This window comes from Myripristis murdjan, chromosome 9 (genome assembly GCF_902150065.1).
Source record: "Myripristis murdjan chromosome 9, fMyrMur1.1, whole genome shotgun sequence".
Classification (NCBI taxonomy): domain Eukaryota; kingdom Metazoa; phylum Chordata; class Actinopteri; order Holocentriformes; family Holocentridae; genus Myripristis; species Myripristis murdjan.
In genome coordinates this window covers 15,161,644-15,224,760 of record NC_043988.1, presented here as the reverse complement: position 1 = coordinate 15,224,760, position 63,117 = coordinate 15,161,644, and the positions used below count along the sequence as shown (strand labels likewise).

General features: G+C 41.3%; 6 protein-coding genes across 10 annotated transcripts in view; 3 read left to right on the top strand and 3 right to left on the bottom strand.

Annotated features, from left to right (window-relative positions):
• Nucleotides 1-10,585: 10,585 nt before the first annotated feature.
• On the bottom strand, nucleotides 10,586-14,486 carry wdr54 (WD repeat domain 54). 3 transcript variants are annotated; one of them, XM_030059849.1, is made up of 10 exons: nucleotides 14,426-14,486; nucleotides 13,802-14,049; nucleotides 13,554-13,616; nucleotides 13,376-13,442; nucleotides 12,982-13,038; nucleotides 12,709-12,836; nucleotides 12,347-12,447; nucleotides 11,805-11,967; nucleotides 11,502-11,576; nucleotides 10,586-11,369 (listed from the first exon to the last, which is right to left on the bottom strand). In XM_030059849.1, the coding sequence occupies exons 2-10, from the start codon at nucleotides 14,024-14,026 to the stop codon at nucleotides 11,238-11,240; spliced, it is 1,011 nt and encodes a 336-aa protein (XP_029915709.1). In that variant the 5' UTR covers nucleotides 14,027-14,049; nucleotides 14,426-14,486; the 3' UTR covers nucleotides 10,586-11,237. The 3 variants fall into 3 exon arrangements, with proteins under 3 accessions (XP_029915709.1, XP_029915708.1, XP_029915711.1); XM_030059848.1 differs by having other exon boundaries at nucleotides 14,349-14,465; XM_030059851.1 differs by having other exon boundaries at nucleotides 14,386-14,435.
• A 47-nt stretch (nucleotides 14,487-14,533) lies between these two features.
• On the top strand, nucleotides 14,534-18,677 carry c20h2orf81 (chromosome 20 C2orf81 homolog). 2 transcript variants are annotated; one of them, XM_030060538.1, is made up of 4 exons: nucleotides 14,534-14,608; nucleotides 15,876-16,128; nucleotides 16,333-16,539; nucleotides 17,392-18,677. In XM_030060538.1, exons 2-4 carry the CDS (start codon nucleotides 15,889-15,891, stop codon nucleotides 18,250-18,252), a joined length of 1,308 nt encoding a protein of 435 aa, XP_029916398.1. In that variant the 5' UTR covers nucleotides 14,534-14,608; nucleotides 15,876-15,888; the 3' UTR covers nucleotides 18,253-18,677. The 2 variants fall into 2 exon arrangements, with proteins under 2 accessions (XP_029916398.1, XP_029916397.1); XM_030060537.1 differs by having other exon boundaries at nucleotides 16,333-16,542.
• A 551-nt stretch (nucleotides 18,678-19,228) lies between these two features.
• nol6 (nucleolar protein 6 (RNA-associated)) lies at nucleotides 19,229-38,433 on the top strand. The gene is made up of 26 exons (XM_030060224.1): nucleotides 19,229-19,391; nucleotides 19,744-19,956; nucleotides 20,103-20,219; nucleotides 20,365-20,544; nucleotides 20,690-20,858; nucleotides 21,319-21,453; nucleotides 21,733-21,896; nucleotides 22,314-22,434; nucleotides 22,545-22,603; nucleotides 22,705-22,806; nucleotides 22,922-23,037; nucleotides 23,525-23,702; nucleotides 23,887-24,009; nucleotides 24,426-24,574; nucleotides 27,952-28,027; nucleotides 29,224-29,364; nucleotides 30,392-30,509; nucleotides 31,954-32,108; nucleotides 32,285-32,448; nucleotides 33,560-33,712; nucleotides 33,861-33,958; nucleotides 34,142-34,266; nucleotides 36,906-36,995; nucleotides 37,144-37,344; nucleotides 37,812-37,913; nucleotides 38,058-38,433. Exons 1-26 carry the CDS (start codon nucleotides 19,311-19,313, stop codon nucleotides 38,205-38,207), a joined length of 3,480 nt encoding a protein of 1,159 aa, XP_029916084.1. The 5' UTR covers nucleotides 19,229-19,310; the 3' UTR covers nucleotides 38,208-38,433.
• Nucleotides 24,923-27,989, bottom strand: LOC115365290 (zinc finger BED domain-containing protein 1-like). The gene is made up of 2 exons (XM_030060225.1): nucleotides 26,257-27,989; nucleotides 24,923-26,114 (listed from the first exon to the last, which is right to left on the bottom strand). The coding sequence occupies exons 1-2, from the start codon at nucleotides 27,787-27,789 to the stop codon at nucleotides 25,566-25,568; spliced, it is 2,082 nt and encodes a 693-aa protein (XP_029916085.1). The 5' UTR covers nucleotides 27,790-27,989; the 3' UTR covers nucleotides 24,923-25,565.
• Nucleotides 38,434-44,635: 6,202 nt separating the features above from the next.
• aqp3a (aquaporin 3a) lies at nucleotides 44,636-50,618 on the top strand. Its single transcript, XM_030061034.1, has 6 exons — nucleotides 44,636-44,779; nucleotides 48,517-48,643; nucleotides 48,953-49,090; nucleotides 49,237-49,352; nucleotides 49,511-49,728; nucleotides 49,957-50,618. Exons 1-6 carry the CDS (start codon nucleotides 44,672-44,674, stop codon nucleotides 50,162-50,164), a joined length of 915 nt encoding a protein of 304 aa, XP_029916894.1. The 5' UTR covers nucleotides 44,636-44,671; the 3' UTR covers nucleotides 50,165-50,618.
• Nucleotides 50,619-57,486: 6,868 nt separating this feature from the next.
• The window catches only part of LOC115364696 (uncharacterized), a 7,122-nt gene continuing 1,491 nt past the window's right edge, over nucleotides 57,487-63,117 (bottom strand). The window contains exons 2-6 of one of the 2 annotated variants that reach the window (XM_030059243.1): nucleotides 62,929-63,117; nucleotides 62,549-62,699; nucleotides 61,338-61,457; nucleotides 60,838-60,928; nucleotides 57,487-59,149 (exon numbers count right to left, since the gene is read on the bottom strand). The exon at nucleotides 62,929-63,117 is cut by the window's right edge and continues 218 nt beyond it. In XM_030059243.1, coding sequence (XP_029915103.1) covers nucleotides 58,951-59,149; nucleotides 60,838-60,928; nucleotides 61,338-61,457; nucleotides 62,549-62,699; nucleotides 62,929-63,117 — 750 coding nt within the window. In that variant the 3' untranslated portion in view covers nucleotides 57,487-58,950. The remainder of the gene's footprint in view (nucleotides 59,150-60,837; nucleotides 60,929-61,337; nucleotides 61,458-62,548; nucleotides 62,700-62,928) is intronic. The other variant, XM_030059244.1, reaches the window with a different exon arrangement.

Genomic DNA, 63,117 nt, shown 5'->3' with positions numbered 1-63,117 from the left:
CATGGAAACAGGGACGAGCACACAGCTACTTCTGCCCTGACATCCATTGACTGTGTTTTCCAGATGAAATAAGAGATGATCTCTTTTTCTTTCTTTCTTTCTTTCTTTCTTTCTTTCCCTGTTCCTCCTCTCTTTGTTTTCATTTGTTTCTCAGTTGCGCTGCCTCTTTCCCTCTCCCTCTCTCCCTCTCTCTCTTTCTCTCTCACTCACACACACACACACACACACCCTCTTCTTTACGTGACTGAGATTAGGACTTATGACGCTCAGAGGGGAACTGGAGATTTGAGATTCACTCCGGGGGGGTTTATCTGTTTATATTCATGATTTGTAAAACTCTGTGTCGGTGTCATTCTCATGTCATGCTCTGCTCTGGTGAAGTGTGCAGGGGCTCACCTGAAAAGGCATGGTATGTGTTTTCATAGACAGTGAGTCAGGACATGGATTTATGCAGGGTCTGGGTCGTCTGGGCACTGTAAGTGCTTCTCCGTCCTTCTCTGTGTGTGCCTTCGTGTGTGTGCACGCAGATGCAAACGTTTGTGCATGCCTGCTTCTTTGGTTTCCTCACCGGTGTATAAACAGCCCAAGGAGGAGTTTCTTAAAATCTTCCAAGTACATGGGGACTGTCACGTCTCTCTGCTCTTCTCACTTTCACTCATCACCCGCTCCTCTCTGTGTTTTCCACTCCCTCCATCCACAGCGCAATGAGGGAGTGACTGGCCTCTTAATGGAAGGGTGTGTGGGTCACTGGTTTTTTGGCAGAGGTCGGACAGCTTTCCCAGGACAAACAGGCAGATTGCAGTGTTTGTACTTCTGCTCCATTTACCACGTTGTGTTTGATCACATATCATGTGCTGTGTTCTGGCCAGCAAGCAGGCAGATGGCTGGAAGAGACAGGTACCAAGTTTAGCAGAACAAAGCTAACAGACAAAAGTTTCATCAAGTTACAGTGGTGTCCTCTGCTTTCAAGGTTTCTACCCTCTGAAAGTGTGTGTGTGTGTGTGTGTGTGTGTGTGTGTGTGAAGAAAGTTCTGCTTCTGGAGTTAAATGTAAGACAAACCGATCTCAAAATAGCGATCATCGTCCTCTTTCTCCTTCCTCTTCCTGTTCTGTTTCAACATTATGATCTTAATCAAATCATTTTAGAGTTTTATAGCACAATACCTTGCAGCAGCTCTCTCTCTCTCTCTCTTTCTCACACACACACACACACACACACACACTGTCTCAGCATTATCACTCTGAGGGCATCGGTATTCATGAGGCCATCAGTGGGTCAGGACATGCTGCAGTCAAGCTCATCTGTTGAATCTGGTGGAACACTTTGCATTCTGCAGGCCCAGCAAGGCCCTGAGGTTGCTTAACTCTTCTAGGCAGATGAAGCAGAGTACAAAGGTTCAACACAAAAATCTGAGCCCGAGGCAGATACCAAACTCTAGGTCTCTCTTTGTCGACACTCGCTCCTTTCCTGCCCTGCTCTCTCACACACGTGTCACATCATGTGTGACTACAGATATATGATACAATGACACACGCTTTTCAAAAGAGTCAGTTGTATCACAGCTGGTGGGGAGGGCATCAGCTATTGCTCAGCAAATTCAGTGAGGACCGATAGGCTGGACTGACCATAACCGGGTTAGTGCAAAGCTGAAATTCCTCTGAAAAACCGTTTAAACCCTGTGTGGTATGTACGTTTGAGTCACACCTGTACATGCTTATCAGTGTGTGCGTATGTGTGTGTTTGTGTGTGTGGTCATGCACATCGGTGTGTATTTGTGGTGCATGTTTATTCATGCTGAGTGACACAACAGCTGGGGCATGTGCTGGGCAAAGGGGGTCAGTGGGGCACCACTCCAACCAACTTTCTTGATGTACAACCTGAGGCCTGTGTGCTTCATAGGGCAGACTATAAACAGAGGTTTCAACTGACTAAATGTATCTTTATTTTCCAATTTAATAGAAAATTAAATGTACAGATAAAGTAACTGACACCTATTCTTGCTAAAAGATTTTACTAGAAGAAAGTTCATAGATTCAGTTTCCAGTAGCAAATATTAGGCATCAGAGGACCAAATGTGAAAATAGTCAGTGATTGGAGAAGGAGGTAATGAAATAAAATCTGAGACCGGGGAGGAAAACTCTACAAAATTAGATTATGATGGTAGCATAGATGTTGGAGAGGCAGGCGGCAACTACTTAAAATGGTAATCTGTGAGATGGTTGTTTTGTTTTCTGCTTTGGCAACATCTTTGACAAAATGGTCATTGCCTTGATGTTTTTTGTCCCACTCTGCAATTAAATAGTGGTGCGCTGTGACGTCTTTTTCCTCAGATTTTCTGTTCTATTCTTAAGTTTGAGTTTCTGTAGGTACCAATCTTTTCTTTCTCCTTCAACCATGGTGGCTATTGCCACCCACGTCAGCTACTCAGTTCTTCTTCTGTTTATTCCCCTCAAATGTATAACACATCATTTCCAGTGCCTCTGTCCTTGCGCTTTCCTGAGGATTTTTTTTCCTCTGGAGAAACTAGAAATAACTTGTTAGCAACTCAACAAGTTATTTCATCTCATTTTCCATTCTGTTTTTCTTAAAACGAGTGAAAAAAAGATGCCAATGGTCTAAGGGGTGTAGCAAAGTTCTAGTTAATTTAGGAGTTTTCAGGGATCAGGGTTTTCAGGGATCAAGTACAAATGTGTAGAAACAAGGGAGAATAAGACAGATCAGTTGTTTAGCATTGGAAGAGAAGTGACATGTGGAAAATTTTCACTTATTTTAAGACTGAGACTAAATGAATTGCTAAGATTTTTGTTGTGGTTGTTGTTTTTTACAGTGTATTTGTATGAGATTTCATATCCTGGTATTTCAACCCCCATCTGCTCCAGTGGCCAGTAGTACGAAAGTGTGATTTTTCCAGGAAGCTCCCAGGTGTGAGTGTGTGGCCAAGCATTGCCGGAAATGAGCAAGTATGCTCAGTGGACTTACCAAGGATAAATAAAGGTTGAATGAACAACACTGTTGTCTCTGTTGAGTGATTATAATGCTTTCAACCAGATACATGGTTGACCAGGCTGCAAGGAACAAGCCCATTTTGTTTCCCTAAGAGCGCTCCTTCTGTGCTGCACTTTTATAGATTGTGAGCTTTGCTTACCCCTGCCTTGATTAATGAACTACTGACCCCCTCGCCCCCCAATACACACACACACACACACACACACACACACACACACACACACACACACACATCTGAGCTGAACTGAGGACCCTCTGTTGAAACTCGGCAGGTGCTGTATGAAACTGCCCACTCAGTGCTAGTGCTGTTTGGATAACATTAAAAAAAAAAAAATCAATTTGGAAACTTTGCTTAACCTTGGTTAAAAAAAAAAAAAAAATCAATACTACAGATAGTATTATAGATACTATAGATATAAGTATTATCCCATTTTAAAATCACCATGCAGATGCCGTAGGTTCTTTTTCTTACACCCAAATTTAGAAAATGACAAATACACATATCTGAATAGCATCACAGCTGTTATTTCTCCCCCTCCAAACATGGCGTCTCTTGACACAGTGATGATTAAATGATCCATTTCTGATGTATCTGTTTACCATTTATGCGACAACTAACCCTGTTATGACGTCTCTACCATGTTAGTTTGCCTGGACTATTTCCCAAGCTGCCAATTCAGAACGGTGTGTGTGCTGAGGTGAATGCCAAGTTGGTCCAGTCATAAGGCCTGCAGTTCTGTCTCCCTCTCTCTCTCTCTCTCACTCACACACACACACATACACACATACACACCCACAAACACACAGACGCATACACGCAGATGTAGAGAAACACACATTTCCCCATATTGGATGGAGTTTTTTATGTATTTTGACTTCAAGTTGGACCCTGAAGACGCCCATTCATCTCTTTCATATTAACCTTATTAGCAGGCTCATTGACAGAGCATAACGATAGGGGTTGCCAGGATATTGTTGTTATTATTGCTGTGACTCTATTTTGAGACTCAATAACTCTCTCCCACATGCTGCACACTAGAGGTAATGAGATGGGTGTGTATGTGTGAGAAAAGGAGTGGTTGTGAATTAAAAGAGAGCTCCAATTTTAGACCCTTTGACAAAGCAGGGATCTGAGCATGATCAGATTGGAGAGGGATCTATTCTATTCTATTCTATTCTTTTCCATTTTATTCTGTTCTAAAGCTGTCAAATTTAGAATATCACGGTGAAATCTAATAATACTTAATAATAATAGACAGATAGATAGATATATAGATCATTTTAACCATTTTTATCCAGCAAGATTAAGCCGAGTGGTTAGAAACACATAAATTACATACACAGGCACACACAAACACATGTGCACGCACACTCTGATTCAAGTCTGGGATGAGAAAAGACTGCACTCTGGAGACTTTGTCTGGAAAATAAATCCATCATCATGTGAATGGTACCATCTGCACACATGGGGCACACACACACACACACACATGCACACACACATCCCAAGCGCATCAAAATCAACCCATCCAAACAGTGCCCAGTGCTAGGCAACCATGCCATCCTAGTGCAGATGGCAGGGTCTGATCATGTTTATTTTACTCTAATCTAATGCACTCAAGTCCCACTGCCTACCCATGCCTTCTAAATGACGTTACAGGGCGGCAAGTGTGTGTCTGTGCGTGTATGCTTGTGTTTGAAGAGGTGGGGGTGGAGGGGTGTCAGTGGTGGGGGTGAGTGGGTGGTGGTGGCTCTGGTTGATCAGTGGACAAAGGCTGTGACATCAAGGGTGAGAATACATCAGGGCAGAACATTGCATTGATCCAAATGTGTTGTGTTCATATGCATGTAAAAAATGTAAAAAATGTAAGACGAGTGCTCTTTAATGACTTCAACTCGGTATCTGAATGAGAAATTAAAGTCTGTGGCTGTGGGAGAAAGTGTCCTAAAACTAGTTTGCTTCTTTATCATTAGTAGACCCACAAGCTGTTATCACTTTTGAGTCCTGATCTTTATCATAAGAAATCAGGATGCAAGAAAGAAACTAAATGTTGACGCACGTCATGGTACGTCAAGATCAAAGTAACTGGGTCATTGAAACATCATGTTAAGAGACCTATAATTGATTGAAACTTAAAATTGAAATTGACAGGAATATAAACATTCAGTGTCCTCTCGTGATTCATTTCAGCTCAGTCAGTTTGCCCTTATCTGCTCTCCATCTGCTTGTGGCTAAGTTTGTGTCTTCATCCTCTGTGGTTTACAGAGAAGTTTTGGGTGAGTCACGTAGTTCTGTGGGTTCAGACATTCCCCGAAATCAGAGTCCCACGTACACAAGCAGGGTGGATCGTCCTGGCAGGATGACTGTGGGTGTGACCTTCATTGGTTCAGCCCCATGATGCACTGGAAATGTGGCTGCAGAGGTGGATGGGTTTGGCTTGAGTTTAGACAAGTTTTTAGGACTGTATCACTACCCAACTACATTTAACCCCTTAACATTTCAACCCTTTCTTTAGATCCATCTTAGGGGGAGACATGGGGATATTTCAGGGAGAAAGGCCAACAGTAGATGCCAAATAGAAATGGTATACGTCTTATGAAAGCTCGAGACCCTAAAGATTGATTTGAGATCCAGCTCAGCACTTTGTGCTAAGTTATGTTAGTCATAAGTTTGTAATAAACATTGTTTTTTGGTTAGGCGCCTATTTATTTTTGTTAATTTATTTAAAGTTTAGAACGGTTAGAATATTATGATGGAAGCATATGATAGCAATTTGGTGCAAAATTTAACCATTTTTCACCACTCGAGAATAAATTAAATGATTTGGTATCAACAACTTTTGACATTTGGAGAGCTCTATAAGAATTGCATTTTTCAGTGACTGGATGGTGAGCACTCCATTCTGGAAACTGCTGAGAAACTCCCTGTAATTAACAATATACATGGAAAGTCATACATCTTCTGAATGCCCTAGGTTTCTTATTTGTGTTTGTAAAGTTTCCTGAGGTTGTGATGGTCATAGAGGTCACAATAGGCCATTTTATACAGTGATGTCAAGTTTCAAAAAATGGTCTCACTACAATGAAATGGCTACTATGTGGGCTAACATCATCACACATTAATAACACTGGGCTCATCGAATCCATAAAAGTATTTGCTTTCCCCTCATACCCAGTTTATGCAACTCCAAGACAGATTAAGCCCCAGTATGCAGTAATACACCATTTTAGAATTTGCGAAAATAACATGTTTGTACTGCATGCAAAACCTGCATGGTTTGTGCCCCAAACTGCAAAAGGTAGGCTTGTCTGCAAAGGGGAGACCGATGGGTGTCCATAGAACCCATTTTCATTCGAATAGCTTGAGGTCAGAGGTCAAGGGACCCCTTTGAAAATGCTATTATTATGCTATTTTTTCCTTCACCATGATTTAGCCCACTTGCCACCTCTACAGCCCCTGGAAGACAGTAGGTGGGCTGAGCTAGCCATCAGGCTACATCCATGCTTTACTGGCATGGATGTTGAGGGTACATCATTGCCAAAGCCATGTTACAAAATATTGCATTGTGATGTGTCTACATTTGACTTCGGTGCATGTGTGTAGACCTTGGGAAACACTCTGTGCACTGCATGTTCAAATCATCAGGCCACTTGAGTCACAGCACATGGCAATTACAATAAACACAATGATGAAATCAGAGACATTTAAGCACTGTTCTTCTCTCTCTCCTAACCATTCTTCTCCACCTGTGAAGAGGAGAGGTCTCAACCTGGCATTCATATTGGGTGACAGCCAGGTAGAGCATGATAGGCTAAGGGGTGAATAGCAGCACCTCTTATCTTGCGCCTGCCTATGTAATTATCAGATCAACTACGGCCATTAGGGGTCCTGCTGAGCTTGTTCCATGTCTAAACATCTATTGCATGTGAGTCAGATATTTCCATGTTGGAGCTTAACATTTAGCTGCATTGCTTGAAGAGAAGGTATGTGTTTGGATTGTGAAAATGTCAGTCTGCTTTCCTTCACCTTTCAAGATTTAAGCTATGCCCTGTTGAACAGGTTTCTTCAAAATCACAGCAAGTGCAGTGTCAGCCTACTTCTGAGAAATCAGCCGTTGTAACTTACCTCCATTATAGATTATTGTGGCTATCATAAATGACAAAATTCACTAGGCCATTGCATGATGTGCACTCTAGGATGTGGTGGTGACATGCATTTAATAAGGTTATTTATTTAGTTATTTTGCCTATTTTACTGTGCTGTATAAGCTAGGTTTTTACTTGACAAAAGGAAACAAAACTGAAGGAAGACTATTTCCTAGGCAGAAACTGTTGTCATACAGTTTGGAAGATTTATTGGTGGATTGAATTTTTCTCTGTGACAAAACAACTCTGTGACTTTTGTATCTATGGGGGTTTTAGTCATGGCCCCCATAATAAACTACTTCAACCATTCCAAGGAGATATTTACAAATGTTAAAGGCAGACTATGCAGTTTAAAAGGGGAGAGCACCCCACCTTTTTATGATGTTGTCCACAATGATCAATGCCACTCAATTCTCAAAAGAATATAGCTTAGAAATGTCTCAGGAATTCAGGACAACTCTTTTAACCCACCGTAACCCAAGATATAAGAGCTTTTCACTCCATTGGTATGTTGTTGCATAGATTTGACTCAAAACAGGCATTTAAGTGTTAATTCTATGGGTTCTATGGGTTAATTCTGTGGGTTTTTAGTCTTGGCATGAACCTGAGGGATTTTATCTTTCCTCGGCCTCGTCTTTAACATTGGAAAACAAAGTGGTGTGCCTTTCCATTTGAAACTGCATAGTCAGCCTTTAATGAGCTCACTAACAATGTACTCACTGCGACAATGATTCATTTGTGTAAAGCCGGCAAAATTGCTGGGTTTCAAAACAGCTGCATTGAGCCAATTACTGTAATTCATCTTTATCTCCGCAAACATATCTTCGAAACAATAAGTTACAAAGAACCTTTAGTCTGGTCTCATTAAACAGCAGCTCACCATCCTACCCCAACATCACCATCCCAAACTAACACATCTACAAAAAGACACTTGAATCCTTTGCGAATGTTGTTTGACCCAGTTTGGTTTTTTAGGTCTGAGTATGCCTGCTGTAGCACCATATCTGTCTATCTGTGCGTCTGTCAGTTTTCAGTGTGTTTCAAATGGAAGATCTATTTATACAGCATGTCTGTGGGAGCTAGTTTCCTGGTTACTCCGTCAGAGTGCTGGCCTGTCTGTCTGTCAGGCTGGAGGGGCTTTAGGCTCTTCATCCCCCTGGCGAGGCTCTATCCCAGCAGGCTTAGCGACACAGGCCCAGGCAGCTGCCACAGGGCTGCATGGGCATTGCATAAATTGCTCTTTCCACCTCAACAATGGTGTAACACACAAAACCATTAAAAGGTATGCATGGCATGCACAAAAACACACACAAGACAGATGCACACACGCGCACGTCATAACTGACCTGATGGTTTATCCTGTGTTGTGGCATTGTTGATAGTGCGCTTTTGTCACTCTGGGCTTGGTCGATACTTGTGAATAGTTTGGGATTGTGCACTGAATAAATCTGTCTTGCTGGTTAACTGCTTTGATTAATGGGAGGGCAGGACTTTGACACTTGCCTCAGTGGGTAGGCAGTTGGGTATTGTTGCTATGGATGGTTGCTGCCTTAATCATTCAATAACAACGGCTCCAATATGACGGAATAAGTCTCCCTGATATTACAGGCAATGTTTTTCTCTCAGTGATTTTATTAAAGTGACACTTTGGAGAATTGGGGGACTTTCATTCAAGGTCTCGCAGAAGCTATTTTTGTCTTGTCACTCTCATTAATAAAAGATGTCAGAATGTCTACTGGGGACTGTGAATAGGGGGATGCTGCACTAATACCCATTTGTACCCGTTATAACTTCACGCACACATGCACAGACCACCTAAATTCATATTCATAACTGATAACAGTTCACGTTGAGGTCTGATCTCCCCATCACTGTGTGCTCAGCTGTGTGTTAACACCTAAGAGCTGACTATTGACAAGTACTGCAGCAGTACACAGCATGAGCGGCCCTGGGGCTGTGTCCGGGACAGGGACATCACAGAGCACTATTGACTGGTTCAACAAGGAATACATGACTGCTGTTGTTTATCTCCCACTTTTCTTTTTTCCTAAGGATTGTGATGTCAGATTACCCCATATCTGCTCTCACCTCTCTTTAAGAAGCACATTACTTAATTCTGTACATCCCTTGCTTTTGATCCTTTTACCTCATTTATAACTTTTTCTTTTTAAACTTTTCCTCTCTCCTACTGTTGCAGTTAGTTACATAATCTCGGTGTCGGTGTGATTTGGGACCTTGTATTGACAGCTTAGTCTTCCATTGTCCCACTCCAGCCAGTGTAGTTGCCCCCCCAGGCAGCTGGGCAGGGTGACGGACAGTGACAATTATTGGCACTGTGTGTCCGTCTTTCTGAGCATGTGTTTATTATTTGACCCGGTCATGAGCATTGACATGTAAAGTCACTGTCAGCTGTTACCTACCAAAGTTAGGTTACATAATGTAGTTGTAATGTGTTGGTTCATAACAGCCCTGTCAGCTGATGTTATGTGCTGTGTTGACTGCAAACCAGAAAAGACTAGAACTCCTGAGATTAGATACACTCGAAGCCCTAGACTGACAAACAGCATGTTAGTCCTCACTGACCCAATTCTTCTTATCTCGTCATGATAAGGTAGGTGGGTTTGTAATGACACCTGGCTGCCTGAGGTGAACTGAAAAACTCATGTGACCCATGCTGAACAGGACCTGCGCTGCTAAATGAACATGGTGGAGCTGAGTTCGCAAAATTCAAACTTCAGAAAAAAAAAAAAAATAATAATAATAATAATGATAATTCATTTTTTCAAAAGCAGAGAATATTGTCACTGTGGTGTCATTTTTAATTTGTATTGTATCTCATTCAAATCCATAGCACAGTACCATAGCATAGTCTTTGTTTGCTTTTAAGGGTTTCTCAAGGAGCTCTTCATGTCTGTTCCTTGCAAACAGCAGGACATCCCATTTAGACTTTCTGTCAGCACTCTGTTTACCAAATTTAAATAAATGTTAGCTATAAAAACTAAGGCATGGGGCAATTAATACATCATAGACACTCTTGGCTCAGTGCAATTAAATGTTGATATCTTCAATGGTTAAAAAATGTAAGAAACAATTAATCATCAATAGGCTGTAAACAGGACAGCAGGGAGGGAAAGGCATGAGAGGTCATCTGAGAAGCTGGCCAACATAATATCCCCTCCCTCTCTGGGTTTATTATGACCATGTTTAGGCTACTAGCTGACATGAGTGGCCGGTACGCTGGATCTGTGCCCATGCCCACAGTGGCCAACGTCCGATCACAGACTGCGAAGCACCTGGAATAGTCTTCAGTCCACAGCCACCCTGCCCTCCGGTAAACCCTGTTATCATCTCCCGGTCATTGACCTTTTCAAAATAACTGACCTAGGGCACCATCTACTGGCCAATTTGTGAAGTGCAAAATTAAAAGCAGACTTCTGTAATAAATAAAGTTTATTTATACCGTTGTTTGATAGCTGCAATGCAATATTAAAGGCTTTATGTAAAATGGAATGTTTCATTACTTTTTAAAGCTACATTCACATATGTGTAAACATGTTTACTTAGTATGACTTTAAAGAGACACTGTATGCATTATTCTACTATAAACAATACGTGTCTATATTATAGACACAAAAACAGTACTAAAAAAAGTTTGTATTTTCGACAAAAAAATTATTTTGTCGAAAATACAGAGATGAATATTCATACATCACTGTTATCTCTATATTGCAGCAACAATTTCACATAATGAAGAGATGGAACAAAATCACATTCAACAATATGGTTTCTGGATGTTTTTTCACCAGCCTATGCAAATGAACAAAGAATAATTCGGTTTCAAACAGAAGAGAATGTTCATCTGCATCTAACCTTGGCAGATATCACCCCTGAAATGCAACAAAATCGCACTTCTCCCAAAGAGATTATACTCAGTGAATGTGTGTCCTTGTAGAATCTCAGAGGGACCCTAACCTGACTATTCTGGACTCGGCGCGTTCTCTGAGTCACATTGTTTTGTTGCAATAACACACCTACATATCAGTTTTATCCTCATACACTAATCACTCTCAACGAAGGCAATGCCCTATGTCTGTGTGTAGCGGATAATCTCACTCAGATCGTAGCCTGTCACTGCAAAGGCATAACCATCACCGTCACAGAACTTGGCTCCGCAGATCTGAGTGTCTGTCACACACTCGTTGTACATATGGGCAATCTAGGAGAAAGAGAGGAAAAAATATAGAAAAAATATTTCAAGTAGGCCAACAAAGTTGATGCTTTTGTTTTGGACTTCCTTGAGCACATTTTTTTTTCTATCTTTGTATTCTGTTGCAGTTTGATTGGTTACCTCCACACTGTTGGTCTCTGGGGTCTGGGTCAGGTGCCATACTCTCACCAGAGAGTCCTCAGCAGCAGACAGAAGCTAAACCAGGCAAGGGGAAGAGTACATGAAAAAGATAGATGTGAGAAACAATCATTTTTGTTTTAAAGAGCTACAGTAATGCACTTTAGTGCTAAATAAACAGAATTATTCTACTTTTTTATCCTTGTCTTGGGTACTATAGTTCTATTTTCATCATTAGCTGAGCTATGCAGTGCACAACAAATGTCATCAAACTGTCAATAGAGATAAAAATTGTTCTTCTCTCACCAGTCCAGAAAATGGAGCAATGTCCAGGGAGTAGATCCAGCGAGCGTGAGCACTGACCTCAGCATGCAGGATTCCCGTCACAGCCTCATAGAGACGGATTTGGCCTGTGCCATAACCTGCCACTACTGTGCCTTTCCACAACTTGACAGATGAACAGCACATACTGAGAGGAATGGATCGTTGTCATAGGGAAATGAAGGAAAGCGGGAGAACATTTCATGGATTAGAATGGGGAGGGAAAATGAAGAAGAAACAATGAGACAAGGATGTGTACAGTATAAAAAAAAAATAAAATAAAATAAAAATTAAGCTTAACTTATGAATAAGTATAAAGCATAAAGAAAGCATAAAGAAGAATGGAGAAAGAAAAGGAGAGAAAGGAGGGTTGATTAAGGAGAGGGAAGCTGGGATTCATTATATCTATTATAGGCTCATTCTGCCACTATGAGTGGGCAGACATTGTACTTTCAACTTTATAACTCAATATTAACTTCTAGACCAAAAATTACTCTCATGATGATATACCTAATCAGATTACTTACTCAAAGCCAGGGATCTTGTTGAGCAGCTGAAATTCCTCTCCAGACTTCCAGACACACAGGTTGCCAGCATCATCTGCACTGACCAGGTCAGCGATACACTCCTGAGGGTGATGGAGAGAAAGAGGGGGCGTGTGACGGAGGGGAAGGGATTATGTCATTCAGAAAAGGGCTGCAATTCCTTCAAGTATTATATCATCACATAATTTATTCAAGTATGTAATTCACAAAGAGAGAAGTTTGGGGAGTAACTAGTGTTGTTTTTACTAATTTCTAACAGCAAAACAGCACACATATAATATTTTACATGCTAAATCACACGTTCACAGGTAGCATCTGACCACACACAAAATTTTGTCCCATACCAGGCTTCCAGAGCATTCTGAGGCCATGTCCGTGATGGACTCCTTGTGCTCTTCCAGGACCTCAGCCAGGGTGATATTGCTGCCTTTAGTGGGAATGTCAAACACCAGCATCGCACCAGACGACACACCTACAGAGAGAAAGAAACAAATACACAGTGTGTATGCATGTGTGTGTGTGTGTGTGTGTGTGTGTGTGTGTGTGTGTGTTTGCTATGTCTTTGTAAATGTACTGAGCCAAACAGCTATAGTAAAGACATTTCACTCAGTACTCACCCACACAGATATATTTCTCCCGCACTGCTGCTATCCCTCGGGCAAACACGGCCTGAGCTGGGACAAAGTAAACTCTGTTAGTACAGAACATTTATTCTAACACCCTGCCAATAACCCTACCAATAACAGGCATGGCAAAATAGTACATTCACTTGAATGCATTTCTTTCACACACAATTGTGAATGACTGCATGCAGTAGTGCACACATATGCACATATAGTACACTGTGCTAATATGATCTGTAAATGAATCTGACAAAGCAGCAATGCAAAAATCATTGCTCATTCCGGTTTTTTCACTAATATAATTAAAACAACTTAGTCTCAAGTGGCAAATGTACAGTTTATATAGGATTTGTGAGTGGGTTTGACAAGTTCACGCTCAAGTGATTACCTGTAGGGGTTTCCGGAGTATCCAGTGCATGCCAGTAGACCATGATGGAGCCATCAGACTCGTACATCTGAAATAAGAGGGTCACATGAGGAAAACGTGGCTACACACACACACACACACACACACACACACACACACTCACTCACTCACTCACTCACACACTCACACTCACACTCACCTGGATGCCCTTTTGGGAAGTCAGTACCAGGAGATCACGAGAGGGCAGGACACACCAGGCTGCCTGTAACAAGAAACCACAGGACGTCCTCATTCTTAATATTTATCCATCTGCACATTCAAAATAAGGCTGACACAAGCAATACATTGTGCTGTTAGATATGGCTTTGTAGATAATCATGTGACTGTACTGCATGCTGGGACACCCTCGGAGACACTCATAGATATGTAGTTTCACTGAGGTCTGACCTGCATAATCAGTGAGGTGCTGGTGGCGACGTTTGGCTCCTTGGACTGCAGCTGCCGGTGGGAGTAGTTGAGGCCGTCCCAGGACGCGCTGACCATGTTGACCACATTGGCGTGGACCACTGTGAAGTAGGTGAGGCTCCGCGGGGCGATGCGCAGCACGCTCAGGTTGTTGTACAGGGCTGACGCGCTGTTTTTGATCTGTATGCTCTTTTCTTTGTGATACATGGCGATGTCGACCTGATATCAGTCTGAGGGGAAGGTAAAGACACAGAGACAAATGGGCAAAAGCACAGCGGCGAGATTTTTATGGCGTCAGACACAATTTTCAGTGAGCAAACAATTAAAGACAAAGCTAACGTAATATACCACCAACTGCCTGATGACATTAGCAGCCACTCGGTTAATTTATATTAGCATTAAGCTAATTCAGCTCTACCAATGGGTCAGCGACAGGTAGCTAACGTTAGTCTTGTTCAACAAAATTACATCGTCTTTCCTCAGATAACACTGCAAAACACCGTGTAACCATTCACTACATACACATTACCGTGCACAGTCTTTTCAACTGACGTTAATATACAAACTTTCTTTTCTGGTTATCTTTAGCAAGAAGATTAGCGTTACCACAGCGTCCTCTGCAGCCATAGAGACAGCTCCACCTCTACGTGCTACGTCACGCATCTTGCGTGCCTTAAAGGGTTTGCGTGTCAGTTGCTTAGCAACCGCTTTACAGTACAGGCGATGCAAACAGGCGAGTGCAATGTGATGAATATCCTTTAGGGCTTCTTTTAATATTTTTCGTACAAGGTAAGCCACACACCGTGCTGTGGTTACATGGTGATATAACCAACTTTTAGCGGTGTATGTGCTTGCTAGTAAAATAGAACAGGTGATGCGCCTTTATAAGTCGTTTCTCAAGGTGACGCTAGCTTCTTGCTGTCTTTAACGTTACGCCTTTGAGTAATCATCATACGGTATCATGCAGTAGCTTAAGTTTCATTCTTTGTTGAGAATGAAACAGAAGTTGTCACATTGCATGATTAACATAATTGTATTATAAGTTACAACAACTTTGTCTAGTCGTATCGCAGGCTATCGTGTGCTGCTCCGTTCTTCAGAGAATCCCCAAACAGCTTGAATTACCAGCAAATCCACATGTGAATAAGCCTGTGTCATCACGCGGGATCTGGTGTTTCTATGAGTTGTTTAAATGCGGTGGACTGGGCGTCTAAGTAGAAAATGGTTTGAGTGTCACTGTCAAGAGATATGCCCATAATCACTGGGATTATCAATTAAACACCACTTTCCCTACATTTAGACTTAGCGTACACTTAACTTGTGGTCCTTTGCACAGTCATTTCAAACCTCATTATCTATGTTAACAACAATTGGACAGCTAATAAATTGCACAATTAGCAGTGAAGACATCACAGTGTAAGCTACCAGTAATTAGAAACTATTGGGAGACTTTAAACAGCCAGTGCATCATCTCAGAAAGCACATAAAACCAGAAGAATAGTAATGGCTGAGTGCCTGTCTTGATGCTGTCTCATAAGTGCTGTATACACTGTTTTATCAGCAATTACAGGCAAAAGGAATTGCTGCCTCACTGGCTTGAAAAGATTCCATTCAGTTTTGGTACCAAACTGTTGTCATTTATTTCCCCTGGCTTTCCCCAGCAGATCTATGTTGTGCCTACTCAATAGTAACGAGTTAATGAAAGCTATACATTAGTATTTGAATGAGTATTTAGCATTCAGTAAAAGACAATCATTTTGACATAGAAGTGGAATTCCTGTTATTTTGATTACAAGTTACTTTAATTTTATATCAAATACCTCTTGGGGAAAGAAAAACATCCTCACTCAGCTTTCAGTGAAACCACCAGAGTGTGCCATGTTGTTGTTCATTCCCTTTAGCAAAAGCCACAAGGGTAAATGTCAGTTGAGTGGTGAATGTCAGAGTTCAGCTGTATGGATGGATATCTTCATCAAACATACATTACAATGAGCTCTCAGTTTGCTCCTCTTATTCATGTTTCTTCTTTTATTTCTGTCCCTTATTTCACTTCCAGCTTCTAAAGCAAGATGTCCAGGTCTGCAGCCAAGTCCCATCTTGAGAAAACTGCTCGCAGATCGTCTGCTCAAGCAACCACCCCTCGACTTCAGGATGCTGAAGTGGAGGAGATTATCCCTGGTCGCCTCACTCAGGCTCAGTGGATGGACATGTTGAGGCAGGAGGAGGCAGAGGACATAGTGGGAGAGATCATGGAGGATCTGCTAAGCCGGGTCATGGAGGGCTGTTTCCAAGCTTACATTGAGAATCAGGTGAAACTAAGAAGGGAAACACACTTTTTGCCGACCGTGGAAATCACATTACTATTCAACAGTCAGTGTGGATTATAATCAGTTGCAGGGTCCATTATATTGCTGGTTAACATAATCATTTGTATCACGCTGTTATCATTCAAGCAAAAATCCAATTCTTCCACACAATATGCATCCAAGTTGTTTTCCATCTCTCTCCTGTAGCTGGCACCTTTCTCCATATCCTGGGCCAAGGCCTGTCTGGTTCAGGTTCTGGAGTGGCAATTTCTGCATCGAGATGAAGGAGAGGGACCAAAGGAGGCCTCCCGAACAGAAGACTCAGAGCCTCTGCCAGCTATCACAGACCCCTGGGCTGAAGGATGTGTGCCTGTTATAAACATTACACCTCCATCTCACCCCGCTCCTCAGCAGGTAGTTGTGTTATGTCTCTGCTGCAATATACAGCAAATACTACAAAGTGGCTGTAATGCTAATTACTTTATCACAGAGTAGATGGTGGTAAATGAAATACTGTTTGATTTTGCTTTTTTTTTTGCTTTCTACCGATATTGACTTGTACTAACAGGAAGGAGATTCTTGAGATTTTCACATGCACACTTATAATGTACTTATTTAATCTTTGTGGTTTCAGAGTCCTCCCATTGTAATCATAATCAAAAGCTGCTCAAAGAGACACACTGCTTGCTTGGGACATAAAAATATATACAGAATAATAATGTTGGCATACCATACAGTGACTATTTTCAGTGACACATTGGTATTTATGGTGGTTAAGAGAAGGCAGAGTGAAATTTGAAAGAAAGAGCAACACACAAAACAAAACAAAACAAAAAAAATAATGATGAGAGTGGAGATAACTAATTAAAGTTATCTAGGACAGGTGCGCATCCTCTTAGCCAATCGGCAGTGGGTGCTCAACTTGGAAGAATTAGAGTTAGACTTGGAACTTGGAAGAATTAGAGTTGCACTACAATATAACCAATACAGACTCATTTCAAAAAACATAAGTGTGTTTGTGAATGACACTTGTGTTTTCTTCAAAAAGATGTCAGCTAAATTTCAGAAATTCCACTAGTACTCTTATTCCTGCAGATTTCAGAGTCGACTAAAAAAACATTCCTCCTGAAAAGCAGTAAGAAAATTGGTTTTCGTCAGAACTGTCTTCATTAGTCAGATTTTCAGTGTTGTCTGATGGTGGTCACATAGAATACCTTTTTTGGGCTAATGATGAAAAATTGCTTATGTCTACTTTGTTTCTAAAAGGATGTTGCGGTAAACCAGGTGGCTGGACAAACAGAACCTAGAGCCAACAAGCAATGCCAGTTTATTGCCCAAACACGCATCTCCCCAAATCAGTCTGTGGAGAATAAAGGTCCCAACAAGCCTACAGATCACCAGAGCAGAAGAGTACTGACCCCTCTCCCCCCGCTCAAAAGTAATCACAAGAAAGGAAGGCAGATTCACAAACCTAGCAGCAGTAGAACACAGAAACCACCGTGGTCCACCTCCAGTTCAGCAGAAAGAAAGGACACAGCGACAAAGAGTGAAAATACAGAGCACTCTCCAGCTGTTTGTACTGACAGGCTGGAATCAGTACCTCTGCGTAAGGAGCACAGACGTCTACCCAAGCTCAATCATGCCTGCCTGCCTCAGCACTGTGTCTCACCTCAGTATGAAATTGTGGATACCAGGGACACTAAACCCCACTCCAAGAGAGTAAGTGCACTGTCCACATCACAGCAGAGACTGAGCCAACAGCGAACTGAATCAACGGTAAACTCACTGAAGCTATCATACAACTCCATGGATCAGCCAGCGAAGCTCCAGGGGACGAATGTGGCTGATGTCAGGCTGTCCCTGTGGAAGAAGTCTTCTCCCACTGGGCAGAAAAGGGACAGGATTGTCCCCTTTTCTGGAAGTGTGAGACTAAACAAAATGGATTTGGCCCCAGGTGTATCTCTTGTGGATCCACAGGTTGTCCAAGTTAACCCAGTCAAACTGTGCCCTTCAACCCAGTCCGCCCAGCTGAGACCGATGCCAAGCAGCGCGGCTGTGCCTCTGTTCTCTGTGGAGCAGCTGACCACAGGCCCACCACCTCAGGTCACCCCGCTGTTTCAGCCCTAGCGCTGTGACCACAATGTACAACGTTTAAGTTATATGTCCATCATTTGTTGTTCACCTGTGCAAATCAGCATTCACAGTAGGATTTTAAATTTAATTGCTCCACAGTCACCTCAGTATCAACATGAGGGTGTCTTCATTACACCAGCAGACAATAATCTTATCTAAGTGGAATTTGGTCCTGCCAGGCTTTGCTGAACAACTGTCTTGCATTTTCAGTTTCAGTTTCAGAGTGCTTTATTGGCATAATATGATGTTTTACATTACCAGAGCATATGGGATCATTATAACCACAACAGTAAACAACAGCTTCAACAGGAATTCTCTATCAGTTTGTGTTCAAAGAGAAGATAAGGGAAAAGATGGAAATATTATGACTGTAGAATTATAAGAGGAATGAATAACAATAAACACCATCACAAATTATCTTTGTTTTTGCAGTGTGGATTTTCTTTACAGCTGCATTCTCAACTCCTCTGAAAAATGTACAGAGCTTCAACTCACCTTCAAAGATACCTAACATTCAATAGCCACAGCTGGTTTAACTTGCTTCTTTAAAAGTTGCATTTTATTTTATTTTCATTCATTCATTCATCTTCTAAACCGCTTATCCTCACTAGGGTCGCGGGGGGGTGCTGTTTATTTTATTTTATTTTATTTTATTTTATTTTATTTTATTTTATTTTATTTTATTTTATTTTATTTTTCTTTGTCTGACTTTGTTTTGTCTTTTCCTGGCAGCGCTATAGTGATGTTAGTTTAGTTTTATATAACTATTGTCTTGGTGCAGCATTTTGATCAGCTTTGTGTTTTGTGATATTTACGTTTGACTTGACTGATCTGTCTCCTACGTTGAACGCAGAGGAGGCAGACTGCTCCTGCAACCTACCTTGCTAAAACGCAAAGGAAGTGCGAGTCGAAGTGAGCCAATCGTCACTCATCCTCGCCGCGTCTGCACCAATCAGAGAAATGTTTTCGCTCGGCAGTTTAAGTGACCCTATGCACATGTGAGAATGCAGTGACTGGGGAACTGTGTTGATTGAAATTTTTTTTAAAAAATCATGAAATATCACAAAAAAACGAGTCAAACGAGCAGATCAACTATGAAAAGGGAAACGCCGCATGCAGAGGACACAGAGGAGGTAAGAGTGGCAACATCGTGTTTACAGTGACAAATCATATAAACCGCATGCTAAGCTAGCTAGCTAGTTAGCCAGCGGCATACTTTTCACTTTCTTAGGAAACTGATGGTTTGCTTTGCCCACGTTGCTGTAAGTAAACATAAACTAGGCTTCACTTGGGGTGCATTTTGATTATTAACAGCACATCAAACGATCATCAGATGAATAGCTTTGATACAGTAATTAGACAAACAGCAAGTTTCATTCAGTTGCACATGATGACTCCCAACGTGCCTATAATGGGCTCACGATGCATTTGAGCACCACTTCCAGGTGAAATTCAAAGACAAATTAAGCTGTTGACATTGCACAGATGATTCCGTCAGAGCCATCTCACGACGAGGAGGAAAATGTGGCTCCTGTCAAAGCCAAGAGGAGCAAGCCCGAGGAGACTGAAGGGGAGGCTGAGGTCTTTCACCCGGTCAAGTTGTCCCGCAGTGATCTGTACCGGCCCCCCACAGCAGAGGAGCTAAACCAGCTCAAAGAGGCAGAGAGCCTGTTTCACTGCAGCCTGCTCAAAATGCAGGTGAGACATCACTCGCACTCACGTGATCGTGTTGGAATGGGAACCTAAAGCAATGATGATTGATCCTGTGACCATTCTTGCAAACACTTAGAGGACTGGCTTGTACATGTAATAGTAAATCTATCGTAATTCATCTCCAATAACAGATGGAAGAGTTGCTGAGAGAGGTTGTGCTGAGTGAACGTAGGAAACAGCAAATCGATTGCTTCATCCAGACAGTCACCAGCCTGCTGCAGACTGTGCCACGCTCGCCAGAAGTTGAGGTATGTAGCATGTGGGGCGGGGATTTTGATTTATTTAATTGTTTGGACCAGTCGTGTTGCAGTTCTATTTGCATGAGCTTAAAAGAATGCTCAGACCACTACTTTTTTTTATTTTTTTTTATTATATGCTCCCGTCTCTCCACAGTTAGGTGACCTGTCTTGGCTCTCGGGTGCAGTCAAGGTTCCTTTCCTCCTGATTCCCAAAGCATCCAAGGGCAAATTCCACATGGCACCTCCTGCCTCTGTGAATCTCATCGGCAGCTACCCTCTGGGCACCTGCATCAAACCGTCCATCATGGTGGACTTGGCTGTCACAATCCCTGCTGTAAGTCATCTGCTCTTTTTTTTCTCATTTCAATTACATAAGCAAATCTTTAAGCCTAGAACAAAACGTTTTCCCCCCATGTGTGGCATATATACATATTAGCTCCTGAGACTTTCATCTACATTTACTGATCCTCCCGCTTTAGGATGTCCTGCACCCTAAGGATGTGCTGAATCAGAGGTATCCCAGGAAAAGGGCTCTCTACCTGGCCGGCCTGGCTCAGCATCTCACTTCCTCCTCTGAAATAGGAACCATGCGTTATTCTTGTCTCCATGGTAACCGACTCCGGCCCCTTCTGCTGCTGACTCCTCCGGGTATTTATCTTTTATTTTGCAGCATATCTGTACAAAATATCCTAGAAGCATCAAAAGCGAGGTAGTTAGGTTGTATTAAATTGACATGCCCAACTGCATTTTACTATAACTATTTACAATGTGTGTGTTTATGCATATTGATGTTTGTGCTGTGAGAATGTGCAGAAAGTGACAAAAGGAAAGTCGAGATCTTTCCAATATCTTTTATTATGTGTGTCATCTCCTGGCATAGCCATAGCAAGTTTTGATCAGCACTAAAAGCAGAAAACATTGATGTTCTCTTGAAATATGTTTTTATTCACTGTGTGTGTGTATTGCATAATATATTCAATTGTTATTTAATCCTCGCCCCCTGTACTTGATGAGTTCTTTGTTTGGTATTCCCAGAGTTGTGTGATAGGAGGTTAGAAAGTTGTTCAACATCCTTTGACAAGATGTGTTGGCATTTCTCCTCCTTCAGGTAAAGACTCCTCCAGCTTTACTGTGCGTGTTCATGCCTGTCCCCCTCCTGGCTTCTTCAAGCCCAGCCGCTTCCACCCCCAGAGGAATAGCATCCGGACAGAGTGGTACACTGGCTTGTCAAAATCTCAGCCCGGTAAGAGCCATAATTTGCCGTAATTCAAAACACTTAGTAACGCCTCGCTAGTCCTAATTAGGTATGAGCTTATATACAGCAATCATTTCAGCATCTATATTGGATCACCTGTGCATTTCTCAGAAAAAAGGTGCTTGTACATTCAGGGCCAAACTGTTGCGTTTTATTTAGCAGCAGAATTGGACCATCACTCATGATTGTCCCGATATTACCGATTTCTTTTGCAGGGGGATTATTATTAACCAGACAGATTCTTTTGTTCCTGTTCTGTTTCCGTAGAGAGCAGTGAGCCTCCCACTCCTCATTACAACAGCTCCATCCTGGGCGATCTGCTTCCCAGGGCTCACCTCCAGTTTCTTTCTGCTGTCAGCTCCCAGTGCTCAGCTTTTGCCGATGGAGTGGCTTTACTCAAAGTCTGGCTCCGACAAAGAGAGCTGGACCAGGTACGACGCTTTTAGTAGATCTCTTGTCTCAAAGTGGCCATATGAACAGTTCCAGTAGGGAAGCACATGCTGAAAACAAAGTGAATGCACATTTATTATTGAGCCAGCCCAAAAACCTGTACCCACTTGGTGTTTTGATCTTAATCTTTTTCATTTGTTTGTTCCTCCGCATGTTGTGTGTGTACATGTTTTTGTGCTGGCACTGTAATAAACATGAATCTTTTGGGTCAGGTCAGTGCTGCTGGGAATACATCATAACATAACAACCTTTTTTATGGTTTTCTCTTCATTCCACAGATCCTCTACATAATGTACAGCTGGTTGTTTTTAGTATATATGTATTAAGTTTTCTTTTGAGAGTATAACTTTTTCTGTTTATTTACCCCATCTCTTTATCCCCTTTTCAATTTTCCATAGGGCACCGGTTGTTTTAATGGTTTCCTGGCTTCAATGCTATTGGCCTATCTCCTGACCACTCACAGAGTCAGTAACAGCATGACAGCCTATCAGTTGCTTCGAAACAGCCTGAACTTCCTTGGTGAGAAAACTGTCTATCAGTGCACAAACACAGCAGCATTTGTACTCATCTTTGTTTATTAGATTACAGTTTTGTAACTTAACTTATCCACCCCTTCCTATAACAATCAGCCTCAACGGACCTGACGGTGAACGGCATTAGCCTGGCCAAAGATCCTGACTCCACAGCTGTGAGTAGAATATGTTAAATCCAAAATAACAGATTTTTGGATGCTGTTTGTACAAACCTTTAATTTTGTCCCTCTTGCTCTTATTTTTCTCTCCCCTGCAGCCAGCTCTTGCTGATATGCATAGCGCTTTCCAGGTTGTGTTTGTTGACCCTTCTGGACACCTCAACATGTGTGCTGATATGACAGCTTGCACCTACAAACAGGTAAATAATAATAAAAATGTCGTTCAAACAAGATCCGTTTTTTTTATTATTATTATTATTGGTGTGTTTTTCAGCAACAGGTTTTCTGATCGGTTGACAATATTCAAATATCCAGGTGCAGCATGAAGCGTCTCTGTCGATGCAGTTCTGGGACGACCCTACTGTGGATGGGTTCCACGCTCTCCTCATGACCCCCAAACCCATGATAAGGACCAGTGACCACGTCTTCCAGTATGTTTCTGTTTGCTTATGTCTAACAGCTAACACGCACAAAAAAAAAAAAAAAAAAAACGAATTACCTCCTGTTCATATTATGTACCTCAAAGACACCATGCTCATACACTACCACCAAACTAATTACCAATCAATTTCTGTTGCTCTTCTGTGTAGAAGTGTGTGTGGTATCCTATTACAGTACAATTACAGCATTACCTCGCTGGAGATCAGTGAGCTCTTTACGACGACCCATTCTTTCACAAATGTTTGTAAAGGCAGACTGCATGACAAGGTGCTTGATTTTATACACCTGTGGCCATGGGATTGAATGAATTGGATATTGGCCTGAAAAACTCATACTGGTGCAACCTTAAATAAAGAAATGCTACCCATTTTGGTTAAGACCCTCATACATATCAGTCATGCTTGCTCCATGTCAGTTTCACAGTTGTTACTTCATTTCCTCGCCTCATGAGCCATCATTCTTTTTTTCCCCACACAGGTTGTGTGAGCTGGTCAAGCTTCAGTCCAGCTGTAAGAAACTCAACCTTCTCAGTGAGCTGATGGACCACAGTGGGAACTACATAGACGCTGCGCTTCCTTTTATTCTGTCACTTCTTCAGCGTGGGCTGGACCAAAGGATCCACCTGCTCACCCACTCCCTCTCTCCTGACCCTGAGGTGAGCAACTTCCTAGTTCAGGATTATTATTGATATTATTGATTGATTACGTAGAGATTAACATTCTTTTTTTTTCTTTATAAATTATTGTATATTGAGAGCAATCACTGCTTAGTCTGATTAAAAAGGCTGACATCTTTGTAAATAAATGAACTTGTTCCCTTTTTTTTGTATGTTTTCATAGTGGTCAGTGGAGAGTGAAGCCCCAAAACACAAAGCTCAGCCTCCTCTCTCCTTCGGTCTGATCTTAAGGCCAGAGCTGGCAGCCTCTGTCCTGGAGAGGGGTCCACCTGCGGACAGCCCCAAGGTAACATCACGTGTCTCTCTCCTGTGTGCGTGTGTGTGTGTGAACTGTTTGCTGTTTCTTTTTGCCTCTGGTGAAATAGACATCGTTGAGTGAGAGTGAGGACCTATTACCAGTACACCATCAAAATTTTATGATTAAATCTAAGTAAACTTAACTTTGAATCTGTACCCCTTTTTGTTCATTTACTAGCATGTAATAGCATTCCTCACCAAAGTTGGCAGTTAGGGGGCATAATTCCTCCGATATTATTTCCACTTTTACAACTTTTCTCTTGTTTGGGTAGCTTGCAAAACAACAAATGTACCATGAAACTAAACGCAATTTGTAAAAACCTGTCAAAGCAGTTTTCGGTCTTATTAGTTATGTTACGATGTGTGAACAGTGTGGCGTTATTAACGATACTGTCCCTTTGCCAGGCAGCAGAGTTTCGCCAGCTGTGGGGCTCTCACTCTGAGCTGCGTCGCTTTCAGGACGGTGCGATCACCGAGGCCGTGCTGTGGAACGGAGAGACCTCCTACGAGAAACGACTGGTCCCCAGACAGATCATCGCCCACCTGCTGCAGCTGTAAGTATCTTACCTGTATTGACAGAGCAACTAGCACAATGTTGATGATAATTATATAATGGCATGTTTTGATCAAGCAGTCTGTGCAATCAGTTGATTGATTCTAACTGTGTCCATAACCATCTTCAACAAAGAAGCAAGCGGGTGGGTTTTTTTATTTTCTCCTGTTTATTTTCAAGAAGAAATTAATCACTGTGTAGAAATGATAATAACCAAGATGAGGTAGATGAGGTGTATAAAACAAATGAGCTTATACACACATGTAGCAGCTGCACTTGGGATGTTTAGCCACATCCACCAGTAGTTTTGTCAGGGAGTTAGAGATGCACGGTGAACAAAATATTTGTAATGAACAGCTAGCAGCTGTGCTTACTTACTGAGACACCAGGGGACTTGAATTGAAGAGTAACAGTTTCGGATGGAGCTCTGACATTTTAAAACTTTCTAACCATTGACCAGTCTTTCTTTAACAGTTAGAAAACAAAAACACTGCTTATTGTTTTTAGAGAGGAAAATAGAAATCCATTTTCACATATTTGGCAGGGTGTTTGGTCATTCTTATGTGACTCAACAGTAAAGAGGCCTTACTGGAGAACATAAAGTAACAAAATGTGGCCACTGACTCTGGAGCTGTGAAACTCGATTCCTACATAGATAGTCACACAAAATGGCACTGGTGATAGCTGTACCAGGATGTGGTACAGCTATCTGGTATTAGAAAAGTATCCAGAAATACAAGTTCAGCGGCAATGGTGCTGAAAGTTCATGCACCTACAGTACTCTAAGAGAGCAGTAATGCATAACCATAAGGGTTGAGCTTTTTCAAGGGATTATGACCCCCAGTCAGTAAAATCTGATAGGATTTTGTAGGCTTGTAGGCATGAGATGCCTACAGCATCTTGTGTATTCTATGTATAGCATACAACCTACTTTTTTCTAATTAATGGTGTATCAAGTCCTGTACATCTGCCTTTTTATAAGGCTGTGCAGACTACATATTTTTGTTCAGAAAGATCATCATATCAACCCTCTCTGCATTCAATCTTGTTCGCATTCTTGCAAATTTTTGTCCAGACTCTGACAATAATGAATGCGCTGACGTCCCAGGTATGCACAGATAGTGTCTTGCCAACATTGCCAGACTGGGGAATCTTGGGCCATTGACCCTCCACCAGTCAAGAGGGTTAATGTCCAGTGAGGGAGAAATGTCTCTCAAATAGTAATCAACCTGGGCCTCGGAGTCGGTAGCATAGGAGGAACTGTAGTTGTCTCCTAAAAGAAGCATCATGGTGTTTTTGATGTCGCCTCCCTTTTCCACTGGCATGGCCATCTGGCTGACAGCAGGTGTCACCAGTGTCTCCTGCTTTTCAACCTTCGCGCCCACAATAGTAGTGATCACTTCTGTTTTGGAGACCATTTCGTGCAGTTTCACTTTTGCAGCCAGTCTTCCTGTTGGCGTCAGGAAGCTGAGGTGTTTGTGACGAGGGTCCAGCATAGAGGCAATCAGTGCTGGTTTGGATGCCAGGTCAGGTGAGTCAACCTGTGAACAGTAAAGGAAATGACAGCAATGTTAAGTGCTGAGTCTTTATGTAAGTCCATATGCATGGATCTTCTTGCTCATTGACAAGTACTCTACAAATATATCCGAACATATTTAAATCTCAGCCGTAATTTATGCCTACCTCCATGCGTTTACGCAGTGACTCCCGGACTTTGAACTTGAACTCGGATACCTGTTCAACATCATGCTCTTTTGCCACAAGATGAGTCTGAAGAAGGCTGAAGGTGATAGGGTAGATGTTTGAGATGGGCACGTCCACTTCAGCAGACATGACTGTTGTTGCCCATTTCAGAGTTGCCAGCACAGGCGTGAAGTTTTCAATTATTTGCCAATAATCATCTTCAATCTCAAGGGTCTGGGCCTCCTGTCGGCTGGTGACCATGCGGTCAGACAGCACAGCTTTGATTGCCCAACGCTGTTCGACGAGCCGCTCAAACATGTCACAGATCGTTTCCCATCTGGCTTTGCTGGACCGGATCAGTTTGTGCTGCGGTAGTCTCATCTGAGCTTGCTTGAGCTCCAGGGCCGCACTCGCCAGTGAATTCTGGTTGAAGTGTTTGACCAGTTTGGCAGCAGCAACCACAACGCCGAGCAGATCGTCGCTCAGCCCGTCGCTGACGGCCAGCTGCAAGGTGCTGGCAAAGCAGAGAACGGAGTCCCAGGTGACACGGGCAGAGGCGTGACCGGGCAGGATGTTCAGGGTGTTACTGTGAACGCAGGCAATAACTTTCCCTGAGATTCCCCACGTCTCCACTGTGCTCAGGAGTGTGTCTCTGAAGTGGTCTGTGGCAGGGTTGTCATTTATCCTGTGAGTCTGCAGTACAGCCGACCTCCCCTGCCAGCCTTCAGCAATGAAGGAGCAGGAGACGGTGAGGTATCTCTCGGCGGGGGAGGCCGTCCAGCAGTCAGTGGTCAGAGCCACCATCTCCACTGTGCCCAGCCGCGCTCGCAGCTCCTCTGTCGCCTCTTGAAACTGGGCCTCAACGTGGCGTGCTACATCGGCCACCGACGGCATTTTATAACCCCGCACAGTGTAGCCCAGCAGCTCACGAAACCCGTCGCCATCCACCACGCTGAGGGGAAGCAGGTCCCTCACGATCATCCTGCAGATTAACCTGGTCACCTCTAAATGCGATATCTCATCGGGTGGGGTTTTGTCGTCAAACGGCGTGGCGTTGGTGTTGAGATGCTTGCTTCTTATGTGGTATATCATGTTGGTGGTGCTGCTCATGTATTTGAGCTTCGTGTCGCACAGTCTGCAGTGAGCCTCGTTGTCCACCCGGACGAAAAAGTCCCACGCCGAGCTGCGCCGTGCTCGCTTTTTCTCCACATGGTCGACAGGCTCGGCGGTGGTGGAAGGCAGTGTTACCTGCGGGCTGTCCGGGGCTTCAGGCTGAACCACGCCTTCCTCCAGGCTAAACAGAGCAGCGGGGACCGTCGGCTTCTCATCCAGGCCTGTCGTTTTCTCATCGGGGGGCGCTGATTTTCTGTCCGGCGGTGTGGTAGGTGGATGGAACCGGGCTATGTGATTTTGCATCGAGGTGGTGCCGCCGTCGCAGTATTTTAACCTAGCTTCACATTTCATGCAGCGGACAAAGTCGCCCATTCGTTCAAAACAATTCCACACGAAGCTCCGTCTCCTGTCACGCTTCATGTTTTCTGTCCCGTTTTTTTTTTTTAGTATTATTATTATTATTTATCGCCAGCGAGCTAACCTAATGGTAGCAGAGAGCAGTGCGCACAATAAGCACAACCGTGTCACCTCATGTATTTAAAACCTCACGCTGTCAAGATTTTATGTTATCTCTCCTACCAGGCATGCAGGCATACCCGAATCATCCCTGCGATACGTCGGGGCGATGGTGGATGACGTTATCAAAATGGGACATGAGGTAATGTTAAATATGTGCAAGTTGCCGGTGTTGACCAAAAGGGGGTGTGAGCGTCGTGTTTCACCTAGAGATGGGATTTATGGCTCTTTGAAGGGAGCCGGATCTTGGGGGTCCGTTCCTTTCAAAGAGCCGTTCAAAAGACTGGCTCATTTTTGTATTTGTTTATTTTTAACCCATTAAGACCTAAACATTACACATGAGACTAACAGGGTAGTATCAGACTGTACTGGATGCTAAGAAGGTGTGGGTTAATATTTTGATCAGAATCATTCAAACTTAGACATCCCATATATATTCTCTTGGTGGGATATGTGAGTTTGAATTATCCTGAAATCATGATAATTTCATTTGGCAGTGGTCTGTGTGCACATTTGTAAACATTCCACAGGGTGGCATGGCGCCACATCCCTCTGCTTTGACAATGAGATCACTATTTTGGATTTACCCTTTGTATTAAATGTGTGTGTGTGTAAATAAACCTTGAGTTAATGTTATCAATGCAATACCTAAAAAAGCTAAGCAGGGTACAGTGAATTCCGATGTAAAACAGCTTTTACTTTTAGTGCAAAATAGAACAAGAACAAACCTTGCAATATGTAGTGCAGATTTTAGTCTTTCTTTAGAAATTCACGATAACATGTATCAAATGAGAAAACAAGGAGATTAGAAAAAATATGTAACACTATCCAATGCTTTTATAAAACTAAACAAGATTTCAACTTCAAATATTAGAATAGAACAATATCAGTGCAAATTTTAAGAACATTTTGGATTGAAAACTCACAATAATAATCCTAATGTTGTACACCTGAGCTGCTTTGACCAAATCAGGAGATGAGCTCCTTGACTTAGCTTACTTTCTGTAAACAATAAAATAAAGTGTAAACAAAAAAAAATGGCAGCTCTGAAATAGTACTGCAGTCCCATGCTTTATGACTTCTTCTGCCTCTCCTTGTCCTTTGGCAGATTGGCATTGAGGAAGACAAGTGATCTCACTTTTGTGGAAAAAACAAAGAAATTGGGAACTGGCTCGTTCATTTCAAAGAGCCGGCTCACTCATTCGCTTCAAAGAGCCGTTCAAAAGAATCGACTCGTTCGCGAATGACCCATCACTAGTTTCACTGCCATGTGAGAAATGGTCTTGTGTCGTGTAAAAATCAAGTGTGTGTGTGTTTTGTGTGCACCGTGGCCCTCAGGTGCCCAGCACCGGGGAGGAGCAGAGTCTGAAGGTGGTTCAGTCTTATGATGACCTGAGCAGGAAGCTGTGGAGGCTGGAGGGTCTGCCTCTGTCCATCACCTCAGTGCAGGGAGCCCACCCTGCACTCAGATACACACAGGTAAACCCCCTGTTCCCACCACACAGCTTTTATGGTCATCAGTAGTTATTAACAGCACAGTTCAGCCAGTTAGGACTGGTGCTTGCTGTCACCTCACAGCAAGAAGGACCTGTTTTTTTTTTGTTTGTTTGTTTGTTTGTTTTTGTTTTTGCTTTCTGCGTGGAGTTTGTATGTTCTCCCTGTTTTCACATGGGTTTCCTCCTAAATTTCAAATACACAGAGGACAAAAAGTGAACTGGAGATTCTAAATTGCCCATACAGATGTGATTGGCTGATTATAGAAAAGTGGTTAAAGAACATAACTGAATGTAGTGGCAGTAGTAGTAATATTTTGCAGAGGTTCTCAAGCTTTTTTTCAGTAACGTACCCCTTTAGAAATATTTTTCAGCCAAATTTCTTTTCAAATTCCTCAGCAGTGCAAAAAATGGTAGAAAGAAAAGCCCATACAAAGACGTAAGATACAGTGTCTGAGACAACAATCTGATACCGATAAGATGTTGTCAGCTCTGTTTTTGCTTCTTTTTCACGTCTTTCTGCTTGTTTTCACTTTGTGTCGCTGCTACGTTTCAACTGCAAATCCATTTTTCTTGATTTTTGTCTGGCTTCCCAGTCATAGTGAACAAAAGTCCTCACTCGCCTGCCACAGCAGTAGATTCAAGCCAGACACATACATCTGACACCTTCGCGAAACCCGGAGGCAACACTAAATATAAAATGCGGTTTATCAAACTTACGTGTACATTTTTTATTTAACTTATAATTTATTGAACTTATAATAGCCTTAGCTAATTAATTTAAGAATTATGCATAACTGATGTTTTTTTAAAGTATCATTAAAAAAAAAAAAAAAAATCTCATATATCCCATGCAGTACCCCAACAAACTCGTAGTGATGCACATAGCCCCATCTGAGAACCACTGTGCTATGCTATAATTGTGTTGATGATTGTGATACAGCATCTGTATTATTACACTATAATTTCACTTTCATGACACTTTCCCACTTGTCCAACTTTCCCCTGTACAGGTCTTTCCTCCTGTGCCGCTGAAGCTGGACTACTCATTCTTCGACAGAGAAAAGATTTCTCGATCACTGGTGCCAAAGGAGGGCAAACCCTGCCCTGCCTACATCACCCCAGTCACAGGTGAGCATCTCAGTTTTCTGCAGGTTAAGCTGCGACTGCATGTTTGCTTTCCTCTATGGACTCACCAGTTCAGCAGAGTTTTTCAGTCTTGTTTCAGCTAGTGGAAAATAAATGAAATGAAGTAATTTCTCATCTCTTCCGCTGTGGGAAAAGGAATTTATGTATTTATTTCATCTGATATTGACTTTTGTATCTCTTTGATTCTTGCCTCAGCCATAAATCTCATTCTTTTCTGCACCTACAATGTTGTGACTATGTTTTTAACTAGAAGTAATAATGCAGTTGTTTATTTCTGATTCCTGCTTCATAGAGTAATATTAACCTCTAGAGAAATTTACCTCTTTCAGCTAGAACCAACAAAAGCGCTCCAGATGTTTGTACTAAGAAGGGAGCTTAACATTGCCAGGCTGTCTTTGCTTTAGCTGCATTGACAAAACATAACATGCATATCTACAGTATCGTTTTAACTGGTATTACAGCAGTAGTTATCAGCTTGGTAGGTGAAACCCGGCTTTGCAAATCAGGCTATCTGCACTCTCACATGAAAGGGGAGTTGTGTGCTGCAGTGAGCCTATAGTGATAGCCCATAAAATGAAAATTCATGCTCCAAAGACAGCAGAGAATTGCAAATCGTGTAAATATGTGTTAATACGTTTTACCTTAACACTCAGTCCACTCTCACTAATACCCAATAGTTTAGCCATGACAGCTGCTTATTCTAGAGTCCTTAAACTTGATAGCCCATATTTTCACACCTACACACTGATGACATTTAGTCCTACATTTTATATGCAAATAACTCAGTGTGCCACTATTCCAGGTAAGTAGGGAGTGACTTAGCAGGTATTTCGCAGCAGTATTTATTGGTAAATCCCATTTTGAGGCCATTTTCACTATCTCGCCATAGTTTTGCCTCATTATATGGTGACCTCTGGCTCATGTAAGCATAACACAGAGGACTCAAATGCATGTCTTCTAGATCTGAGCTATATGTTGATATAATATTGATATTGTGATATAAAACTAGGTATTACCTGGGACTCTGGATATTGTTATTTCATAACTTGGCATAATTGTTGTCTTTCCTTGGTTTTAAAGACTGACAGAAAATTGTATCTGATGACTTTAGTGCAGTTTTATTAGACAGTTCCAGTGGCTCTATTATTAGCCTCTATCTGCTCAGCCATCATAGTCACATTATTAATTATGAGCGGTCTTGAGTGTTTAAATATCTACTGAAAGCACCAATAGTCATCCTTCAAGTTATCATCACAATATTGATATCAATGTATTCAGTCAAAGATACTGTAATATTTGATTGTGTCCATATCCTCTAGATCAAATTTCTTCCAAGGAGGAAATTACAGCCACTTAGCCAAAGACAATAACCCTCATGAACACTCATGCTGTGTACCAATATGTACGATGAACTGTCCCGTTGCAGTGATCTGTCACATGGAGGGCAGCGGGAAGTGGCCTCACGACCACCTCGCCATCCGCCACATCAGAGCTGCCTTCCACATCAGCCTGGGAGAACTTCTCAGCAAGCAGCACCGCTACGCCTGCAAGCCCTGCCCCTCACACCTGGACGTCTGGAAGGTAGGTTTGTGTGCGTGTTTGACTAATGAGAATTAGTTTTTGCTTCTTAGATTTTTTTTTTTAACATGTCAATGCAAGTTCATGGCACATTATTGTTTGGGGTTTTTTCCCCAATTAATTTGAGAATTTATTATTAATGTTGATTTGTCTGTGTTTGTGTGCGTGTGTGTGTCCAGGATGGGTTGGCATTCCGCATCCAGGTAGCATACCACCGTGAGCCCCAGGTGCTGAGGGAGAGTGTGAATGCTGAGGGGCTGCTGGTTGTCAGGGACAACGAGGACGCTCAGGCTCTAGAGATGGCCACCGTACACAGACCTCTACTGACCAGCACACTGCACGGGTGAGGTTGACACAGCAACACAAAATTATACGTGTGTGTGTCTTTGAGAGACCACGAGTGCCGCGGAGGTCCTACTTACTGATGAAACTTCTGTAATATCCTTGAATTTTGAGGTGCATTCCAGATAGGGATAGTGAAGCAGTTTGAAAAAAGAAACATGTCGTGGGAAATCAGGAAATCTCACACATGCGTCAGTGCACAGTCCTGTACCATAATGTGTTCCACAACTTGTTTCGCACATTTGTTGCATTCGATTGTGGGGTTTCGGCTGTTTTTCCTCCACAGCCAGTCCAGCTATAGCAGAGGCCAGCCTGTTGATCCCTTTGAAACTTTTCAGAGCTGAAAAACAAGACCAACAAGCCAGAGGGCAATGTTAATTTTAGGTCATAGAAATATTCTGACTGAGTTATGAAAAGTAATGGCAAAGTGGTGGAATTTTACAGCAGGGCTCTGTTGTTGGTGTGTGTTGATTGTGCCTCACTTGATGAAATCGGAGGGGAGGACTATGAATCGGTGTGTGTCCGTTCGCCTGTTGGTGCAACAGTGGCACAGCTTCCAAATGGATGCTCAGACTTCCACTGGCTTTGGTGGGAAGGTTGCTCATGTGCCAAGGCAGAACTAACTAACTTTTTGCACCCCTTGTCCAAAAGGGGGTGTGATAGTGGGCATGGTGTATTACAAAAAGGCTAATAACATCTGAACAGATTCACACATCGTCTTAAAACTTTTACCATGTGTGTCATGGGCCACAGATGACCTGATTAACTTTTCATGCGTCATTGGTGGGGGACAACATGTTTACTTGTTTTTGATGTGGTGGTTATTACTTTTGAACTAGTAATGATTTAATCTCTGGATACTGGGCCATAAAATTGCAATATTTAAATGTTAGAGTTTTTTTCATCGCCTGTGCCTCCTATTCGTATTATTTCCATTAACTGCATTTTGTGCTGTTTTGTGCTTGTGACGCTTTTGCTGTCATCTTGTTAGCCTTCTGTCCTAATTTTCCTTACTTCCTTATTTTTTTCCGGTTTTCCCTTTCTGTTTCATTTCACTTACCCCTCCTTTTGGTCTTCTTTCCTGTGTTTCGTCTCTGCGTCGTGCTGGACAGGCTCCAGCAGCAGCACCCATGTTTCGGGGCAGTGTGTCGCCTAGCCAAACGTTGGCTGGGGGCCCAGCTCTTTAGCGAAGACATCACAGAGGACACAGCAGACCTGCTGGTGGCGTCGCTCTTCCTGCAGCCTGCACCCTTCATTCCTCCCGGGTAACTATCCATCAGCCCCACTTTCGAGTAATCTGTCCACTCCATCTGTCCCATCAGCTGACATGAAGTTCTTTCACCTTGCTTTGTTCCCTCAGTAGGTCATGTTGAAGGAGTTTGTATCAGTGCTCTCGTTCTCTGTCCTCGTCAGTTCTCCTCAGGTGGGCTTCCTGCGCTTCCTGCATCTGCTCTCTTCCTTTGACTGGAGGAACAACCCCCTGGTAGTCAACCTCAACAACCAGCTCACAGGCAAGTATACGCTCTCACACATACACATTTGCTTTCTGTGTCACACAAACAAATGTGGACCCCCACCCCCCACCCCTCTTTCTATACACACTACTGAAATGCCGTAACATCCTGCTCCTATGTATGGCAGTTTCAATGCCAAGTCTGATTGTTGTCACTCTGCTTCCTTTCTGTCACGTGTAGCCGCCGACTACACAGAGATCAAGAACGACTTCATGGCCAGCAGGGAGTCCCTGCCTGTCATGTTTATCGCCACGCCCAAAGACAAGAAGCTCTCTCTGTGGACCAAGCAAGCACCTAGTGTACAGGTCAGGCGACACAAACACACACCCTCACACAGCACTGAGACTCCTGAGAAATAGGTCAAAACACATTGAGTTGTGTAGTGTACAGCACTAAAATCAAAATGCGTTTTATTACAGGTGGTCATCAGCTTAAAAAAAATAACATTTCTCACTGTTTTACACTGATTTTTTTTTTTTTTTTTACTTAGATATAGTAAACACGAGTAGAGATAACATCATAAACAACGGTGCAGAAAAGAGTTGCATGTTCTTGGCAAGGAGCAGTCACACAGTTTCCCGATCCTGGAGCCTTTCCTCAGTGCACACAGGTCTCCTGGGTCACACTGCGGGGATACACAACCACATTATAGTCTGTTATTGCTTCCAGACATGCATTTTTACAGCAGATACTTTACTATAACTGATACTCAACACAAACTGCCATGTATGTCTTGAAGGATATCGTTAACCCAGTGAGGTTAACTGGTTATTTGTAGCGGTTTAGTCAATTTCAGATTGAGTTGCTGCATCACATACCATAGGCAGATAACTATGCTTTTTCCCAAGGGCTGGAAATCGGTCATTCTTCAGTTTCTCCAAAACTCTATGTAAATCACTGATCTGTAAATATTAAAACCTCTGTATTATCTAAATAGTACCACCAGAGTATGAAATTATAATTAGCACATCACTAATCTGGGAATATTACATTATTTATTATATCAACAAAATAAACATCAGAAAATTTGCACTTTCTACACATCACTGATGATATAGAGAAATTAGAGGGGCATTATTAAAATCTGACTTTTTTTTTTTTTTTTTTTTTTTGCATTATTAATTAAAATAACATCCTCCTTATTTGTCTCATTGAATGTTACTTCCAGACCAAACTTGGTATGAACTTACTCACCAGTTGCTTTTCGTTGCCGTCCTCCGGCGAAGTAAAATAAGTTAAATATTTTGTTTTGAGTTCCTCTGTTTGGATGAGACCATAGCTGTAAAAGAGTCCAGCGGCACACATTAGTGTATGGAAAAGGTAGACGCGCCAGCTTCCCATGGTGCTCAGCTGACCCAGATAAACTTCCTCTCCTGGACGCCCCTGTGAACACTGAGCCTCTCTCTTGACCCAGCATCTGCCTTTATAATGACCATGGAGGGCCGGAGCTCAGCACTTAGTGACGTCCTGACAAAACGTCACAAAGTGCCTGATGAGAATGTTTGCTATGATTTCCAATTTATCTCAGCTGGCCAATTTGATCAAATCCACTGTTGTATTCATGTGCCATGAATTGACTGTCTGCAGCAAATGAAAGCACCTTTTCAATGCAAGGGCACATTTTTAGAAAAAAAAAAAATCCATGTCCTTGTAGCTGTCAGAAATCCTGATGAGGCATCGTTAGTCATGGTTCATAATGGAGTGAGAAAGAGTTGTTCATGTGTTGTGAATGAAAGTTTATCAACCCCGTGTGCACATATTTAGTCTTTTGGTTATAGACTAGCTCATCTCTCTGGTAGCAGCCTAGTGAATATACCAGCTTTGTACTAACTAAAGGAGTTTTTCATTGGATTTAATCAGTTATGGGGTCAAGGAGCAGCCGCGGAGAGAATAGCACAGTGGGAAGAGTGTCATGTTTAACATTAATGTGTTGTTTTGATAAAACGACATAGGATCTGAAGACTCTGTTAGAATAATATAGTACACGTGTCATAAACAAGGATTTATTTAGAAGGTATACATGAATAACAAACACAAAGTTCAGCAGAAAAACAAGGTTTTTGCAGGACACACTATCATTGTGCAATACAGTGAATCATGCTTTTCTTGTTTTTCCCTGTCCTCATGGCCAATGAGGACACAGAAAAAACATCGGTTTCACCGGAACGCTGTATCCAAAAAAAAACCAAACACACTGCACTTACAGAGGTTGATGCAGTTCCCTCTCTGAGTCACAATTAGTGAAATTCACCTGTATTTCTGTCAAACTATCAAGCCAATTTTACATGCACTTTTGAAATACCAGGAAAAAAGAAAAAAAAACAATATGCGGCACCGTTCCACCAGCTAGGTTAAAGTAAACAAAGTCTGTAAAATAAAAAAAGATTGTTTCAGCAAATGATAGCAGAATTCATCAAGTCTTTATTCTCTTTTGATATCAGCAAATGTTGGTCGCCTTCATGCATTGTCTAAATGAACACAAAGAAATGCAACTGGTAATATTCTAAATTACCAACTAATTCATTCAACGACAACTCATGACATTTCTAGGAACACTGTGATGGAGCTAATCATGCCAGCCATCTGTGATCCAATGGAAAAATCTAGATCTGCAATTTTACAACAGCTAAATGCTGTAAAAGTTGCATTTGAAAAGCTCACACTCACACACATTTTTGCTCAAATCTTGGTTGAAAGACGGCTTCCACAAAATCCTCTCATGCATGACCATGACCTGTGCTTGCCTTTCACTGGAAAAGCAGCTTGTGCCAACGTGATTTCTATCACAGTTTACTTGATAAGTTCTTGGTTGACACAAAAAAGTCCCACCTCAAGCCAACTTTTTAGTTATACAAGAAATACCCAAAATCGTTGATTTCCATTAAGCTTTTCTGTATTATGTACATCATAATAATTGTGTGTGTATGTGTGTGTGTGTCTACAGATGCTGCAGCGTGTGGTGATGGTGGCTGCAGAGAGTCTAAAAGTTTTGGAATCTCAGTTGATGGATGGCAACCAAACTCAGGATGTCAGGGTGTGTAACACACACAAGCACACACTTGTATGCTCAAATACCCAGTTACTCACTCCACTCCACCTGCGGTAAACACAGCACCTGAAAAGCATGATAGTACATTTTATTGTTCCACCCTTCTAATTCACTTTCCTGCATGTTTGTGCAGGTGGCCCTGCGTCCTCCGCTGGATCCCTACGATGTGCTGATTCACCTGAACCCCAAGCAGGTTCCCCTGCTCAGCCAGGCGGTAGATCCTCCCGCTGTCAAAATCAGCAGGGGGGTCATGTCTGGAAACGTGGCCCAGTCTGGAGGGGCACTGCCCGTCATCGACTACAACCCTGTGTCCCACTACCTGGCAGAGCTCAGGGTGGGTGTTACTATACTCAAATATATTATTGTTATAATCAGGAACAAGACAATTTCACTTCATGGTTAAAAGTGGTAGGGGTGTGTTGTGCCAGATGTAGCCATGCCAATCAGGGTTTGTTTTTTTTTATTGTGTATATAGATAGATAGATGGATAGAAGATTCATTGTCCTCCATTAGAGGAAATTTTGTTTCCACAGCCACAAGACTGATTATGCCTTTCAAAGTTTAGACTAATCTTGCTTTTAAACTTGTTAAATGTTAAATGTGTTGAATGTATTTTTAAAAGGAAGTCTTGTTGAAATCAAATGATGTAATAAAAAATTTTGTATTTCCTTGAGGGAGATGTAAGGACATGTGCCACTTCCAAGTTAGAGGTTTGGCTCGTAGCTTCAATTTCCAGGGAAATGGATTTGCATTGTTGTGTGATACGTTTCTACTCTCATGCCTACACGATGTCATCCTCAGGAGGCCTTTGGAGACCTGGCCCTCTTCTTCTGTGATCCCTACGGTGGCACAGTGATCACAGTTTTGTGGAAACCTAAGGCCTTCAATCCAGTGCCATTCAAGGTAAGGGTCATTTCAGCGATATCTTGATTCTGGAAATATCAGTATAGGCGAGAAGCTTTTTGGATTGTTTCCATGATCAAAAAAGGAAAGAATTTGCACTGTTATCTTTTCTCTGCTTGTCTTTATTTCTGCTCATTGTTTCAGACGTCGCAGATGTTTGCCCGGCAGGTGGAAGTGACTGGGGAAGAAGTTCACACCGTTCCCAACATAGAGGCGATACTGGAGGACTTCCGGGTCATGGGAAAGGGCCTGGTCAAATCAGTGGAGCCCAGGACAGAGCGATGGGCATTTTAGATGACAAACACACTATTCGCTATAAATGTGTTATTGTAGTGTGTGTTTTGGCATTTCAGAAACAGTGGACCTACTGTTTTTCTCTGATCAATCATAACAAATAGTACAATGGAAACAATTTTGTATGTCTTGTTAACAATATTATTAAATGCTCATTTGTAGGAGACTAAATGTGTGCTTTTGGAGGAGCTGTACTATGTCTAATAAAGCCATATCTGCTCTTTGTTTTCATTCTTCCTTCATTTTCCGGTCTGTCCAACAATCCATCCATCAGTGGTGTTTGATGCAAAGGGTGCAGTTTTAGCGGGCTGTTTCAGTTTTGTTTTGTTTTTCAATGGAGGTCAGCGCAGAAAGAGGACAGGAAAAAGGGATAAATATTTCAGATGTTGTATTTTCCCAATGTAATAACCATATATCACATATACTGTGCATATGTATTCTGTCAGAATCCACGCAAAACTGAAAAATCCCCATGAAAGTCCAACTGAAATCTAATGAAGGGACCTGAGATCAGCGTTGTCAATAAAGTAATAATGTAATTCCAACACATCCAGTGAAAAAGCCTGAGGGGACCGGAGCACGACTTTTTTTTTTTCATTTATTTGATGCAAAGACAAAATATTCAATGTAAATTTATGTCAAAACATTTGTCTTTGCAAGCCTATGAAAAAAGCCCATGTGCTCCTGTTTCCCATCAACATTTTCTTATTTATTTAGGCTGTTCTTATGCATTGTTTTGACACTGACCTGTCCCTCTACCAGCAGCAGGCCCAGGCTGAGGCACAAGACACGATGCAGTTTTCTGCACTTGTTGAGCAGATTTTTGCTGCTGTGTAATATAACCTTAAACAAAGCAGAGGGCATGAATGAAAATGGAGTGATGTGACAATGGATTTATTTTAATACAGTCGCAGTTACAAGATAGTCACATAAATGTGTTGAGATTTGATTTCAAATTGATTCCCCAATAGCAGCAGACTTCCAAATCTTGGCAAAATGTGCCAAAAGTAATGGGATCTGTGTAGGCAAGACACAGATGTTGGACTGACCCTTCCTCTTCCTGCATGTGGAGTTGTAATATAGTGTAATATCCCATACAAACATTGCCTAAAAGAAAACAATAAGAGTCAAAATAAAATGAACCAATAAAGGTGACTGGAAGAGATTCCAGTCACCTTTATAATGACATTTCGTGAGCCTCCTGCACTACACCTGTGTTTTCACCAAACTTTTCTCTGGAACCCTGTTGTTTTCTCAGGAGTACCTCGTCAGATGAGTGAAATCATAAAGAAAATTCCCGTGTAGGAGTTTGGCACCAGACCAAGAGAATTACCACCAAAAACTGTGATGAAAATGGGAAAGAGGAGGGGTAAGACATAAGGAGAGATAAGGACCTGATAAAAAGCATTAGTGAGTTATTGCACAATGTGCATAAAGCATACAACTCATATATAGGCTACAGAACAAAATTTAAATATTTATGAACTGCACTAGTTCACAAAAATATGCTAAATATAAGTAGGAATTTTGTAGTTAAATACAAATACAGTGAAACTTTTTTTTTTTTTAGATGATCCATAATACTAAAGGTCGAAGAGTCTCTCCTGTCTGATCAGTCTGTTAAGGAAATGATCAGAGTTTGGTTGTTGTTTTTAGACATTATAGGTGCATGGTGTGAGATTTTTTGTGTTGCGTGACAGTCTCTGATTTGGTTGGGCTCAGCCTCCTCGAAGGTTCATATTAGATTTCACTTTGGGCAGCCTCCACAGGTCACTGACAGGGCAGCACAATTTGAGATGCCGGATGAGGATTGTGTTTGGTCAAGACACAAAATATTTTTTAAAGACTAATGGAATACATGCACCTGGAAATACTATGATCTGACTACACAAGCTCTTATTGTAATTTCATCACCAGGAGAGAAAAAAATATATAAGGATTGGATCACAAAGAATGTGAGATTTTGAATATAGACTATTTTTAATTATTAAAAATGGTAATTGCTGATTTTTGAAAGCAGCATTGGTTGAAAAAATGTAAAAACTGCATCTGAAGTTAAAAGTAATGTGACATTCTTGCATGATAATTAAGCAATGGCATTACTGATTAAAACTCTAAGACGGCAATCATGAATTACCTTGACTACATTACAAAAATACGCCTGCTGTTACCGTTTGAATTTGAGAAGGTGAGGCATGAAATTAATATTTATATATATATTTATTAAATTAATTACGATGCATCAATCGGTTGATTCATGTCATGATCAGCATTATAGCATAGGCTTCCAGTATGTTTGTCATATCATCATTGTTGCAAAACACACAGTGTATTGTGTGTGTGTGTGTCAGACAATGGCGTATTGCGCAATATTGGTGAATAATACATAAACAAATTCTTCATTGCTGAGCTGAACATTTACGGTATGTGTCGTGTAAGCTGTTTGTGTGTCTGCAGCTGTTGATGAAGAAAACATACCCTTTAAATCGCAGCCCTGTGTAATTATAGAGAAAGTAGTGAAAGTGGAACTGTACTGGGGTAAGGCTTCATGTATTGCCCCAAAGACTCCTATCACAATCTGTATTATCCTGAGGTGGGCGCACTGTGTATTTGGCTTAAATGTGTGTATCAACAACAGCCCTTAAAGAAATTTCCTCCGTAGATGTTGGCAATGAACCCAACGTGAGAAAGTGATCATCAACATGTCATTGGCATTTGCATGTTGGATGAGACACAGTTCACTTATCATGAACTCCTGTTTGGACGACGGCAGAGCAGATGTCGAGAGAGATAGCAGTCTGATTAATCTTACTCAAACCATCTAGATGCTGATTCACTGAAAGGAAAACAAAGAGATTTGTCTCAGAAACCAGATTTTGCAAGAAGCTAACAAAATTCCTTTGTGTGGCAGTGCAGTGTTTTGGCAGAGTGTGACTCACGGATGTCATGAATTGACATGACTACAAATTGTTGCTGTGCTCACGGCAGACTGAAACAGGGCCAAGCTTTTGTCTTTTGGATGCACCGCCAGGCCATGGTGGTTGAAGATATTCAATTAAATGAAACAGTCCCCATTATTTGCGAACCACAGCCAGTCATCAGCAAAACAAACTTTGCAAAATTAAATTACCGTGGAAATTTCCTTTTTCCCCAACTTCCCACTATCTACAGTGGTTGAAACAGGAAAGTAAATGAAGATTCATCATTTTTTGATGAGAGGCCTTGCTTAACCCTCCTGTTATGCTCAAATTTACTAACGTCTTTTATGTTTGGGGTCAATTTGACCCCAGCAGTTTAAACCTCCACAAAATTATTATAATTAAAATTGTTTCCAAAGTTTATGTGTCAGGTATTTTATGTTTCTTTGTTGACTACCTATATAGCCCTTTAAATAAAACACAACACCCCACCCCCACTTATACATCCGGTATTACGCGACTATGGAAAAACATGCAAATCAGCATAAAATCTCACTGACTCATTGACCTAAAATTGGAAAGAAATATCTTTTTGGTGTTTTAATGGCTTTATATTATTTCTAGGTACAGATTTTTGTTATTTATAACCGATGCATACAAAGTGTGTATAGGACATTGAAAACATATCATCATGTGAATTTCATGTTTACCCGGTAGTACCCATTACATTAGGAAAAGTCATTAAATGTGAAGCAAAAAAAAAAAAAAAAAAAAAAAATGATGTTAATCATTTATTTAGAGACGTTAAACACTGAATGGGGTCAAATTGACCCCAAACATAATAGGAAGGTTAACAGCTCAGTGGAGTTTCCTATCCTACTAGTTGTCGGTAACATCTCTCTCTGAGAGCTGAAGCTGTCTGCCAGCCTGTGCTGTCTGCTAGAGAGCTATCAATCAGTCTTCACCTGTCTGCACCTGTCCTGTCTTCCAACTTGCGGTGGAAAATAACTGTCTGGCTGGCACTCTTACTGGGGACAAGCACATCTGGTACACAAATGGTACATCCACTCATCAATCACAAGCCTAATAAATAGCGATCGGTGGCATGTTCTTGGGGTTTTCGCCATTTATTCTGAGCTGTCCTCACCACAAATCCACAATGAGTGGTAATTATGCGACAAAAACACCATCAAGAGGCAATAGCTTAACTTCTCTGGCCTCCGTATTTCAAAGGGTAGACAGCAATTCCTGTTGTCGGATTTTATATCTTTCCCTCATGTTTGTGGGTACCACCACTCTCCCCACTCCCCTCCCTCCTATTCGCTGGGTTCCAGGAAAAGTTGTTTGAAACCATGTGGCCCAAAAATGTGGCGTTTTTGGCACACTTCAACCATGGGATTCCTACTAGAAGATTGAAGGTGGAAAAGTGGAGCAGGAAAGCCAGACAAAGTCAAAAATATGTGCACCAACACACCAAAATCCTTGTTTTATGTGGGCATAGCTGGTCAGACTGAAATATCTAAGGCAAAGGGAAAGACATTCACAGAAATGATTCACAGAAATGATTCAAAGCTGAAGCCTGGAGAGGAATTTGCACTCAGGATCCTGCCTGTGGAGTTTGAGCAATTACACTCAATATCTTTTCAATCGCATCTTAGCAATTACTTTACAAAGTGATTTTATGTTGTAATGTCTTGTTATTTGACTCATGCTGGATTTGTATCTCCATCTTGTCATGCCCTCTTATTTTCACTAGGTTCATTTTATTTTGTGAGCATGATTTTTGTTTGTTAAAGCATATGGTAAGCAAAAAAAAAGGCCAATAAACAAAGTTAACATGCTTCCTTAGGGTCACTGTGGGCTGTTTCCAATTCCTCAATGCACTGGCCAGCAGGCAGGGAAATACCCTTGACAGCTTGCCAGACAGGGCTTACACCAATAGACAAACAACTGCCCAATTTTACACCTGTGGGAAATTTAGAGTCTCTGATCCATCTGACTTGGATGTTGGTGCACTGTGGGAGAAAATCCCTGCAAGCACACAGAGAGAAAATTCAAACCACACACAAAGAGCACCAAGGATGACACCAAGGATGACACTGAGCCACCATGCCTAAAATTGCATATTATTTTTCCCTATTGAACACTGAAAACTCACAGATCTAAATTTTATGAGCTGCAGTGAATACCTTGTGTTTTTTGAGCCAAATCCTCTCAATATGTTCCATATCAGTATTACCTGAGTTAACTTGGATTACAAAGATACCTTTCACCCAGATTTGTGGCTATACTGTTACTGTACATATTATACCATACCATATTTTTACACGCTTGTCATGTCTTCCCGTCCCTCCCTTCTCCGGGGCTGTCTTAAAGCAGCTCGCATATGATTGTGCAACATGTATGACGCAGGAATTGAAGATGACTGTGCGTCGATTGATATGACTCAGACTGCCTCGGGGTCCTGATGAGACCTCGCTCCAAATCTATAATTTTCAAAACCATTGCTTTGGCCACAGTCTATCAGAGAAGAACAAGCTGCATGCCAGTGTAATGGAGTATTTTCACAAGAGGCATTAAATTGCGCTGCCTCTGCAAATATAATTTTTGTTTAAACAAGCATAGGGTTGAGATATTTTGAAATGTGAATTTGTGCGGATGAATATATTCAAATGAGCCCCGCAGAAGGAAAATAATGCAATCAAAAACATTCTCTGTAGCTGCTGTTAAAACTGCACATGAGACTTTGAATTCCTCCACGCCAAATTCATCTATAGCTAAGGCTATAGAGCTAAACCTACAATGTTGTTTTGTGGTTTAATGTGCAGGTGATTGAAAGTGAAAATGCACTCCACTGTCACAGGAAAACAGGGACAGCTCAATCTGAACAAAAGTACGCCAAACAGAGTGAAGAAATGGTACACTGATGCCTGCTGATAGAGGAATGGCAATGAGCTTTTATATGTGGAAATGTTCTCACACCTCTATTGAAACGAGACAAAGCTGGAATAATATGTGGTGATGAAGTTTCAGACAGAGGACAATAGACCTGGTCAGAGAAAAGGGAGGAAAAAGAGAAGTGTGTGAGTATGTGTGAGTGTGTAGGGGGCAGGGGATGAACTAGAAAAGCCTGTGAAAGAGTGCATCAGAGTTGTGTGTGAGACTTTTTTTTTTTTTTTTTTTTTTTTAAGAGTTGGAATTTGTGTTTAGAATTAGGAATCTGGTTAGATTGGGGTCCAAGATCAGATTAGGTATGTTTTACAAAGGGTTTAGGTTTTTTGGGTAAGGGGTTAGGGAATAAACAAGTGTTCTCATAAGTATGGTAATACAGATGTGTGTGAGAGACAAAGCAAGGAAAGGGGAGAGTGAAGCACAGAATGACAAGGAGGGAGGCGTGGTGCAGAGGATGGGGCTGGACTCTGGGCTGGCACTGGCCCAACCCAGGCCCATCCTGGCTCTATAAGAGGAGGAGGCAAGTGCTCCCAACATCACAGGCACAAGACATATCTTCACAGTCGCAGCTTCACCAGCCACCAGCAAGCAAACATGGGCAGACAGAAGATATACTTAGAAAAGCTCTCACATTTCTTCCAGATCCGCAACCTGTTGCTTCGCCAAGCCCTGGCAGAATGTCTCGGCACCCTCATCCTGGTGGTAAGTGTGTGTCTATGTCTGTCTCTGTGTGCTTGTATATGTGTGTGTGTGTGTGTCTCTGTGTGTGTGTGTGCATATGCAAGTTACAGCATATCATCTTATCTTGAAGTAGAGGTTTAATTTTAAAACTGAGTAAATACATGCCAAGTGAGGCAGTGAAAGCCAATATTTTCTAGCATCAATGGCCTTTTGAATGTGTCAACATGAACTGAACTCCTTCCCTTGTTAAATAGTGCTTAAGTACGCTCACCATTACTTTTTTGTTTGCTTTGTTTTTCTTGTCAGGTTTTGTTGATTTTGCAAAACTGTACATTTTTTGACAGCTTGTGTTTCATGTCATTTTTCTACTGCCACAGTTGGAGGGTGATAAATGAGTAAAACTTCAAAGGCAGTTGTCCCGGGCCTTTGACCCAGGCACAGGAACACTGACCTGTGCCACCCCCTTAATAATGTTAATATATGTCTAAACATTGTATGTATGAACATTGATTATTCTCTAAGTGTGAAAAGGTATGATTACTTTTAACTGAGTCCAGAGCAAACAGCTCAGTAACAGGTTGCTCTACACAGTATTCATTGTGGACATAATGATATTTACATCTCCGCCACTGTGAATACAACTATATTTACTTGGGACAGGGATCCAGGATCCAGGACCTAAAACATCTCATGACCTCCAATCATGTGCATGAGTCTGCCCCAGAATAACACAGTCAAATGTGTAAATTTTAAATCTTATAGCCCTTTATTTCACCAACATGAAAATATGTCATACTGTTCAGCAGCAGAGATAGAAACTTCATTTGGCTGCAGAATAAAAACAAATCCAGATCCAGATCCAAATCCTAATAAACCAAAAATTAAACAGCCTTACCGATGTCAAGTTACTTCTTGTATTTGAAGTGATTCTTTATATTCCAGGATTGGCAGCAGGAGAGCACCTGGGTAAACAGAGTTAGAAAGTTAATGCAAATACTAATAAGACACCCAGCTTAGTTTACACCCCAAAAGCTGCTGTAGTGGTTTAACTTTCGCTGTGTGGCTGGGAGTGCTTAGTGAGTCACAGGCTTACATAGTGAGTAATGAAGTAGTTTATGAATGTGTAGGGCCATGCAGCTTTTTAAATTTAACAGCACCTTTCACTCTTCGATATAATCCAGGTTTAAGCATTATTAACAATCATTTATAGTTCCCTCAAAAAAAAAAAAAAAATTACACCAGCTGAGTCATAATTTGCATCAGCTTAGCAGTAATATACATATGAACATGTCGATTCCAGGGCATTGCTCTTTATCATATAAATAGGTTAAAACACATGCAATGAGAAATGACTTCTGAATAATGAGCCAAGGCATGCAGCTCTCAGTAATACTTTTGCTCAGTAGTCATCACTGGATACCAGCAGTGACTTTGCATGTGAAGTAACAGGCAGGTGTGGTACAATCCATTTAATAGGTGACACATACGACAGGCAGCACTGGGAGGGACAGTGACAGAACAATAGGTGACACCTGATGGGCCTGCCTGACATAGTTTTACTTCCCCTCCTGCTTGTTCTGTCTCCAAGTCCCGCTGTTTGTCTTTCTCATCAAATATACATCTGTCAATACATCATTGTATGAAGAGACAGACTGAGCAAACTGTTAATGAGTGATGAGCAGTTAGTTAATGTATGATGATTTAGGTAGAGCACAGGTATGTGTATGTGAGGTGCGCATGCGTGCATCAGTGTTCTTGGCATGTCACCAAATCTTGGCAGTTTGTATGGATTGTTTAAGTTTTTTTTTTCTGAATCCAGGTCACCTTCAATACATTTTCAAAATGGAAAGGTATATAATTCATGAATTCAGTCTCTGTTGGCTGAACTCTATAGAGTGAGGTTCTCTATGTGTTGGGTGTGTCCACACTCTTTCTGTTCACACCCATATAGTGAGCTGTGTAGTATCAGGTGGACATGTGGCCTAAAAAAGCTTGATTTTCTCTTCAAGGTCACCATACTTGATGATTATGGTTTTTCTAACGTTGTTAAAATTGCGCAGCAGATTGAATGCACATCATAGAGACAATGAGGTCTCAAAATAGTCTTTCAGTCAAAATGACATGTTCCTCACACTCACAAATCTTGCATTCTCCACTTCAAATGACTGTTTGACCATGACACTGAAGCCCAGGGGAGCTCTCTTCACTCTGATTCTGAAAAGCTCTCACAGGTAGCAATTTAGGGACTGGTTCCAGGCCAGAAGCGCTTTTGCCTTTATTTCAATAGGCTGACTGCTGTGAGGCCTCTATGACTCACTCTCCCCTCTCCCACTGTGCTAATGGCAAGAAGTAGCTGGATGGGTGACCAGCCGAATCAGCCAATTGAATGTTAGCGAGGACACAGTATGGACTGTGTATGTGCATGTGTGATTATGTGCTGGCAGGATAAGAATGTTCTTTCTGTCACTACAACATCAGGACAGTGATGTTCCAGCTCCTGGCTTTTGTTCAAGAGACTGCACACACATGCTCTCACGGCTGTGTAGAGTCATTGTAAGAGTAATTGCTCACAGATCCACAGTAGGGTTTAAGAACAGGCCTTTCTTGTACAATCTGATCTTAATAAGTCAGCTGACACTTGTAAGCTAATGGCCCATCATTTGCAATCAGATGTGTGTAACATTCAGAAAACCTCAGGGAAGAGGTTAAAGTGATACACATGTTGATGTTCATGTTTACAGCATGCAACATCAAGGAGACATTCACCCACTCCCCAAATGTAAATAGCTAAGCACATTGCTGTCATTTCTATAGGTTTTTTTTTTTTTTTTTTTTACTCATGGCTGGTCTCATCAGAGGCAGAGTAGAGTTTAGACTGGGTCCAATGATGGTGAACATCTCCTAGGCGCCAGTCCCTCTGAGTGTTGCTCCTTAAAGCTAACCTCAACATTTGAGTCCCGCAGTCTGACTGAAATGCCTCCTCCTCAGGGGGCTGTGAGACCTGCCTCAGCAAGGACCACACAGGGAACTTTTAACAAACAGATATAAAGAGTGTGTAGAGGCACATAGGTAGACACACACACAAAAATGCAGACATGTTTATGCAATAACACATTTACGCAATAACACAACGGATGTGCAACCCAGTTGGTAAAGCGATTGCTTGTCTTAATTAAAGACAAATACTTTTACTGAGTTGATCATATTTCTGCTCAGCAATGCACACTTTTTCTCCTTTTCCTTTTTACAAAAAGAAAACGCCCTTAAAGATTCCAATGAAGAGTGTAGAGGATAAAAAACAGCAGCAATTCTTGCTGAGTTAATGCCACATTGGCATTTCTGTACATATCTGTTTGCCTCACATGATAAGCACAATGGAGCCCATTTAATCAACATGGGTCTCTGTTTCGCTGGTATCGCTGATAACAAACTCATCCCTTCTCTTCACCCTTTGGCCTGACCTTCATCAGTGAACATGTGGTAGATTTACAGTGGTTGGAAAAGCATGTGCAACACTGAAATAGGTGTTGTGGAGTAATATGCTAAAGCCCTAGTACAGCACATTGCCCACCTCAGGGTTTCTGTGTCAAAAACATGTATTTCTACTTTAGTTGTCTCTTACCAGAACACATTGAATGAGAGCCCATGCATGAAGATGGTGAATGCATGAAGATGGTGTCTCTGTTCCTGAGACACATGAAGAAACATTGCTTGTTAATATAATATGACACAAACCTGTTTTTCTCCTGTCTCCCCAGATGTTTGGCTGTGGTGCGGTAGCTCAGATGAAGCTGAGCAGTGGCTCCCATGGCATGTTCCTCACTGTCAACTTTGCTTTTGGCTTCGCTGCCACCTTAGGCATCCTGGTCTGTGGCCAAGTATCAGGTAAGCAAAATAGTTTTATTAGCACATACATGTACACTCATCCAGTGTGTGTATTCTTCCAGTGAGTCATTTGATAGGCCTCTATTATGAAGACATCATGGCATTTTGAACAATACATTTTGCAGACACATTCATTTAGCATGAGTTGCATCATATTTTAACCTGCTAACTGACCTTGATAAATGATTCTGTTTCTCTGTATTTGGAAGTGTATTTGGAAGTATATTTGTCTGTAATTAGGCAATGTTTTAGCACCGTATGAGATATAATATTGGGCTAACATGCTGTCATTATGCATCTTATGTACAGGAGGCCATCTGAACCCTGCTGTGACCTTTGCTCTGTGCCTGCTGGGCAGAGAGCGCTGGAGAAAGTTCCCCATGTACTTTGCCTTCCAGACACTGGGTGCTTTCCTGGGCTCAGCCATCATCTTTGGCATGTACTATGGTGAGAGATGCTTCCAGATATGATGCCACCTAAGAAACTCTTTCAACATGAATGGAATTATGTTATAATATCTACATAACTGTGCCATTTACTGGTCCAGACAAAGGAGAGTTTCATGCTTTATTGTGCTGACTTTGTCCTCTCAGATGCCCTGTGGGACCATCCAGGGAGTTTCGATATGACTGGGCCAAACAACACAGCTGGTATCTTCGCTACATACCCTGGAAAGCATCTCACCATTGTCAACGGCTTCTTTGATCAGGTAGACTCTTTGGATGAGGAAAAAACTGGGAACAGTGTTCAAAAAAGGCATTCAGGCCATCCAATATGGCCATAAACAAATTCCAGATGCTGAATTTTGATTTTCCTAAAGAAGCTGTTGCACTCTTGATATTCACCTCACAATTCCTTCTTGTACAGATCATTGGTACAACGGCGCTGATCGTGTGTATCCTGGCTATTGTGGACCCATACAACAACCCTATTCCTCAGGGCTTGGAGGCCTTCACCGTGGGCTTCGTGGTCCTGGTCATTGGACTGTCTATGGGCTTCAACTCTGGCTATGCTGTCAACCCTGCCAGGGACCTGGGACCACGCATCTTCACCGCTATAGCTGGCTGGGGCACAGACGTTTTTACGTGAGTCCTCCATTTTATGCATCCCTCCCTCAGTTCTCTTTACCTCTTTGTGTATCCACTCCTCTATACCACTTTCACAGTTCCAGCTTTTTCCACGGATTCATGCACATGATTCACCGCCACTTGAGCCTCTTTCATGATCATGTAATGCCTTAAGGTGGATTTTCCTTTGGGCAAAGTGCAGTCTAATCTCTAACATTTATCTTTTGTTTCTTCTTCACTTCTCAGTGCTAGGAGAGGTTGGTTCCTGGTGCCCATCTTTGCCCCATTCATTGGCACCATCATTGGTGTGATGATTTACCAGCTGATGGTTGGTTTCCATGTGGAAGGAGAAGCACGCGACCGGGAGAACGCAAAGCAGGAGAATGAGAGAGTCCGGCTCACCAATGTTACCACCAACGACATCTCTAAAGAGGGCACCAAGGAGATGTCATGAGCACATTATAGAAATATAGCACCGCACAATTACATGCACATTCTGTAAATACACACACACACACACACACACACACACACACACACACGCACTAGCCTTTTGCCCTGCCAGCCACTAATGGCCATTCCAAACCACATGTACAGTTACTGGGATATGCCCCAAGACAGCTGTGTGTTTGTGGGAACAGGCATAGATGAAATGGTCCGTAATTTGCTTAGTTACATTCCACTTTTATCTGTATTATATCATAGAGAAGCGATTGTGTATGAGCATAGAGAGGAGAAACACAACTTTGAGAACACAGAATTACATTAATTCTTTGAAAAAATGAAAATTGGGATCTTAGTATCTTTAGCACTCCTGTTTTGACAGTATTGTATGCTTTATACCAATGTAGTTTTACATAGTTTTTTTTTTTGTTTGTTTGTTTGTTTGTTTTAGTTTTACATATTTATATAGATGTACTGTATTTAGGCAGATATATATGTGTATACGGTCCTCAACCAATTTGTATGTTTTTATGAGTCTAAACCTTTCAACATTGACATTCTCAGTTCAGGGAAACTGTATTTTCATTTTCAAAGTTCTAAAAGTTCAAATGTCTGTAAATGAGGATGTGGTTGAGAAGAATATTGTACAGTAAAAGTGCAGTACCTGTAATTGCTGGCAAGGTATCAAGAGCCTATCTAGATAACTACCAGGTGTCGATCCACTCTATTGTTTGGATCTGACAAATGGTGGTGACCTGTAACTGTTTCCCTTCACCACTGCTGTCTTAAAGTAGCTTCCTCAAAGCTGCTATTTTTTCCAATGCGCTTTCTTTGCACTGTAAATGAACTATCTGGTAGTTGTTAAAAGAGCTGACAGTCACTATGATGCATCCTTAGCTGGGGAACTTTAACATTTTTCCTCCATATCAGCTAAACATTACCAGAAGCTGTTTTACCATTTCAATTTGATGCCTATCAGAAGTGCGTTACCAAATAACTGCTTTGGATCTAACTCACACAACACCACAGGTTTTTGCTCTTTTCTGTCTTTTGATATCTGTACCTTGTGTATTATTCCATGGTACGGTGCTAAACTGGGTTGTGAGATCTTTTGTATTTTGTTTGTTGGTCGAGGGGATATGCCTTTGTACTGATATAATAAAGTTCCTTTTTTATCGTTGCGTAACATGTGGGTCATGGTATGATGTTACACTCTTTTTGCTGGTCTCTTTTCTGGCTGACAGCTAAGCCCTAAGTTAGGGCAGTGACTCTCACCAGATAAGGGGATAAAGACTTTTGAATGTTTTGTGTAGATACAGTTAACATGTTTTAGAACGCTTTGGGCAGATATTGAAAAACCCCATTCATTTCACCTTGTTTAATGTTATCTCTGGTTAAAGGCATTGCATCTGATTGTCACATGAAGCAAGAGTCTGTTGTTGGTCCACAATCAAAATATCACAGAAGTGCAAAATGAATCAATTGAAAAATACTGTAATCTGTCGCTTATTTGAACATTTAAAGCCAAGAGTTCATGGACAATGTGCAAAGTTAAGGGTTGAGAAAGAAAACTAGGTCAAACACGCAGATTTCTGTATTTACTCAGCTGTGCTCTTTAATAATGATTTTATGTTCCCGTTGGGAGACCCGCTCCATCATTATGTAGTGCACAGCAGCATTTTACACTGCTATTTCAAGACACACTTTATTTCCAAGTATACCTCAGTCTCCACATACCAAAGGAACTGGGCCACTGTTCCAACTTCAGTGCATAAATCAAATCAGCCTTTTTTCTCTGTTCTAAAGGCTCATTTTGATAGAAACTTTTGTCTGCTTGCCGTTCATCCACAAACTAAGGCGACAATGCAGAGTGTAGTCATTGTTTGTCTGTGTCCCTTCTGAAATGAACTGTATTAGACTGTTAAGATGCTCATATTCCTGCAATCTATTGCCATAAGGTCCTAAGTAGTCCTTTCTCATTTTTGAAAAGTAAAAGTATTCAAATAATCGAATTCCACAGAAACTGAATCTCTCCTGAAAAGACTTGCGTTTTGGCAAGCTATTGGGTCTGAGCAGGTTTGTGTAATTACTGTGACACCAACAGGTACTAGCAGGTCACCTTGCACGTACTGAAGAAAATACTTAGAATGACTGATTTACCATAGAACAACACTTGGTATTGGTATCAAAACAGAACATGTTCATACAACCTTTTTTGCTGTTTACATTAGGACTAAATGACAAATTCAGTGGGACTGCTTTCTTTCAAAGTTCAGATTTTGTTGTTTTATGGTTTTCATAGCTATACACATGGGTTTTATGATTTATGGACATGATAAAATGAAAAAAAAAAAAAAAAAAAAAACTTGTTTGCATACTAGGTGATTTACTCATTCAGTTTCAACAGTTACACCACAGAAGCAAGACAGGACATGGGCAAGTGCACATTCAGGCCTCATACAGAACTATAATGTGAACATTTTCAAGATAGAGAGCTTACTGATACTATTACAGGTTGATAAATGTATAAAAATATAAAACTACCAGCACTAATGCTATATAATTACTCAAATTTGTGGTCTGCTGCTCTGTTTTCCTGGTTGATATTTACATGTAAAACCTATCCAGGGCCCATAGACGAGCTTTAGACATGCACAGCAATCTCAATATACTTGAGCTTTGCTGGAAGCGGTCACACCCACTAAATCTTAGGCTGAGACATTCACGACTCACCAACCAGTCTGTTGTGAACATGTGTTTTCTATCATTAGCTGTATTGCCAGGGATGCATGCCTTAGACTTCACAAGATTTCTATCATTAGATCTGGTTTTATCTATTATGGTTATGTAAGCTATTGGTGTCAGCGCTTTTTTGCCCTTTATTCTTTTGAATCATTACTTCAGACTCAGTGAGATTCACTTGGCTCAAAATGTAGTGGCTACTCCCTGGCTGGTACATATATCCAACATTATTTAAGTTACATAATCTGAGATATTTGGTGGATATTGATCATTGGTATGTGCATATACACTATACTGCTGCCTTGCAGGAAAAAATGGTAGGATAGATGGTGGGAAAAATGTCTACATGTCTACAAAATGTTTACAAAATGCAACTTGCATGATTTTGTTCTGTCAATGCCTGGATGAAATGTTCCGATAAGTGTTTTGAGGGTGAAACAAAAATGATTTGGCAAAAGGCAGGGAACTCAGCTATGAGTTTACATTGGCCATTGACTGTAAGATTTATACCAGGGTGGGGATCAAATTTGAGTGTGATTAAAAGTTCATTTAAGCGCAAAAAAACAGCACTTGTTCGGACAAGCCCTTAGCTGCACAAGAAATAAAAGGACATGAAAGTTTATATTAATCACACAGGTCGAGGGGATAGTCGTCTAACATTACATCCTATAGCTGCCATGCAGGCTTAGCAGCAAAGAAGCTGAAAGCAATATGATCCTGTCAGCATAACATCTCACCTTCCAAGTATATTCTCTCTGCAGAGTACACCTGTAAAATGCCTGTTAAATCCCTGAGACCAGGTTGTTCAAGCCAGAGGCTGATCAAAGCTTTTGCAGCTGGCCTCAGTTCAACATTGTATAACACATTTTAAAAAGGAAAAACAAGCTGATGGCAGTGTGGGAAACTAACCGAACATTATGACACCTCTATTGATAGGCTTGCAATGATAGATAGATAGATAGATAGATTGATTGATTGAGACTTCCAATGTTTGCATTAAAACTATATTTACCATCTAATAAATCATATTCTCAAACTGTAACCAGAAAAGGCTGAAATGATCGATCATATCTATCCTTGCTGGACCACAATGATTTACATTCATGTGCTGTCACAGTACTGTGTGTTGGTTTTCCATCATTGAGCAAAAAAAGTAAGCCTACAACATATATAAAATGTTGTTTATTATCCACTGAGAGGGAATCAAGCAAATCATATAACTCGGCTGAGCGTCAGACTCTAGGTATGAAGTGAATTCAGATTCAGAAAATGTTATCGTCCATTAATGCATGACAGAGTTTGTCTTCGATGCATAAAACAAGTTTGCGGGCATAGAATAAACATGCTGACAAAGAGTAAAATGATAAAAACCAGACATAAAAGCCATAAAAAGGGAGCAATAGGTAAAATTCCACAGGCGAGTTCAGCCAAATTTCGGCCAACCTTTTACTGAGCTATAAAATGTATTTCAGATAACTGTATGGAGTGTCTGGTACAGACTTGGACTCTTATGGCCTGTTGTTTTAATACCCAGAGTATGAAACACCTGGAGGGAAAAGTCAGCACAATGTGCAATCCATGTGTGCTAACCCAAAACAGCACACGGCAGCACTTACTGTAAAATTTTGAAGCCACAATCAAGGGTGAGTGAAACCGATTCTTAAAAGTGAAAAGTCACATATCTGCAAATCAACAAGTCCTCAACTCCACAAAGTCATTAAACCATGTAATAATAATTGCCTCTCTGAGAACACGGAAGGAAAGATAATGCTGAGAGATTGAACAAATAAATTACATTGTTGCTCACAGTGGCATCAATATTGGGGTGCGTCCAGCACATTGCATCAACTTGTTTCACCTTGTGGGTTTGGTTGTAATGTTTTGCACACATAAACAGCCCCTATCTCCTGGAAGTTGACTGTTAAGTAGGTCAATTTTTATGACAACAATAGACATGTGCCCACAAGATGCAGGCATCTTTTGTGTGTTTGTGTGATATTTTCTCTGGAATCAGGAAATAAACTGAATAGTAAGTGCATGGCTGAGACGAAAATGGATAATGCTCACAGATCTAGGGTCCTTACAGCACATCTGTTTGTTGTTCTCTCTTGTTTCCTTGTCCGTTTTGTTCAAGTTTCAGCACTGAAACGTGCTCCACAACACAAAGATATCTGGTATTTCACTTTTTTTTTTTTTTTTTTTTTTTTTTTTTTTATCTCTCCTCACTGACAGATTGGCTTTTAACAGGAAAACAAAGGAACTAGTTTTCTCTATGGTCATGTGAAAGTCAATTTGACCTCACAATCCTGCCTCATCTGGGAACTGTTTTCATGTGGTCTAACTGCGGCGCTTAGGGATGAGCAGGACGTGGCTGCGGTTACTTGTAGTTTAAAGTCTCATCCCTGAGACACAACTGTCTTCTCAACATAATTGCACGCTGGCCATGGCGCACATCACTGAGATACGGCATTTTCCCAAACCAATTTTGTGGTATCATGTTGTTTGCAACTGCAAGGGTCAGACAAATCTAAAGTCCATCCCCTGGAGTATTTTTGGAAATGCTCACTGTAAGTCTTCACAGTCTGAACCAATAATAAGTAACTTCTTTTTCATTCAACACAACAATAAAAGCATAAAACCATTTGCATGTCCATGTTGTGGATTATATGCCTTTATTTGAACGTCTCAAGCGCTGTTAAATAAACACCTGTCTTGCATATATTGAGTAATATGTTTATTTCCACTAAATTAGGCAATATGAAACCTGGCACCAAGTGGGGATATGTTCACATGACTACCTGAACTATGAAAGACAGAATATTTATGTAATCAGCACATGTGACCTTTTTAGGAGAAGATATATTTCTGTCCATAATACATGCGTGCATGCACTGAAAATGATTCCCTGGCATATCAACTGACATCAGTGTCTAGTTACCTAATGTCTGAGTACAGAAATTTCTATGATATTCCTGTAGTGACTTATACTGTCTGTGGTACTTAAATGGGCACACAGCAGCCTAAACATACATACTTGTATTCCTATATCTTGTAGTAATAGTATTACCATAGGATTCAACCAGTACCTGTGTATTTTGAAGTTTCTTCTGTAATATTTCAATAACATTCGTTTAGAATTGATCATGGGATTACTAAAGTTTTTTCCTTCTCCTAATGAAGGCTATCAAACAACCATAATTACCATGATGATTATCATTGCATCATCATCATATTAATAAAATCTAACACACAGTTAAATGTATTTAAGTTAATGTACAGTTAGTTTGGGCTGTGCTAACGTTTTGTAGTATAACTGTATTATTATTATAACTGGTTTGGTTGACAATAGATCAAATCATTCCTAAAAAATTGGATTTGGCTTCAGGAGGAACTCTGCGTAACTGTAGTCTATTAGTTTGGATTAGAATCCCTACATCAGTGCAATAGTACTACCAGGAGAAAAACAACAACCAGACACTTCAAGAACAAAATCAACTATAATCTGAAATCACAATTCAAGGGAAATAACCGGATGTTTCTAACAAGAGAGACAACATTTGCGAAAGAACAAATTTGAATAATGTCTTGAATGTCGTGACGGAGTGAAACGAGATACTGTTTTATCTGCCCAGTATTGAATGATGAGTCAGTCTTTTCACACACACCTCTTATTCATATTGGTGTCACTCCCATCGTCCTCTGCCTCACGTGTAAAGACGTGTTTGTGTGTGTAACCTGTGGCTACTGTACAAGTTATGAAAAAAAAGTTTTTGTACTGATTTCATACATGAATTCTCACAAAATTAAATGAAGACTGTGACTGAGAATCACTGAGAGTTACATGAATACTGGATTTTTTCCTTTGCAGGAAAAAGATCCTGTTTTGATTCAGTGAAGCAGTAGCACACTATAAAAACCTGCAGGCATGTGGATGTGGTCTGGAAGGGTGTGGGATGCCATGTCGTTTTCAGAGTTTACTATTCATTAAACCTATAGTGCCCTCTCATCAGTCTAAACACTACCAGCTGGGGAGACGGTTTGGGTATTATGTTTAGTTTAGTTTACTTTTAATTAGTTTTCAAAACACTTGGTGACACAGTAGAAGTTTTATATGTAAAACAACTCTGTAAATGCTGTTCATCTCGCAATTATTTTCTTGTGTCCCTGTGTGTCAGAACATAGACTTGAAAAGAGGGAAAAGAGGGATCAAATTTACCTGCCCTACAACACCCATGCCTCTCCCAAAAACATTAAAACAGCCTTTGGTTCTGTGTTGTAAACAGACTCCTCCTGCTGGGAAGTTTCCGTGCCACAGGGAAATGTCAGGTTCCCTCTAAACCTCCTTCTCCTCATCAGCTTTAACATATCTGTCATTACAAACCTTTTAATGTAATTGCAGTAAATGGTGCTTTTGTCAGCAATCATCCCCTCTCTTCCTCCCTCAGGTTACAACCAAACCTATGGACAGGGAGTCGCTGATGATATGAAGTGCTGAACACACTGAACAGAAGCTTTACGTAACAAGTCATGTAACTGGTCTGCTTCTTTACAAAACTGCAACCAAACCAGAGAAACAAATACTTATCTCACATTTTATTGTGCAGTTAGAAAGCTAACAGCAGTTTTCTATAATACAGTCTACGAGGCTGCAAACATACATATATTAACAAGGGAATCTAAAGTAACAACCACAATGAACGGCTTAAATTAGTAATGTAAATGCATTGTATACTATCAGCAGTAAAAACAAAGTAGCCTGCATTACACATTGAACAGGCTTGAATACTGTAGCAGTGCTTCCTGTGTAAACTGGTCAGCAGATTAAACTTTTTTTCATTCACATTTCAGCTACTCCATTGTGTATATACAGTCTACATAACACTGAATACGATTATGTAAAGATAACCTATATAGAAGCGGTGCTTCTCAAATGTTTTGTGTTGTGGCACACCTATGAGACACATATCTGCAAGGCACTGTTGGTACTTACGCAAGGCACCACTTGCAACTTTATCCTTAGAAAAATATTTTCCTGAAGTGCTGCATCAATCCTCACATGATCATATGGCCATACGAGAGGATGTGGCAAACTGACAAGAGCTGCAGCTCATATTGCATTCATTTTTAATGAAAGCTGTATGATTTTAATGGTTTATTTGATAGGGACTGATACAATGTACATATAAAAGCTATGAAAACAGCTATCCAATGCAAGTATCATAGTCTTTGTATCAGATGCTAATTTGCAACACCCGTACCTAAGAGAGCTTTTGTAAAAATGAGATAAATTTTAAAATAATAACAAACTAAAGAACTTGATTTTGACTGTGCAAACATTATGCTTGATCACAGAATGTTGTTTCAAACATTACATTTAATTTCTTTTTAAGGTGAGCATAATATCAAAGCACTCCTGAGATCACACAACAGTGCATTGGTGTGCCACATCACAAGAGCACTAGATCAAACCGTAATATAGTTAAGGCCTGGGCAAATAAAGATTAGGTTTGTAAGTGTTTTCCCAGCTAAAGCCCTAGGTTATTGCTTACTTTCTTAAAATGTGTTATTAATAACAAGTCTACAAACAAAAGAGGTATGCTTAAACATTCATTCAACAGTACTTTCAGCAAGCCAAATCCCTCAAATCTTCTCCACCTGAACACAGGCCTAAATATCTTACAGATGAAACCTGCTAGTCCAGCTTATACTGTCTGCAATTTGCACTCAACAGTCTTCTGGCTGTACCACAACAAGCTTTCATCTTAGTCTGGGCTTCTACGCCTGATAGTAATCCAAGAGCTCTCCAGACATATGCCATGAAATGCTTCACACAGTATGGCACAAGCATAACTCTGATATGAAAAATGAACAGACCTGAATCAGTGCTTAAACATATTTTCCATTTTGTGCTCTTATCCCTTTCCTTCACAGCATACCTTAACTTCAGATATATTCAGTAGTTTGACACACACAAGTAGAAACACACACACACACACACACACACACACACACACACACACACACACACACACACACACATGCACAGTACAACCCTCACCCCTCATACAGAGGAGTAACAGTGCCATCCTTCCACTCGATCAGGATTTCTCCTCGTTGTACAGTGGGAGAGGAGTGGGAGAGGCGCATGGCGTGCTTCGTCAGTGGGGCTCTTTCATTGGGCACTGGGGACCCTGGGACACTCGCCTCTTGCCTAGGAGTGTACGACTTCAACACACACACCACCTTCTTCCTTCTAACACACCAAGAGAGACAAAAAAAATGGTTAAAGGTTTGAACATTCTTCTGCGCTAGAGCTGAGCAGTGGTCAGTGCAGTCAAATGTTGCATTAGCCGCTGTAAAATTTTAAGGCCCAGTCAAAGATTGCTACGAGATTGCTCGCTGTTGAATAACGTACAAATCAGAAATCCACTTGACAAACAGTCAATAACCCAAAATTAGATATAGTTCATGCCACACAAATCTACAGTTTTTCATCACTTCTCAGCTGAACTTCAGTTTTGAAATGAACATCAACAAATCAACTGCTGGGACGGCATGTAATATTACTCTCCTGGCATCTATTGCATACTCAGCAATTTTGGAAGGGGTGTCTTTGACCAGTGTTTCTTCCATTTTTTCCCCAATAAGGTTTTCTTGGGAGTTTTTTTTTCCTGCCTTCACTGAGGATCAAATGATAGAGATATTGATTAGGCTCAGCAAGGTATGATAGGTAGTTTTGTTATGTCTTTTCAACCTTTTCACAGCAGACGTTTTGACATGAATAGCCGGGTAAACACAGGTGTTACTTATGATATGAAGGAAGCTTCTGTGTATTGTTACTGTCCTGCCCTAGCTTAGGCTTGCTATTCCCCAACCCCCAACTAAAGCTAGCACAGTACCTAACGTTTACCTTGGGTTTTCTCTTTCCCTGCGTGTTTTGCGATGGACGTGAGGATGAGACCTGGGCTTTCCTGGGTGAGTGTATCTTACCTAACCAAAAAGGGTGGGTTTTGTTGGATTCGTCACCCCGGCCAGGTTGCCAACTCTCAGAAGTTGGCCTGCGGCATAGCCAGTTCAGTCCGCCGGCGTCCTCTTGCCACCCGGCTATCTGCCTCGCCAGCCCGCACTGCTTCCTTTCGGCGTTCAGTTGTAAAAGGTGTTAAAAGACAAAAAGTGCACAGATCGGGGTGGTGTGGAAGATGGGTGAAAAATGGGTGGTCCGTCTCTGCATGAAGCCGCCGTTGCATCTGTCCTCCAGTGTCCGCTCTCTGTGTGGCGTCTCAGGTGTGTGTCCTCTCACAGCCCCCTGTCGGCTGTGGCTCATCAGCTAATCAAGTCCGGCTGAGGCTACGTGCCAACCAAAACCACGCCCCTTAAATGTCTTAATCGGTAATCTCCCTAAGCACTTACTACAACACATTCCACCCCCAAAAGCCTATCATAACAGTATTGTGCATGCTGGCTCACTGGAAAGACTGCTACACTTAAATGGACCAGAACCTTAATTCATGTCATTGTACTTGTTTCTTTTTTTAGTTTCTTTGTGTTTCATTTTGTTTTGGGGGCTGAAGGTGATTGGGTAAATCTATCATATCACATCTAGTTTAGGTTATTTTCTTATGTTGTTTAAATTGTTCATATTTCTATTTTTTTCTATATTCCTTGTTTATAGTGTTTATATTGCTTGTTGCTATTTATTATCTGTTTATACTGTAAATTATGCTTCGTATTTTGCTATCCACTTTGCTGCTGTAATGCTTGAAACTTCCCCACCGTGGGACTAATAAAGGAATATCTTATCTTATCTTATCTTATCTTATCTTATCTTATCTTATCTTATCTTATCTAGCATCTGTCATTCTCTGTAAAATCCTCTGAGGCATCCTTTGAGATGAAGGGCCACATAAATAACTTTACATGACTATGTGTTTGTGTTCTCACCTGTTAGAGTAAACATTGAGGATGAGAATCACAGTTCCCAAGACCAGAGCCAAGGAGCTCAGCACCAACATGGTTATCTTCCAACCCATTCCTACACACATGTACACATGGATACAACATCAGCATTTTTTGGCAGGCATTTCGACACACACTCTGCTGTCTGTTCCTTAAATAATTCTGTAATTCTTAGCTATGAGCTGAGGACAAATGCTTTTCCTCAATGTTTTTCAAGACTCTGAACCTGCAAATAAAAGACTATTGAAATTCCTTCACACAGCCCCTACAATACACCCACAATAAAAATTCCAACCCTTTCTCTTACACCCGTCTCCATCTAGTGGTGGACTTTGTTTATGTATGGCAAATAACAGCAGCTCTCCCCTTCTTCCATATAGGGTTCCTAACACAGGCTAGATAGTGTAGAGTAAATCTATTTCATGCAAAAAAAAAAAAAAAAAAAAAAAAAACAGGAAGCAGCCAATTTCTCTCCTAAAACTTACCATAGTCCATACTGAAGAATATCATGGTGGGTTCAGCAGGTGATTTAGTACTTAGGGACAAAGGAGACAGCTCTGTTACAGGCACTGTTCCAGTGGCCTCAAAGCCTTCACCACCTTCAACTGTGAGTAGAAGAGAAAAGACAGATGTTTCAACTAATGGTAATGTTTCCATGCTGCAGCAAAAATGTTCAGCTTGGAAGTAGCTTGTCAAGGCACATTATTTGAGATGCAAATACAGCTAATTCAAAATGCCACTGCCACAGTTCTGACAGAAAACTAAGAGAGATATCACCACATTACACAAGTCACTTAAATCCCCATACTGGTTACCAATCAATCAGAAAATTGATTTAAAATTTTTGATTCTTGTTCACAAATCCCTCAGTGGTTTGGGCCCAAATATAGCTCTGACATGCTTGTGCCATATGAACCTTCAAGGACCCGTAGGTCATCTGGGAACGGTCAAATGGCTGTGCGCAGAGCTGGAACAAAATGAATTCTGCTATATAAATAAATAAATAAGCTGCCTTGCCTGGTGTAGAAGAACTTGACTGGCCTGCACACAGCTGTACCCCAATGAGCACCTTTGGGACAAGCTGATAACACCAACTGAGAGTCAGGCCCCATCGTCCAACATCTGTTCCATCACCATTTTTACCTAATGTTGCAAGTATGTGTTTCTGATGGAAAGTGGGTGTAGTGTATCCATTTTCAGTACAGAGAAAGACACTGATACAGGACCAGCCTGAGGACACAGTGACAATGTACGGTGATAGTGATTCATGCAGGGGCTGGCTGCTTTCCCAGATGAGGGCAGTATTGATTGGCCACAAGAGCATTTAACTGAATGAGACCCAGCCTGTGTTAGCCTAACAGATGCAGTAATCCAATTTGCAGTCCACTAGGGAATACATCATCTATGCAACTGGCCTCAGACACAGAACAAAGATTGTTGAGCTACAAGAACAATCTTCAGGAAATATACTGTATATCATTGCTCTTGTTCTGTTTTCCCATGCCATAGGAGACCAGCAAGTCTAATTAGACAATCAACTGAAGAAAATGAAGTGGCCTAAAATAGGAGCAATGTGAGAATATAAGAGCCCAGCCTCTCACCTCATTGGAATAATGACCTAGGGCTTTAGAGATCATCATCCTGTATGATAGCTGTTTAAAATGAAAAGATGGATTTGCTACTATTATATCCTTACATAGTTGGGCTTGTCTGTGTGTACTGGAGATGGCACTCGGTTGAGCTGATTCCCCGAGATGGCGATGAGGGTGATATTGGTGTTGATGGTGGTTGCTGTCTCTCTCACTGCACAGTGTCTGGTTATCCAGTGTCCGCCACCTGCTGCCCTGCTTGTAAAGCAGATGAGTCGGAAGAACATTCAATTCACGTAACACATTATACAGAACACACTTGCTGATTAAAATGTAAGTTAAAAGATATTAGATGTCTACAATATCCATTTGCTCCCCATTTGTATATCGTTTTGGTAATACTGTAATAAGATTGGTATTAATGAAAATGTACGATTGGATGTTCTCGCTAATTGAGAAGGCATTTCTCTCACTTAAGTATTCTCACCTGCTTGTGTTCCTTTGAGAGGAAGACCAGTGTGGATTCCTGTCTGGCACTTAGGTGTAGGCCCTTGCCAAACAAAGTGAGATGGCCCTTCTTGGAGCAGGTCCACGCCTGGCTGCCAGCCTCTCTGTCTGTCTCCATCTCTCCCTCTCCAGGACCAGTCTCCACATTGTCAGCCCTTAAGATGCAGGG

Bases quoted from the DNA above. Each gene is read 5' to 3' on its own strand.
- aqp3a (XM_030061034.1), top strand. From the start codon at position 44,672: ATGGGCAGACAGAAGATATACTTAGAAAAGCTCTCACATTTCTTCCAG. The intron at 44,780-48,516 runs GTAAGTGTGTGT...CTGTCTCCCCAG, and splicing joins TCGGCACCCTCATCCTGGTG to ATGTTTGGCTGTGGTGCGGT. The intron at 49,729-49,956 runs GTGAGTCCTCCA...TTCACTTCTCAG, and splicing joins TGGGGCACAGACGTTTTTAC to TGCTAGGAGAGGTTGGTTCC.
- wdr54 (XM_030059849.1), bottom strand. From the start codon at position 14,026: ATGTATCACAAAGAAAAGAGCATACAGATCAAAAACAGCGCGTCAGCC. The intron at 13,617-13,801 runs GTCAGACCTCAG...TTCTTGTTACAG, and splicing joins GCACCTCACTGATTATGCAG to GCAGCCTGGTGTGTCCTGCC. The intron at 11,370-11,501 runs GTAACCAATCAA...TCTTTCTCCTAG, and splicing joins CAGAGACCAACAGTGTGGAG to ATTGCCCATATGTACAACGA.
- c20h2orf81 (XM_030060537.1), top strand. From the start codon at position 15,889: ATGTCCAGGTCTGCAGCCAAGTCCCATCTTGAGAAAACTGCTCGCAGA. The intron at 16,129-16,332 runs GTGAAACTAAGA...TCTCTCCTGTAG, and splicing joins AAGCTTACATTGAGAATCAG to CTGGCACCTTTCTCCATATC. The intron at 16,543-17,391 runs GTTGTGTTATGT...TGTTTCTAAAAG, and splicing joins ACCCCGCTCCTCAGCAGGTA to GATGTTGCGGTAAACCAGGT.
- LOC115365290 (XM_030060225.1), bottom strand. From the start codon at position 27,789: ATGAAGCGTGACAGGAGACGGAGCTTCGTGTGGAATTGTTTTGAACGA. The intron at 26,115-26,256 runs GTAGGCATAAAT...TACTGTTCACAG, and splicing joins CACTGCGTAAACGCATGGAG to GTTGACTCACCTGACCTGGC.
- nol6 (XM_030060224.1), top strand. From the start codon at position 19,311: ATGAAATATCACAAAAAAACGAGTCAAACGAGCAGATCAACTATGAAA. The intron at 20,859-21,318 runs GTATTTATCTTT...CTCCTCCTTCAG, and splicing joins TCTGCTGCTGACTCCTCCGG to GTAAAGACTCCTCCAGCTTT. The intron at 21,454-21,732 runs GTAAGAGCCATA...CTGTTTCCGTAG, and splicing joins CTTGTCAAAATCTCAGCCCG to AGAGCAGTGAGCCTCCCACT.